The sequence below is a fragment of the Callospermophilus lateralis genome (genome assembly GCF_048772815.1).
Source record: "Callospermophilus lateralis isolate mCalLat2 chromosome 17 unlocalized genomic scaffold, mCalLat2.hap1 SUPER_17_unloc_2, whole genome shotgun sequence".
NCBI classification, from domain to species: domain Eukaryota; kingdom Metazoa; phylum Chordata; class Mammalia; order Rodentia; family Sciuridae; genus Callospermophilus; species Callospermophilus lateralis.
In genome coordinates this window covers 1,134,495-1,206,583 of record NW_027510160.1, presented here as the reverse complement: position 1 = coordinate 1,206,583, position 72,089 = coordinate 1,134,495, and the positions used below count along the sequence as shown (strand labels likewise).

Genomic DNA, 72,089 nt, shown 5'->3' with positions numbered 1-72,089 from the left:
TGAGGCAGGATAATCACAAGTTTGAGGCCAACCTGAGCTGCTTAGCAAGACCTTGCCTCAAAATAAAATGAATAAACAAAATGGCTGGAAATGTATCTTATTGTTAAAAGTGTCCCTGGGAAATACAAACACACATACCCACCCTCCAGGAGATGGAAGGAGAAGGAAATGAGACCCGGGTTTCATTTCAGAGACAAATACCAATCCTTCCCAGTAAAATGTAGGTCCAGGAAGATTTGCATGGCCCTAAACTTCAGGCTGCTTTGGAATAATGAGCCTTCAGACTTGACTTGGTGCCACACTTGATCCCATGGCCATAGCTCCACATCTGCCTAGTATACTTGGTGTATGGGATACTTCAGTGCTGAATGGACTCCAGTATCCCCAGATTACCAGCTTTCCCAAATGCCAGACTGATCCAGTGCTAGGTCAACTCCATTGAATTAGGCTATAGGTTTGTCCCAAGGTCAAGACAGCTCTAGTGATCCATATACTGGGCTGGCTTCCATGTCTCCAGACTCCAGGCTTACCCAAGCCCCTGGCCAGCCATGGCAGCCCAGGTTCATATTACAGACTAGCCCAGAGTCAGCTAGGTGTATATAATACTGCTTTCAAACCTCCTCTAGGGTCCAAATTAGTGACCCTTACCTTAGATAACATGACATCACCCATGGACACAAACTTTAAGCCTACACAGTGCCACATTGGTCCCCTTGAACCTATTCTCTAAGCCTGCCCCCTTGGTCTCAACTTCCAGCAGACCTATACACATGTCTGCTCAAGAAGATCCAGAATCCAGGCCCTTACCAGTAGATCCTATCCCTTGATTGGCCCCTGCAGACATAGACTCCAGGAACATGTCCATGGAACCAAAGTCCTGGCAAGACTCATTAGCCTGAGTCTTCACTGACCTAATTTTCATTGACCTGCAGGCCAGTATCCATGTATCCCATACACTTAGCCTGCAGGTGAGAACCAATGTACCCACACCAGCTAATCCCCACAGTCCTAGACTCCAGAATAGGATCCCGTAGCTCTATGTATCAGGATACACTTCACATCTCCATATACAGATTTGATTCTATGGTCTCAAACTCCACACCAGACCTAACACCAGGTTGACCCAGGATCCATGTCAGTCCCCAGGGACCAACCAGTTAAACCTCCTCATACTTGGGTCTCAGGACCACCTCTGCATACTCACATTCTAGGCCAGACCTTGTGAATCCTAATCCTAGGCCCATGCCTATGGACTTAGGCTACAGGTCCATTCCCATGTCATGCCCCTTCAAATTAAGGCCCAAGGACTACACTAGCACCAGGTCAATCACCATGCACCAAATTTACAGGCCAGTCCTGAAAATACAGATTCATTCCCACCCCCCACAGATTCAGCCAATAGTTTTAATTTAGTGGTGCAGGTTTCAGGCCCAATTCTACCAACTCAGACACCAGGCCAGCATCCCATAGGAATCTGACATAAGCCAAAAGTTGACCATGCTAGATATCTTACCAAGAACTTCTGAATGGGTCAATTAGAGAGGACCTTTCCAAGACAAGGTCATTCTTAAAATAAGTTCCTATTTCTTCAAATGGGCAGATATAAAAATAGAGAAAAAAAATACATATAAATGAGGAGTTTCCATTTTTAATTAACTACCATGACATTCAATTTTGCAGAAAATGGATAATTTTGATGAATAACAACAAGAAAACATTCTGAATATGTAGGGGATTTTCAGAAGAAGTTCATATGGATAATACAGTTCTATAAAGTCTTTGAGGCTGATATGTTTAAATATTGGGCTCTTGACCATTTTTGTATAAACTGCTAAATATGCAGTTACTCAATATTGTACAGAATGTTAGGGATAAAGTCTTCCTTCCATTTCTGAAGGGTAGAAATTTTTAAAGGAACATGATGAAATATCAATAAATATTTGCTTATGAAGTAGTTTTTAGACTAATAAATAAATTTGTTGGAATATAATTAATAATTATTTATAAAATAAAATAGAAAATAAATAACATGATTCTTTAAAAATATATTAAATATTTTTGAGGGATATTATACATCATATTTTTCAAATTTGACATTTTTGACACTATTAGTGTCTTCATAAAAATTTCATAGTGGGTAGTATGTCAGAGGTATAATTTTGCTGTATTATATGTTCTATTAAATACAGGGTTAATGGATCACCTAAGTTCAAAATATTATTTTGTATATTAATAAAAATATTAGTCTATCAACATAATTGTTATATACTACAAGGCTTGCCTTTACATAGCTACAATATCAACATGCAGATAATCCTGTTACATTTGAATAGAATACTATCTGTCTCTAACAAAATTTTCCTAGGATATTAAAAAAATATTTCACATTTTGTTTTGTTTAATGAAATTATGGCTTATTCCTGAGTCAAATACTCAGGGAAATTTTTAAGAGCAAAAGATCCCCTTTTTCCTTAAAATCTCTCACACTCAAAGTGGGTTTGTATTCTCTTTAAGTCCTTCATTAATTAAGTAATAGTGAAATTTAGGCCATTTTCTAATGTATATTTATTCAAGGTCATTTCTATAAAATAAAATATATTGATAAATTGATAGCTCAGGAACTTCTTTGGCTTATTTCCTGCTTTGTAGATATTTGTAATCTAATGTTCAGGTTAAGGAAATTTACATCTGCTCTGCTTGATAGAGTAACCAAGACTAGTGAAAACTGGACGTAATTACGGCACTTCTTCTATATGAAGACTCAATTTTGCAGCAATTTATGTTAACTTGGGAAGAAAATTGCTAGCACGTGTACCATCGCTTCACTTAAATGATGACCACTTATCTAGAAAATTAACTCAGAGAAAAATAAAGAGAAATTCCCTTGTTCTCAGGGCTAATTTAGTGTTGATCTATTTTTCTTTTAAAAGATAGTTTAACAAAGTCAATATTCTCTTTTCGTAGTACATAAGTAAAGAGAACAACTTAAAAACAGAGAGCTACATGAGGTAATGCCCAAAGACAACCACAGATGATCTTCTCCCTCAGTGGGCTGGAGAGTGAAATAAAAAAATGTATTCATAAAATGACACAGAATTCATAAAATCAGCAGCTAGGGTGCCAGAATTCAGAAGCCTATAGTAAGTCTAAAGTCGTTCCAGTGTCAAGCTAAGTATAATGCTTGACTTGACTGTTTAGTTTTAGATCAGATAAGCTGTGAGTTTCTTTGGGACATGTATGTTTTGGGAACCCATATCACCATTTCTGCATTACTTAAGACTTGGAGGATTGACCAGAGCTGTCCTTCCTTATCATTGTTGCCTGAGACCTGGGGTGGGAAGGGAAAATGCTTACTGGAAACCTTGAGCATCTTTCATCTGGAAGCTGGGCTTCCAGCTCCCTTGAGAGATGGCCCCTCCTCTTGCCTTCTGTTAGTGTCCAGTGAAAAGGTTCATTCTACTCAGTTGAGGGACTATTCTGTTCCTGCATGGATAAGTTCTGGTATTCAGACCATATTTAGTGTAGGACCAGAAAAAATGTACAGTCCTGGCAATTTTTCTGCCTCTGCTAAGAACTAGCTTTAGTCAGTAAAGCTCTATCCCAAGGTTTTCTCTAGCTCTTCTCTCTCTCTCTCTCTCTCTCTCTCTCTCTCTCTCTCTCTCTCTCTCTCCTCTCTCTCTCTCTTGTTTCATGTTCTGTATTTACCCCCTTAGGCTACTTGTCTCTAAACTTGAGCATCAGGGAGATATATTATTAATAACAGGTAGGATTTTATGCTGTCAACATTATTTTTAACCCAATGCTGTTTTTCTTTTCTGTTTGGTGGGGCAGGGACAGGAAAAGTTGCTGCACAGACAGTGACTGAATCTTGTTTCTTTCCTTAGCTGTGTCTTAATGTTTACAGCATCCAATTGCCCCACTTTCTTCTTTAGTTGGTGAATATTTTTTTTGTCTCCCTGCTCCTCTTTTAATTTTTTATTTTATTAGGAACTAGAAGAGGGAATATCTTAGTCCATATTTACTTGGCCATTTTTATCAGAATTCTTCCAGATTTACATTTCTAAAATGAAATATGATAAAGTTTCTCCTTTGATTAAAACCTTCCATGTCCTCCAGTTGCTTTCAGGATAAACTTTGAATTGCCTCGCATGGCTTCTAATGCCATTGTCTCCTCCTTCATCTGGCCTCTGCTTGCTTCTCTTAACCAAAGAATCTTTGTGGCCTAGAAAGAGCCTTAATCTGACAGATGGAAGCAGAGTGGTCTCTGAAATGGTAGGTGTAATACTGAGAGAAAACAGGAAGGCTTGCACTCTGCATTGTCTGCATGATGACTCCACTCTAGTTTGATCAATAATTACAATGATATTTAAAGTCTTTGTCACCACATTAAAATGGACAAAATTCTGTTTTCTAAGGTTATCAGTGTTGGTAAAATGTGCTGCATAAATTGCAAAATCAAATTATTTATCTCTCAAGAGCTTCTGAAGAAATAATCTAGATTTTTTGTTGTTTATAATAGAGTTTTGGTTTGGGAAAAAAAAAGTATTATCCTGATAAAAAAATTCTAAGATCTAATACTTCCTTTCTGTTAAAAAAAATTATCAAAAGCCTTAAAATAAGATAAAGGCCACATGTCTGTTGTTATTGCATTTTTTCCTCATTTTTTTAAATTGGTACATTATAGTTGTACATATGTACATGGACATACAACTTTAAATGTCTTACTGAGCATTGTTTGACAGACACATTCAAAAATTCAGTTCTGTCAGGGATGTATTTCTGTCACACTTAGTATTTACTGTTTGATTAGGACCTAATTTTGGGAACATATTAAGATATATATTTTTTTCACTAGAGATGCATATTTTTCTCTTTGAAAAAAAGATTGTTTTATTGCTCTATATTAATCAAATTTGTCTGTAACTTAGCAACTTAATTCAGCATCTTTTTGAGATGGATGGTAAAACTACTGTTTATAAAGTTTTCAAACCATTGTATCATTTTGCCAGTGTTCATTTTTAATGACTAAAAGTCTTTGACATATTTTCAATTTTTTAATATTTATTTTTTAGTTGTAGTTGGACACAATACCTTTATTTTATTTATTTTTTTTTTATGTGATGCTGAGGATTGAGCCCAGGGCCTCGCATGTGGTAGGCAAGCATTCTACCACTAAGCCACAACCTCAGCACATATTTTCATTTTTTATGTGTGTGAGATTCGCGTTTTAAATTTTTGAAATTATATCTAATATTTAAATATATTTTATCTTTCATAAATGTCTACATGCCCAAAATGACTAAATGAGGTTATTCAAGCAGTATTAATAAAATAATTCTATGTTGGTTTTAATTCTAAAAGTATATACATGTATGCATATATGTACATGTATATTTATATGTTAAGAACATTAATACCTTTTAGAAAAAGCCTACATAGCAATTAATGTCTGAAATGAATTTGCTGAAAAAATATTAAAGAAAATAAAACATATAGTTATATATTGTATCTTATTCTGGAATAAATAATGTATAGAAACATTTTTTCTGAAAAACTAAAACTTGGAATATAGCTTTTGAGTTTAAGGCCTGGAAAATTATTTTAAGATTTCATTCCCTCAGAGTATATGCAACAATTCTTTAGCAATTTTTAATTCATGATTTAAATACTTAGAAATAAAGTAGTTAACAAAATATTTTATAATAGTAGTCATTCACCATTTAAAAATGTGGTTTCTGATTATTTCTGGCTTTTAAAATGTTATTGTGACATCATTGTATAATCTTAAGGGGTAGTTTAATTCTCTTTAAAAGTATAGACCTCAGTAACAGATCTAATATTTTATATCTAATATTTCAAATATAAATTTATTTTAATGGCCGTCTTAGTTCCATATCAGAGTCTTAGAAAACTTTTTATTTTAAAGAAAGTTATTAACAAGTAATCTTAGTTTGAGATTTTTTAACATTAATAGAAAATAAAAATGGTCTTAGGATGTGTATTTCATATTTATCCATTGTGTCAATTATCATCAAATATCCCAATAATCAAAATTCTGTTGGCATGGAAACTGGTAGAAATATACTGGTCAATTCTACTAGCCTTCATCAGTTTTCCCTACACACAATAAAATTCTTCAGCATTTGCTTTGTTCAGAATTTTTCTAGTTTATGGCAGTATGCTATTTAAAATGTAAATTAATCCACATGTGAAATATTAGCCAAATAAATTTTAATAATAGGTATTTGAACTTCAAATTTGGTATGCATATTTTATAAAAACAAGAGTTATGTTGATGTTGTAGTAGTGAATTATGGCTATGATGACAAGGTTGGAGAACCTGATTCTAGACCAGCACTGTCTAATATGGTAGACACTGGCCACATGTGAATATATGTATGCAAGATGAAATTAATTAAAATTAAATAAAATTCAAAATATAGTTTTCAATAGTACTAGCTACATTTCTAATGCTCAATATCCTTATATTGTTGCTGGGTATGATATTAGACAATGCAGTTATAGAAGATTTTATTCACTATGGAAACTTCCATTGGACAGTTCAGGTCTAGACTTCTGACATGTAATATGCTTCTTTCTCTTTTCAAATGTTAAAGACAAATTTATTCTGATCTATCTTAAACAGTATGAGATTGGACAAATATAAAAATGCAAACTACAGATTCTTAATTTATTGAGCATGGAATTACTGTCTGAATTACACATTTATCTCTATATTAAGTACACAAAATTATCTACTTATTCCTAGATTAAAATGTATAGAATAAAATTCATTCATTCATAAAACTTCTTAAAATTGTTTCAATTTTGAATGCTAACATTTTAATATTAATTAAAATTAATAAATATTCAATAAAAGAGATACCCACAGAAAATACATTTTAGATTAATTCAGAATTCACTTATTACCAACCCCCCCAAATTAGAATATGGATAATTTATCCCATGATCTTATTTTTTGCAGACTGCATACATTTTTTTTCCTAATTTCCTTTAATATATTAATAATTTCCATTTCTGGACAAAATGTGGTTGTCCTTACTTAACTAATGACTAAACATACCCATCCCCAGGAATCTAACTGCAAGAATGAAAGTTAAAATCAGCTGTTGCTCCAGGCATTTTTTTACCTATACATTCTAATCATAGTCAGGAGAATTAAACTGATAATAATTGCCATAAAGTAATTTAATTTAAAACATTTCTGATATTTAGAAAAAGGAAAAATAAATTATCTATTATTTCCCATCTAGGCATTTCACATGACATCACTCCTGAAACTTAATCATGTTTTAATCCTTTTGTAAATCAAGTTATGTTTCATTCATTTTAATGGAAAAAAAGTAGAAACCCCCTAGAATGCATGAATAAAGCATCTTTTGTATAAATTTATGGACTTAATTGTTGAGAGCCACAGCCGAAGGGGCTCCAGCAAACTTTCAGACTGCCAGCTGATGATTGGCTCACAGCGGCCCCAGCAACACCTAGCTGATTGGCTCCTCTGTGGAGATGCTCATTGAGCTGTTTCCCTGCCCTTTCAGACTACCAGCTGATGATTGGCTCACAGCAGCCCCAGCAACATCTAGCAACATCTAGCTGATTGGCTCCTCTGCGGTGATGCTCATTGGGCTGTTTCCCTGCCCTTTCAGACCACGGAGCTGCTCATTGGGGGACTTTTTTGGCTCCACCCATGCGACCCAGCCAATCGGCCTCAAGAGCAGGAGGATTGTGGGAGGAAGAGGTTGTTGGGGTGTGTGGCTTGTGGGAAGCCGGTGGTGGCAGTTGGGCTCTGAGGGTTTTTTCCTGAGGAGCTGTTTTGTTTATCGTGTGTGGTTCTAAAAATAAAGTTAGTTTCTTTTGACAAGTGGCTCCTGAATTGTGCCCAGCCAGACTGCGGCACTTAATGTTTGACATTTAATAACAGGGATTTGCATTAAAAGTAATACAACTTTCTGAAAAATTGTTTTTAAGTAGTCAACACAAAGTTCTGTGCCACTTGATTGAAAAACCATGGGAAGACAGAGAAGTTACTGATATGCTTTCATAAAAGAGGTAAGCCAACATTATATGTGAGGGCAAAGTTAACTTGGGTACTGAGCTTGAGACTCTGATTATATAAATGCTGTTTTAGGAAATAAGATACATGATGAAATGACAACAAATCACCTAAATCCCATAGGTATCTCATATACACATGATCTCTCATATTAAGAGAGCTTAACCAAATAATATTAAAGCCAAGTATTTTCAAAAAGGAAAAATAGAAACCAAAATTATAATATATTTTTTTCATTAAATTATACCAACTTAAAAAACTGCTTCACATTTCAAATGACAGATGAAATAGGGTAAGTTCATAATCTTGTCTAATTACAGTAATCAAAAAATTAAGCTCTAAGTCTGAGAAAATGATTTTATTTCTTTAAAACACATCAACTCCCATCATCTTGTGTTAAATGCACTGTGATTTTTAACCATATGTTTGAAACAAAACAAAAATATATGACCTGGAAAGATTTAGTGCTGGTATAAAAGATTGGTTAACTATCAGAAGTTAATTATCAATATAATTAACTACATTAGACGACTGAAGGAGAAAATAGAAATGTGTTATCATTTCAGAAGATACTTAGAAAAAGCATATGATACAATAGACACTAAATTTAATTTAAAAAATAAAATCTTGGTAAACAAGAAATAGAAGGATATCATTTTAACCTTATGAAATATATTTACAAAAAATCATATGGTAAATATCACATAAATAGTGACATTTTGGATGTAGTACTATCAAAGCAAGAGTAAGATGATTGTGACTATTAGGTCAAACATTGTACTGGAGATCCTTGCAATAAGACAAGATAAGGAATAAGGGCACAAGAATAAGAACAAAAAAGACAAAAAACAAAAAGGTTTTCTTTAGTAGTAAGAAAGGAGAGAAAATTTGTAGGACAAAAGACCAATATACAAAAATTAATAACTTCCTAGTACACAGTGGAAACTAATTAGAAAATACTATTGTAACAACAGGAACCAAAAAACAACAACATAAAACATCAAGCAGGACTTTTGTTGTTGTGAAGGTTACAAACATTGTTGAAGGACATATAAGAAAACCTGATTAAATGTTAACATGCCCTAAATTCACCAATGGAGGGACTCAATATTATAATTAATTATCCATTAACTGTTGTGGAAATTTAATGCAATTCAAATTAAAATCCCACAGGATTTTATATGCAACCAGAAAGCACTTGACCAAATTAATAACTGTCACATGGAAGAAAAGAAAATGTAAGCACCTACCTCACAACAAAATTAAATTTCCAGAGCTTTAAGAATCTAAAATGTGAAAATTCTTAGAATATCTCATGAAAAGAAAAAAATCTTAAACTTCAGATACCATAATCATAACAGAAATATTAATACATGTCTTCACCTATACTTCTCAATAACTTGTAGACAGGCATTTAAAATTTCAGAATCAGTAGGAAAACTCAAAAAAATACATTGATGGTGAGTAGTATCTCTAATCAGAAGATTTCTATTCATTGAGAATTAGTTTAATAGAATATTTAAGCACCTAGTATCTTTATTAGTATCTATATTTTCTACACAGAGCCTGGCATGAAAAGCATAATATATGTCCTCTGAATGAATATAGAATCTCATTTCTGTGGATCATTCCAAAGACATTTCTTTATCATGCTGTGCTTAAATGACTATCAATTATCATTTTTATAAAACTATAGATGTGAAAGGTATAAGGGTAAAGCTGAAACAACATGGCCCTTATGACACACCCTGGAAATAGCTTTTATGAATAAATTACAGATAACAACTTGTTTACTTGTCATTTGTCTCTTTCTCTTAAAATTGAAAAGCAGAATGTGGAAATGCAGCCCTTTCTTGGCAATATAAGGTATCTGGCTTTCTAATTAATTACTTCAAAAGCTTAAGAAGCCTTCAGTAAATTAATCTTCTTTATGACTTTGTGTCAGTATATATTGATCTTTTAACATTCAAAACACTCCCTATAATTTCTGTGTCAGTAACAGTACATGACATGTCATTGTTCTTTGCAGAATCAATATTCCCTCCCATCTCCTTTTCATTAAGTTTATTGACTAGATGTGAAGAGCATTGTTCCTCAACATTGCAAGGAGGTGACACCTCTCTGCAACCCCAGGCCACAATTATATCAGACTACCCTTAAGGAATGATTATCTGAGTAATTCCATGAACCAAAACAACAACAAAAAATCTTTTTAAAAGAAAATCTTATTTGCTTTCAATTCATATGATTAAAAACAACATACAGGCCAGTGGTTCTCAAAGAAGGAGGGAGGAGTGAAAGACATTTTGCTGGCCTCCAGACACATGCATTCAGCTATATCTACAGGCATTTTTATTATAGCAATTGGGGAGGGGCATACAATTACTGTCATCTCTTGGATGCTACCAACATTTTATAACTCACAGGACAGTTCTGTACATCAAAGATATTCTTGGGAAAAAATGTCAATAGTGCTAAAGTTGAGATGCCTTGATATAGAGATATTGAGTGCTTCATGAAATGTTTCTCAATCAATTTCATATTTAAACAATTCCCTGGTCCTCTCTGCTTGATTCCATGTAGTGATGTTAGCAATACAAAACACAATAAAGTTATTAATTACCACTAACTCTTCCATGGCTACTAAATAGATTTTCTGTGCTGTCCTCACATCCATCAATTTAAAGATCAAGTGTTTATAGCAGATAAGCAGATAATGGCTTTTAAGTTTGTAAGACAATTATGTAGAAAAGCTTTCATTTTATATAAGCTCATGTAAAAACTATGATTTATTAATTCTGCTTAAAACAATTGTTATTTCTATCAATATGAAGTTTAGAATGCAGTAAATCCTGTCCCAAATTCAGGGGAAAGACTATAATCATCAATTTTCTTTCTAAAAATTAAATATCTCTTTCTTCCTACAATATTAAATCTGCATATGTCTGCCAAGGCACTCCTATCCATTGGACACTTACTATTTTCAAAACAATGTAAACACCCCCAGAACACAAAAGTAATCTTTCACAAAAATGGGCATGGATCAGTCAACTGTGCTTGCTCACAGAAAACAATTACTTTTTTGAAGAGCATTAGGTTACAGATGAAGCATCTCCGTATCATTTTTCGGAAAGAATTATAAACATGGTCAAACTGAACATACACAGAATATGGCATTTCTTTGCATTGTTTTAAGACAAACAAGGAAAACATTTTAAGTATGTTGTATGTTCACAAAATGATGCCAACATTGTAATCCTGCCTCAGAATTTCCATAGTTTAACAATCACCCTAAGAGAAATATATGTAAATCATATGAGCACCCAATTCACAATCATGAAATACTAATGGTTAACAAAAATGGTAGGTTAAACTTCATCAGTATTCCAGAATATGCAAATTAAAACAAAGACTCTAAACCTATAAAATGATGAGAGCAGAGTAGAAGACATTCTTTCAAGTTTCTAGTGCAGACATATATTAAGTCCCTACTGTCTACATGGAATGTTCATCCAAATGGATATTTGAAAAGAAAATTTTAAAAATCACCTAATGGACAAATCTTTTATTTTTATAGCAAATGTCATGACACTGAAGGATTTTATACTACATCCATGTCCTGGTAGACGGGCTATAGCGAGAGTGCTCTGTTAATCCAGTTCAAATATATTTTCTACAAAGAATAGTTATGTAGAAGTTTAGTTTGTTAGAGATTCTATAAATAATGTTATGTTCTTAAAATTTGCTGTAGCAAATTAACATGTCACATAGGAAATGGAAGATCACCTCTTAAATTGTATTTGAGTTCAATGCCCAAATAATCTCCCAATGCCCAGAACTAAATCTTCACAAATCCACTGTATCCAGTACTTTGGTACTTAAAAAATGAGGAGTTGTCCCGGTAAAATATAAAATGTACATTTCATTTTCTTTGGTTCAATCATTGCAAACCCCAATTCTTGTTATACAGAAAGGCAGATTGTACAGAAAGGTCAAATTTCACTGGGAAGGAATGGGAAACTAAATTTTGGTGCTTTTTGAAATTATTAGTTTCAAAAATACAGAGAAACATAACTGTTCTTAGTAGAGGCTGTGTATGCCAACTAATGCATTGGCTCATTAGCTTCTAGCTCACACCAAATAAATGAATCAAAGAAAAGTAAAAATGCAAAAGTACATGAACAATATCTTTACCTTTTTTGTATTTAGTTACCAATTCGTTTCTCAGTGCAACATTTTGCTTGCCACCATTTCCTTACAGAGGTTAAGTCTAACAATGTATTCTAATAACATAATTTCACTAAGAATATGGTCTCTTGAGCTAGTATTTAAAGTATTATACAAATGTTTTAAGATCCCAGGTTAATATAATTATCACATCTGAAAGTTACTACCAGTCTCTGGTATACAAAAAGAGAAATAAAACAAAAAAAGCCAGTAATGGTTTAACAATACTACAAAACAGGTGGATTAATCAATGCACTCATTCATGCTTTCCACCACCCATCTCCCAAGAAAATAAAATACATATTTTTCATACAATTAAAAAAATCAAGAAAAATGTTTTCTTCAAATAATTATCCCCCCTCCATTTGTTTTTCTGCTCTGAAAACGATAATTATCTGTTAGCAGCAGCATTTGCTGAATGAAACATTTCTTGAGATAAAGTTGCATGGCAGGTGGAGAAGAAATTTTGCCACCTGTTTGCACAGTCATTTGAATTTGACTGCTAAATCTTTCAAAGTATTTCCTTCCACTCTTGAGAAATTAATTAAAAACTTGAAATGGTAGAAATAATTTCCATTGTTTTTCAGGTATATTCAAATTATGCATACAACATTGAATTCTAAAGATGGTAATGACTTTTCTACTGTCCTTCATCACCCCTCCCAAACAAAACTTGAATGTTAGACAACAAGAATTTTTGCAAACACACACACAGTCTCAACTTCTGTTATGAAGAATTAGGAGAATATTTTAAATAAAAATCAGAGTTAGAATTTCCAACTCCTGAAATGAATTAACATCTATAAAATAAACTTGTCATGTTCGTTGAAAAAAATGGGGAAAAAAACCTTTAAATCTTTGAGCATTGAAAGATCTGTCCTCCAACTAAAGTGTAAAATGTTATCAGGTATCTTTATATGAAGAAATTACAAATATCATATGAACCTCTTTTTTTGGAGATAAAAGAATTTTATTGCCCATCATTATGTTATACAAAAATCTAGAAATAATAGGTTTGTACAGGAAAACTATCAAATGAACAGTAAATGAGAGCATGATAGCAATAATTTAAATGTGCTTATTCCGCCCCACCCCCCTGATGTTAGGATTACATCCAATTCAAAGCACACAGTCTGGTGTCAGGGTAGTTTTTGTTCACTGGTCAAAGCTCACCATAGTATTAAGGCCTTCAATTGTCTCTGATTGCTCTAGTGGCTCTTGACAAAACTTTTGAGGTCTTCAAGAAAAATTAATGTACTCCTGGTGCTCCAGGGATGTGCTGAGTTCCACCACCTCATCTGCAAAAGTGTTGTCCACCCCTCGGTCTGCAAGGAAATCCATTAGGTGGTCATACAAGGCCCAGTCTAAGGAATCTGTGTTCAGTGTAATTAGTCTTTCCGTTCAGACTCGCCAGTGGTTTGAAAGCTAACTTCCTTAATAGAGAAAATGTCATTCTCGGCTTCCTCTTCTTGTCCAATCTCATCCTCTGGATACTGACAGTCTAGTACAAGAGCTTTCTGGCTATCGCTCTTCATAACTTCAACCACACAACTGGGAGTGGATCAGTTCAGGCTCCTGTTCTTCAACCTTCTGCCCTTCTGAGGCCTCTTCCTCACCATCAAATGTTGGTTGGATGCTATTGTTAATGTTGAAAGTAATCTTTTCCCCAGCAGCTTTCTGCACTAATTTAACTTCTGTCCCGTTCACTCCAGACATCTTGGGAAGGGACTTATGCTTCTGGATTTTCTTTTCTTCCTTAATTTCATTCGTCAGGAATTCGACAAAAGCTTTATCTCCTTCCATGCCCCGCGTGCGGCAGCCAGAGCCGCAGGGCCCAGAAGGCTGCAAGAGGCCTGGCTGCTGCTCCGACCTGGCTCACACACAGAGCAGTCTTTAGGGCCCAATGCTTGGCCCCGGGTGCCCACTGCAGCAGTTGACAGAGGCAAGGGACGGGCGTGACAGCGCAGAGGCAGGCTATGGCGGTGCTGGGGGCTCTGGGAAGGCAGCGCAGCAGAGGAAGCATCCCGAAGTTGGTGGCGCAAGTGTGGGAGCGCAAAGGACAACCCGAGCCAAGGCCTGAACCTCTTTCAAGAAGGCATAAATTACTTGCTGCTTAAGATGCTGTAAAAGAACGTATCTCGGGCTAGGGATGTGGCTCAAGCGGTAGCGCGCTCCTCTGGCCCAGGTTTGATCCTCAGCACCACATACAAACGGAGATGTTGTATCCACCAAAAGCTAAAAAATAAATATTTAAAAAAACTCTCTCTCTCTCTCCTCTCTCACTCTCTCTTAAAAAAAAAAAAAAAAAAAAAAAGAACGTATCTCCTTAATGTGGTGTTTGCCTAAAAGGATTCCAGAGAGACAAACTTTTAGATGGTTATTTGTATTTTTAATGACATAAATATAATTAGATATCTATCTGTGTGAAATGATTTCATTAATGGAAACCTGTATCATAGGTGATATTTTATAAAATAGCTGCTATCTTCCCAAAGCTTTCTTTTCTGATGTAGCTATACCAGAGTCCACCAAACATCAAGGTGGTAGGATTATGCTATACGATGATTTTCCAGAGTAGCTATTGCACATACTTCTTATGTCTGTCAAATTTAAAATTGAATCACACTAATTAATAGCTCATGTTTATTTTAATATAAGAATAAGATCATTTACCCAGCACCTGCTATGTACCAGGCATTGTGCCAGGCACGTTGTAGTATGCTACTTAATCCTCATGAAAACCCCATTCTAAAGACAGGGAACTGAAGCTTAGAGAGTTTAAGGCCTCACTATGAGTCTGATTTTGAACCCACTTCTGAACCCAGAACCCACATTGTTCCCAATGCACAAAACATAAAAATTAAAAATAGCAGATAGTAGAAACTATAAAAAGCAATTCCTGTTTCAACACTTAATTTATAAATACAAGGAGGATGTCTGAGAGATTCTGTTAGAGGCAAGTGATTTTTTTAGTTTAATTAATTCAGTATAAACACACCTGCTTTGTGTGTCAGGGAGGGGGATAGAGTAGAGGATTGTTAATAGTTATTCAGTACAATTAAATAGGGTAACTATGGTTGACAGAATAAACTGAGTGTTTTGAAGTAGCTAATAGAAGATTTTGAATGTTCCTAACACAAAGAAATGATAAGTGTCTGAGGTGGTAGATATGTCAATTACCCAAATATAATCATTACACACACACACACACACACACACACACACACACCGTATCACATATATATGTACAATTACCATATCTTATTTAAAAATGAACATATATTTTAGGCTGCGCACAGAACATGCCCGTAATCCCAGCTACTTGGGAGGCTGAGGCAGGATTGCTTGAATCCAGGAATTCAAGATCAGCTAAGCAACACAGCAAGACCCTGCCTCAAACAATAAAAATTAAATATATATTTTAAAAATAAAAAAAATCATTGAAGTTATCCACTTTTAGTACTCCATTTCCATAAAAACAATGCCAATGCTAAAAATTTCTATTGATGCAAATTGAGTGAGGAGATTGAATGTCCTAAAATAGAACTCAGATTAAATATAGGGAGAATTTTACATTATTGGTATCAGCATTTAAAAGAACAGATACCACATTCCAATGCCAACCATCACAATCACATAAATAGCACTATGATACAGATGAAAGAATTGGGCTAGATGAATGGAATGATAAATGACATTCCTTAGATAATTATAATAGGATGAAAGTTATATGCACTGAATATCTCAATCCTGCCCTTGAAAAACTTTCAAATTAATGTTTGTTCCCTCTACTTACCATATTTCAAGAGTTTAGTTTCCCTTCATCTTATAAAATCCAGATTCTACTAAAACTATATAGAGTCTCACAATGTTGACCAATTAATTCTTTTTTTTAAAGTAGTTGGACACAATACCTTTATTTTGTTTATTTGTTTTTATGTGATGCTGAGGATTGAACCCAGAGCCTCACACATGCTAGATGAGCGCTCTACCACTGAGTCACAGTCCCAGCCCCCAAATAATTCTTCTATTTAGAAAGACTGATTTATCTATTATTTTTTCACTATTAATGTTTCTTGGACTATTCTGGTGGAAATAAGATATGTAGACAAGCAAATGGACAGATTGGTAAGTGGATGGATGAATAAGTGGATAGATGGATGGTAGGTAGGGAAATAGAAATAAAACATTAAAATTTTTAAAAAAGATATGTAAGAATTCACTCTATTTCCTTAAGTAGAAATAAGCAAATAAGAAAAAATGAATTGCTGAATATTTATTCTATATTGACTATGCAATCAAAAAAACAAACAAAAAAAAACAAATCTCAAAGCTTTTCTTGTCCTTAAGAAGCCACATAAAATAAGGAAGTGTACAAGCGACAGTGTTTTGTTTTAAAAATATTGAGTGTTGTATCTGTTGTATTTAAAACATATGGCTGATTTGATACTGAAGTTTTCCGATATTCATTGAAATTAGAGATGCCTCTATGTGGGAAGATGGTGATATGATGTAGGTTGAGAGAAAGCATGTGCTTCCATTGTTGTCAACAGACCCTCTCACAATGCACAGAGGAAATGGTTACAATCCTCTGGCTGCACATAAACCCTCTACCACAATCCTCCACCCTACTGCTAACAGCATGCCTGCCCATTGAGAAGTGTGACTATACCTACAGCAATAGCTTGCCTTCTTCAATCCCAGAATGAAGAAACTGGAACAGGCATTTAAATCCCTCCAACACCCAAGCCAACTTTTTCTAAAGGAGTTCTGCTTCCAGATGATATGTTAATCATTGTGCCATTTTACTCCCATTATCTGTAGCTTACCAATTCTGAAATGTCACTATTGTGCCATGGTGTGTCTAAATTGAAAGTCATATTATAAACAAATTTGGTTTCACCTGCCTAAAATTTCAGTTATTTAAATATTCAAACATCCAAGTTATCCAATTTTAATGTTTATTATAAAGGCAGATTTCATAGACCCAAAACCAATTAGAAATCACTGGGACAAATCCATTTGGGAAAAGGAAAAGCATTAATAAAGTACTTTTAAAAAGATAAAGAAAATCCTGTCCTTTTCTGAATTTCCCAGTTATATTCAACTTCACAAAGTCAATAATTCATGACCAGGTCTTAAGGGAATGTTTATTTCTCTCTTAAAGTAAACATACATCCACATAAACAAAAAAGTAAGTCTTACAACATAATAACCATTGCATTCCATGTTTTAATAAACATAATTTGCAGCTCTAAGAGTCCCACTGAATTTATGTATTCAAAGCTCACAATAAATATCAGAAATCACAGCCTTCAAACTTAGCAGCATCTCTAATTATATCAATGAATATAAAAATTTCAGTATCAAATCAATCATATGCTTTTAATACAACTGCCAGTATTGTTTAAAACAAGGATGAATAATATAAAAAAATGGAAGACAGGCTCTCAACCTCATAAGTTTGGGAATTCCACTTAGGATAGTTCTGTCAAGTTCATCTCACATATGGGGCTTATGGAAGCAAAGATTCCAAGTTGTCATTTTTCTCCTTTTTTATATCTGTCTTACAATTAAAGGTACATTACATTACATTACATTATATTAAAGGGTATTTTTTTTCTTAAAAACTCTGTTATAAATGTGAAATTATCCTTCTGTACTATTCTCTCCAGAAAGAAACATATATTGCTGGCCTTAAGCTTTTTGTTAGGAAATACAAAAATCCATACTATCACTTATAGTCCACTCATCTATCCACAAACAATGATCATACTTCAATTTTATAAATGCAGTTTTTAATCCTAGAAATGGTATTGGATTTTTCTCCTAAAATGCCTTCCAGACCATTTTACTACACTCCTTAGAAACTATTTTAATGAAGATTACTACAGTGCTAACTTCTAGATCACAAGTAATTTCATATTCTAGCCACAGTAAATTGTGTTAATGTGAATAATGAAAACTGTTCTTTAAAAACTCATAAGTCTTTGTCCATAGTGCATTAATTCTAAGTAAGGAGTCAGTTGGGCAAATTATTTTTGTGTCATGCATTAAAACAATTAAAATTTCTTAATAAAATTGTTAATGTTTCCCTGGAAGCCAGACTGGTGTATGGGGTGGAAGAGAGATGCAAATTATAAATCACTGGGGAGTTTATTTCTTTGAGAGTAAGATTTTTTTTTAAGAAATACCATGGGCTCTGGTTTATTAGGTAGAAATGACATCATTTATACAGACCATATCATTTGATGAGATATTACCATATGTATCAAACATTCAAATTCTTGATTTAAGTGGAAATTTTAAATAAAAGATAATTGGAGAATTTTGGGTTGTATGAGTATGTGTTTTGAAAAAGCATCCTATTAATTGTGAAATAATTAAGCATAAACTTAATTTGTCTGAGATAGAAGCATTTATTTCTTCCTTCAATATAGACCTTTATAAACAATTGGTGCACACCTAAATTATAATTTCTGACTCTCAGATTGGAGATAAGAAGCAGACAAAGGAAGTCAAGAGTCAGCCAGTAAGCAAGAATAGCAGGGAGTTGAGGTGTTGAAAGTCTGCCCAGCTAATTGGAAGATGTTATTCCAAAGTCTACTGCACTCATCTCCATGAGCTATTTCTTGAAGTTATAATCATTTTTAAATCTTCAAAATCCAGTCTTTTTATAGACTCAAGATACTGTTCAGGGGAATGCATTTCACTACATATTTCTTAATGGCCATTCTGGAAGCTTGGTTAGTTAAAAGAAATTTTAGGAATCTCAAATGTATCTGATGTCATACATTCAAGAGAGACATACATAGAATATTTTGGATTTTCTAAAAATAATTTTAGTTGTAAATGGACATAATACTTTATTTATTTATTTATTTTTATGTGTTGCTGAGCATCAAACCCAGTCTCTCATGCTGTGAAGCAAGTATTTCACCACTGAGCTGCAACTCCAGCCCAAATATTTTGGATTCTAAAAGAAAATTGTTATCATCAAAATACTTGTCATCTTTGACCACTGCTTCTTCTCCATCTCTCATGTCTAATCAACTTTTTTTTTAATTGCAGATTGAACTCGGGGGCACTTAACCACTGAGCCACATCCCCAGGCCATTTTTTTTTTTTTTTTTTGTATTTTGTTTAGAGACAGAGTCTCACTGAGGTGCTTAGGGCCTCAATAAGTTGCTGAGGCTGGCTTTGAACCTGCAACCCTCCTACCTCAGCCTCCAAAGCCACTGGAATTACAGGAGTAAACCACTGCAGATGGCTTCAACTTTTAAGTACTACATCTCTCTAGAATGTTTTTACCCTTCACCTCCTTTTCACTGCCTCTACCATACTTCTAGTCTCTACTAAAAGTTACTTGGATTTGGTTATGATTACAAATTTCATAAACATTATGGCATAGCTTTACATATTATGATTATATTTATAGCTTTGACTATAAAATGATTGATTGTAAATCATTCCCTTGCTCAAAACTATGCAATGACTCATTACTCTCTAAAAAACAATCAAATCCTACACTCTTATATTTAAAGTTTCTTCAACAAGCTCTCTTTGACTGATTCCACATTCCAACAAATGATTCAAAAGAAATTATATATATAATTAGAGAATAAACAAAAATATAAATTAATATTTCAACATAATTTTTCCTTTAAAGTACATTGCTTACACATATTCACAGCTATAACTTTTTGTCTATTGCTAACCAAGTAATGTGGAAAACCCATTTTATTTAAACATTTTTATTAGAAAATTCATTTCATGTAAATCTAATATCTGCTAATCTTATAATTTAACTGCATTGAAGCACTTTAAGTATAAAAACTTCAAACATAAGTAAATGTGGATGATTTTTTGAGTACTAATTTTAAATATATTTCTTCTAAACCCTAGGCAGGTTTCTTTTTCTCCTAGTCAGCCATTCTTTTTATCAAATTCCTCACATCAAACACACTATCCTTTAAGTGCAAGCTTACTAGCTTCAAGATATAAATTTGTCTCAAATAGTTTTCTGTTTTGAAAAAAAGATGTGAAAATAACTCAAATAACTCCTAATTTTAAGAGTAATTGCAACCTTCCAGCAGATTATAACATTATTTTCTTTATAAAATTACAATTTGTTGCACCATAACTAAGTATTTTTGTGACTGCCAAACTATTTCTAATGAAACTACTTCCAGTCTGTGCTTGCATCTGAATATTTATCATCAACAATGAATAGAATCTAAATTTTGTATCCATTCTTTAATAGGAGAGATACCCTAAATTATTACTCTTCAGTAAGATTGTGATAGATATATATATATATATATATATATATATATATATATGATATAGATATATAGATATAGATATGTAGATATATATGATGAAGAAACTCAACACTATTAAATGAATAGATATAAACACTGCTACAGACTTAAAATCTAGCCTCTCTAAATTCACTCATACATTCAACATTCATTCAGTAGCTGTTGCATGCCAGGAATTGCATTAGGAAACAAGAAAAAAAAAACAGCAGTCAGGATACTTGCTAAGAGATCAGCATCAAATAAATAATTACTTTCCAAAAGATTAACTGATATAATAACATTATCTACCAACAAATATCATGTTGTATAATTCATATAAACAATAATAACAATTAATTGCAAATTTTGTTCCCAGCCCATAAGGGTATCAGTTCATATTTAGCATATAAACACTAAATTTTTTAAAAGTCACAGATTTTTTCTTACTATAATATTAAAGAATTATTTTCTTACTATAATATTAAAGGATTCTTTTGGATCAGGCTTATAAGTCTGTCTCAGCAATCAAATAATATCCACTATTCAAAAAATAAACTGCTGATCTGGCCAGCGGCATGGGCGGGTAGCGCAGGCAAGTGGGCAGACCTGTGGAGCAACGCCGCGGGCCCCAGGCAGCCCCACTGGCATAGAGAATACTCGTGGCCTGGCGCCGCTGGCCCCTCCGCCTGGCCCCGCAGCTCCGCAAACTCGTGCATTGCCCAGAGGATTCGCGGCCCCATTAAGAATGACTGAGGAAGCATGCCGAACACTAAATCAGAAATGAGCCCTTGAACCGGACCCTAGAGAGGATGATGTGGAGAGTAAGAAAATGTTAACTGGAGAGATGATCCTCAGCTTCAGACTTAAACTCTGATGGAGATACAAGAGTGACACCTGAGCCAGGAGCAGGTCCATCTCAAGGATTGCTGAGGGCAGCAGAGGCCACCACAATAGGCAGAGGTGATAGACTGGTGAGCGATGGGCCAGTGGATATGCGAACCTCACACAGTGACATGAAGTCTAAAAGGACACACTACACTGCCCTCTGCAAGCAAGTGATGGCCATGCTGCTACTGAAGCAAGATCTCAGTCCTTGGTTGCAGAGCCTCATGGCAGCTGGGGAGAGGGGTGCTGCTTCATGGTGGACAAGGATCATAATGAGGGACCTTTCCGTGGGCTTTCTTCCTTTCTTTCTTTGCCTTTTGTTTACCCGACACCAGCAGAAAAGTGGACCTCAGGGGCTGGCTGTGCTTCTGACCCCCTCCCTCCACCCCCGGAAGGCACACACAGTGGGTTCATCTTGGACACTGTGACACACTCAGGTGAGGCTGGCTCCCAGGGCTTCTGAAGTCAAGCGAGGCATTTCATTTTCTTTTTTGCTTTTCCACATCTTTGGTTCCCAGTCTTCCACTGCCTCCCCTGATGGCAACCTATAGGTTGAAGTGTGTGTGTGTGTGTGTGTGTGTGTGTGTGCGCGCGCGCGCGCTTTCCTAATCAACTCATGATGATAGGAATTTAAAGTAAACCGCGCAGGTCCAGGGGTCCCTGTCATGCATAGTGTAGTCCCACCAGGCCCATACCCTGGAATATGGTTCACTGATGGTGCAGCAGTCCCCCAGCAGAGATGGCTGGCCCAACCCAGATGACTGATGGATACAGAGACAGCCAACACGGCTCTTGCTTCAGCTGAAAACCTCCTTTGCTGCTCCAGACCCCCGGACTTCCCACACGTAGCAGAAGAACAAATGCAGCCAGACCCAGTCAGAGACCCAGGGATTCCCGAAGTGGTGCGCTTGCCCTCAAATCAGGGAGGAGAGAATCAACTGGCAGCCGCATCCAGGAACCTGAGCAGGAAGTTGGGAGGGAGGGCTGCTGTGGGGTTTTTGTTGTTATTGTTGTTGTGGTTTATTTTATTAATTTTTTTCCTTTTCTTTTCCTATATTTTTGATGGACACAATCTCAAGCCACCCTGGCATGTGCACCTGTCAGTGAGCGAGCACAAGTGTGTCCAGATGTGTGGCAATGTATGTGTGTATGACTGCACTGTGCATACTACACAATGCAGCTTTAGTTAATAAAAATATTGAAGGCTATTCTTTTTTAAAGCTTGCAATGCTATTGTTCTACCTAAACAGGGATACTGAAGCACTTATAGTATATTTTGCATCTATTAACTTGATTTCTGACCAATATTAGCAGAAAATAAAAGATGGGTCGATATAAAAAAGAAACAATATACCTACCCAAAATATACTTGTCATCCTCTGAACATTCTTCTTTTGAGCTGTGACATTACAAATGGGATATTAACCTCAGCACATCCTTAGACCACAGCTAATAGAGACCAATGAATAAATTCAGTAGCCTGCTTTCCTCCAGTGCAAGCTATGGTGACACAATACAATAAAACCATTATGGAAAAATCTTGTTTAAAAAATGCCAGTCCCTCTGTTTTCTAGTTAGAAGAAAGCAAAATGTAAGAACAAATATAAACTGCTGCCGAAATCTGCACACTCTTTTATCTGCTTCTGATTCAAGTTGCTCTCCTTCCCCTATTTTTATTTACAAGCTAGGATGAGCAAAATCTCATACATTTACAACATGCCCTGGTAAAACGAATATCTTTCTGCCTTCTGAAGTGGAAAAGTAAAGAATAGTGTGCTCTTAATAGCAGTCATCAAAGGAGACTGGCATTTGTCACAGAGGTTCAAAAGTTGAAGTTGCTGTCAAAGGCAGCTTGAGATATTTCATGAAAACAATAGCAAGTAAAAGGTTCATCTATATTGTTTTAAAATACTTCTAGAAAATAGCATTGTGAATGCTCTAAAAGTGGTGGATATTTTTAAGTTTCTGTTTAAAGCCCCAAAACAAATTCATAAAACTTCTAAACAGTTCTAAAAAGTAACAATTGGTTAAAATGGTATTTTCCTGAAATCTTTATTTATAGGTGAAGAATTTTACTTCTAATTTTAACCACTAAAACATACCATCATAACACCCTTCTACGTCTATGTGAAAATTAAATTATTCTTCTCCATCAGTGGAAGCTTAGTAAAGGCAGATCACTACTGGAACAAAAGTCACTACCTTCTAACAAAATCACTGTAGTGACAAAGAGCTCATATTTACTTTTCATGCCTATATTCAAACAATAAACTGTGCTTACAACTGAAATTCTTGGCTTTCAGTTATGTTTAAATTATTCCTGTTTTTTCAAAATATTAAAATTTAGTACATTAAGAGGACTTTTTTATTTGTATTTAAAAACCTCAGATGGATATATTTATAGTAAGAAGATACTTTCAAAAAACTCCAAAATACATATTTTAGTATACCAGAAATTCAGCACACAATCACCTAAGATATCATAAGTACCATCCTTTTAAAATACAGATCAATATGGAGGCAAAAAGACAAACTATTTTTTTCCTATGAAATACAATCATTATGAATATGCAACAAATACATACACACAAAAATATGGAGAGAGAATATTTATTTTGAAGAACTGACCAATAATATACAAACTTTACAAATATTAAATTGATGTTAGCTACCACTGCCTCATATACCTTTTTTATTGAATCTATCATATGCAAATGTCCCACAAAAAAACCCACAAAATTATATTTCCAACTCCTTTTAAAGATTCAAACACAAAAATGTGTCATAAATATCTTTAAAATAATCAGAGAAAGGAGTATTTATCAATTCCCTCATGGGCAAAATATATTTAAAAGGTTAAAAAAATCATGCTACTGATACACCATAGTCAATGTATTTTACATTATAAAGTTTTAATGTTGTAAATCAGAAATGTGACTTCAACTTCTGAGAACAAAGACCCCCAAACTCTATAAAAATTCATGGAGTGAAGTGTATCCAGCAGTCAATCTGTCTAAAGAGATTCCTCAAAATTTTTGAGCAGAAAATAAGGTTAAAGAAGAGTTATTTGTATTTGGGGTAAAAATGGGAGTTCATAATCCACTTGAATCTAATATATGAAATATGATATGTCAAGAGTTTTGTAATATTTTGAACAACCAACAAAAAAAAGAAACTAAAAAAAGAAGAGTTCTCCAAATTTCAAAGAAGACATTTTACCCTCTCATGAAGGTGAAGACCACTTTATTGTAAAGATTCTCAAGTTATTATTCTTTTGTGAACAATCAACCTATTGAGAAAAACCAACATTTTCCTAATCTCATTAAACTACAAAGAAACCAATCACATTAATTAACTTTCTACATCAATTTTCAGTCTAGATTTTTCATAGACACAGAGTATAATACTAGTGTTGTTGCATTCCAATATTTTTAATATTTATTCAAAGTAAAAAGAAAATAAGACTACTTCCTTCCACACCATCCTCAGCATTCTTAAAATCTCAAAAACCCCAAAGCTTGTGGACCTTTATTTATATCTAGTTCTTATTTTTGCTTTAATAAATTTCTAGATCATTTGTAATTCTCTCTCATAATCAAATAATATGCCAAAAGCCTTTAAAAACAGTCCTTTGAGTAGAAATATGGTTCATGAGTTATGCACTATTTTAATTTGCTTAACAACACCATTCCTTATACATCATTTAAAAATAAACTTCAGCCAGGTAAAATTACCCCATTTACAAATTAGCAATATCCAAATTAATCAGATTTTACTGGCAGAGATTCTATTAGCAACTATGATATATTTATAATAACCATTTTGATTGTAGCAAGACTACATATATGTTGTAAGGACTTTTAAATTTATTTTATATTCATTTTGAGATAACCAAATAGTGATACACATACACAGACACACACACACACACAGACACACACACACACACATATATAGTCATAAATGTGTATAACAGCCATATATATATATATATATATATATATATATATATATATATATATATTATATCCATAAATGTGAACAGCTCTATTTTCTGTAAGAAGGAACTTAAATATATTAAGAATTTTACTGAGAAAAAGGGTCTCTTCTTTTGACTCTTGTACAATTGAAACAGAGAGAGAAAAGTTTTAAAGTAGATGCTCTCAAACATTAATATGCTAACAATCAACCAGGGTAAATAAAATGTAGAAGTCTGGAGATATGTGTTTGTGCTCTGCATTTGAAACAAGTACTCCAACTGCTTACCTTAGGTCTAATAAACTTACAGTAGCACTTTTTTAAGGTCAACACTTCTTTTTGCTAATCCCTGCTCAAAATGCCCCAAATAGAGTAATATTCTCTCTAAATCTCTAGCCTTCCTTAGCACAGCAGCACTGGCTGCTCACTACCAGTTTTCAAATTGAACTGTCCACAGACATTACCTTGCCCTCCACACTCCAAATTTTTCCAGGTCTGAGAGAGTCTGAAAGCCATAGCATAGAGTTGGCAGACAGAGAGAGAAGTAGACAAACAGATGAAAAGTGGGAGATTATGAGGGACAGGAATGTTTTTAAGTAGTTTATATCATATTGATTGTGTATTACAAACTTAAAAGCTAAAAACTTTTCCAGAGGAAGGATGCAAAAAAAAACAGAAAAAGGCACCTTGCGTCTGGCTGCAGTTCTGTCACTGTTACCTTCATGATCTCCGTGTTATCATTCCTCATTTGTAAATTAGGAAAAATGCAACTTTACTTTTTCAACTCATACCGATGTTATGAAAAACAAATGGGCTTACACTTGCAAAAGCACACAGGAAAATATAAAGCACAATTCAATGATGTGTAGTATTTTTAATATTTTTAGAAACAAAAAATTCTAGACATTATCAAACTTTACTTGATAACCAAATGTCTTCTGTGTTCTTAGGGTCTTTTATAAAAATAAATTCTAATTCTCACTGGAAAAAAGTTAGAGAAAAATGCAGTCCCTTAGACATACCCTGAAGTTGATTTTTTTAAATATGGTCTTGAAATTGGCTTGTTTTAAAGACAATTACCTCCGCCTCCTGAAAGTGGAGTGCCAAAAAAAAAAAAAAACAAATCATCTGTTAATTGTGGCTTCATTGTATTTACTTCAAAATTTTCAAAGCATACACTGAAAGCATTTTAGCTGTAATCAGTCATATTTACAAACCCTGAACAATTAAGACCAAACAGAACAATTTAAAATTATGTAAATCAACTTTTAAAAAACTTAACTAGAAAGTCATATGATTCTATATGTTTTTGGAAGCTCTCTTAATGTTTTAGAAACTCTGGAATAAAAATCAACATTAGGTACAACATTTATTTACAACAGATCTCCAAGACTAAACTAGTCAAATTTGGACACAAGGAAACACTTCTCCAGGAAACATATATTTGGTCCTTGGAGTGATTTTTCATTTTCTAACTTTTTAAGCCTAAAGGTCAATTCTTCACTGATATACCACTTTGCCATAAAAACCTGAAAGCAAATGACACGCATTACAAGCTTTCAGAGAACAGATGCCTAATGTTCTTCTGGGCTCATTTGATACCAATGTAGTAAATCGCTTGTAATTAATAAAAATTTGTAATTATAATAAATAAAAAATACTGCTTGTAATTTATAAAAACATATAAATAGGTGCACTGTTTCCTAACCAGAAGATTTGTTGTTGGGGATGTTCTGCCATTTATCTAGCTCCTTTAGGAAAACACACAAAAAAGCAACCTTGTACAGACACACTTCTGGTACTGCCTCAGGAAAGTAGTTTTAAAAATAGAGACTACTACAGAAGCACTTCTGTATGTACTGCAGACAGTCAACTCTCATAATAAATTACAGCATGTTGGCAGATGTTTGAGAAGCTTTAACACAATATATAATTTATTTACATTTATTCTATTTACATTGTTATTAGCTTCTAGAAAGTAAACATTCTCATCTAACATTTTCTTTTAAATAACCTGTCTCAATTTTTTTCTGGGTCATCTCACAAGCTTTATTATGTTATTAAAGTCATAACTACATCAAAGTCATAGTCTAATAGTATCTTTAGAAAGACTTTGACAAAGACCTTACCTAAAAGATTGTCTTAAATCTAATGACTTTCAATGAATAAAGGTAAATGGTGAATATTTTCTTTCTTTCTTAGAATGATAAATTCAAAATATCATTTCCTTGCTGACAATACTGTTCCAAAGTCTACTTTGAAAATGCTATAATATAAATATTATTGCTGAATGATTAAAAGTTATAATGAGTTAAATTCATATTTGTCATGTTTTAGCACAAGTCTTGCTAAGCAGATATCAATTATAGTGCTTCCTTATTTAAAAGTACATAAAAATATCTTTTTTAAAAAGAATCTGCACTCTTTTTTTCCCACATTTTTAGTTGTAGATGGACATGATACATTTATTTTATTCATTCATTTATTTTTTAAAGAGAGAGAGAGTTTTTAATATATTTTTATTTTTATTTTTTTTAGTTTTCGGCAGACACAACATCTTTGTTTGTATGTGGTGCTGAGGATTGAACCCAGGCCACACACATGCCAGGTGAGTGCACTACTGCTTGAGCCACATCCTCAGCCCCTATTTATTTATTTTTATTTGGTACTGAGGATCAAACCCAGGGCCTCACGAGTGGTAGGCAAGCACTCTACCACTGAGCCACAATCCCAGCCCTTAAAATATCTTTAAGTACAGCTTATTTTATATCCCTATTAATATTATTTCTTTTTTGTGTGTATGTAAGAAGAGTCTGGTGTGCCACCTTCTGGTAACTGAGTGAAATTATGTATTTATACACAAGTCACTCTTCTTTATTTTAAATTTTCAAATATATATTAACTTGGATTACATTTTAGCTATTTAAAAATCTATACCACAGTCTGAAGCAAAATAAAATTTCTTTTGAGATTTTGTTAAAAATCAAGCTTTATCCAAGTTCCCTATGATTTTTACATGGTTACTAATATGTTCCCTGAATTCTACAATACTTGTAAAATTGATTTTTGTTTACTGCTTCACAGCCACGTGTCAAAATAACTGTCTTGCTATTTCAATGAATAAGTAGCAGCAGTAAAAAAAGAAAAAGAAAGGTCTCTTACCAATAAGCCTATTTTTCTCTTAAAGTTTGAAACTCTTATCATTTGTCATGTCTTATGGATCCCTCTCTCATCAAATTCTCTGGAGTTTTACAGAAGTTAAGAGCTGTGATGCACAGCTAGGCTCTGCTACATAGTAGCACACCCCAGTGCATCTGGCTGGTATAACAATGCAGTTGCAGCTCCCAAAAGTAGAAACAGGCTTGAATCAAAGTGTGAAATATGATATATCAAGAACTATGTAATGTTTTGAACAACCTACAATAAAAATTAATTAAAAAAAAAAAAAAGCCTATGCACTGCTCACTTTCCCTTGACAGAAAATTGTACTCAGTGTACTTGAACTATTTATATTTCACATGTAAACTCCAGGTCAGATATAAAAATTGGAATCATGTGAATTTTCAGCTCAATTCTAATAAACTGAACAGGAAACAAAGTGTTTATCTTTTGAGAAGAGATAGGGTGAGGCAAATTACTAACATGAGATCTGACTTTGGAAACAACATGTTTACCTGAAAGTAATATTATTTTTTGCAGGGGTCACTGTCCTTCTGTTTGTCATATTGAATCTTTAATATCTTTTCTCTTTCCTGTCTCTTGCCTATAGAAGCCAGCCACTAATCCTCTTATTTCTCTTAATCAATTTTCCAGGAAACTAATCCTCCTTGGTATTTTTAAACAAATGAGCTACTTCAAAAAACACATATGTAACTGGTCTCCCATCTTAGTCTATCAATCACATTGCTTCTACATCACTCTTTTAAAATGAAACTAAACATGATGTAAATTATGTTCAATGAATATTTTATTTTAAAAATATTAATTGGATTAGCTATTGATACTTTAGTTGGAGATATGGCTATAAAAATGAACAAGTCACAGGAAGCTCCTACCTGAGTGAAGGAAACAGACATGTGTTTCAACAACACAAAGTAAGATGAAGAAGCTTTAGTAGTACAGACTCAGAATTCTACAGCCACAGCAGAACAATGAAAATCCTGCTGCAACTGAGGTTGAAGAATGAGGAATTCATCAGACAGATTCTAGAAGAAATAGTCTAGGTAGACCCACACAGATTTGAGTGAGTACAACATGTTGGAAGAATCAGCAATGTCTTCAATATAACTGGAAAGAGTTCAATATGACTGGAAAGAGGGTACAAAGTGTTGAGAGGAGTACAGTTTAAGATTATGCAGAAACCATACAGCAGAAGGCCACACATGAAAGTGAAGAAGTTTGGATTTTATCCTCTAGCTATGAGAAACCATTTGTTCAATAAGTGGATCAAAGAATTAAGCAACTAAGTCCAGCACTTAGAAGTCACCATATATTCTAGCAGTTTGCTGTTCATAATATTCACAACTACAATTTGCCATTCTCTACTATACAAGCTTTTTTTGTTCTTTCTCACTTTTCTTCAGGGGTCTGCTCTGCATGAAATCTTTCCTCTCTTTTCTATACTCAACCCAACCTCCTTCCAGGTACAGCTCAATTTCTGTTCTTTTCTGTGATGTCTTCCATGGCAATTGGACTACACTTGTTTTTACATTCCTCCATTGCAGGGACTGCATAATTTCTAACATTTAGCACATATTGTCTAAGAAATACTATCACTGGACTAGGAAAACTGGCAAAGCAAACAGAAGTCCAGGGTTGTATAAACTCTCCATGCTAACTGAATGAATCAGAACACTCTTGTATATCCAAATGGAACAAAATTCAAGTCATACAACTATCTACCACCACATATGATTGAGAGTAATTCAAACTACTTAAGAGCTATTAGTTACCAAAGTTTACTATGAAACATAAGAACTCATAAATGTATCAAAATAAATCATATATATATTTATATATATATATGTATATATATTATATAGTTATATATATAACTATTTAATAGTTGAACACAGGGAAGTTTAAATTTTTACCATGCTAGGTTAAAAACATGAAGGTAAGCTAAAAAAGCCCAAAGACATAAAGGCAGATATATGAGGTTAACGAGGAAGCATAATATTTCCATTTGACAATTATTTTCAACTTAATTTCCATCAAAATACTCTTCAAAATATTTTACTTGTTCTAAGTTTTTCAGTTTAAACTCAACCAACAGAATTTCAAATAAAGATTTTACTGCATGTCTTTATTTTTAAGTGTCCCATTTTCATTTTAACCTGATCCTGAGGTAGACAATGCAGGTGTTAATATTCCCATTTAAATAATGAATAAACAAAGTTGTTAAATGATTTGGCTCAGGTGACATCTCCTGAGAGAGCTGGAAAATAGGAGTACAGGTCCCCTGATGCCCAATTCAGTGTTTATTAGTCACCACTGTATTACACTATTTATTTCAGGGGAAAACTACAAAGATGGCTCCTAAACATGCCCTTCCCCACAAAAACAAAATTCTTCACACATTAATCATGGGAAATAAATGCCTCAAAGAAGGAAGGGCCAGAAAATATCTCATAGAGACTATAGGTTGTCTATGAGAATAATTGAAGAATGATCAATTTATACCTATGCCAGGAATATCTTCTCAATGCCACTCACAGAATTCCCTTTCATCTATCAGTCAGCAATTTGTTAGTACAGGCCCCCAAAATGCCATGCTCTCTCATGCCTCATTGGTTTTTCATAGGCTTCAACTTGGAATTCCCTGTTCTTCTTGTCAATCAGGCAAACTTCTAGTCATGCTTATGTGTTCAAGCATACCTCCTTCCATGAAACCTCCCTACACATTCCTTAACAGACTCAGGGCTGGGTTTTGTATCCTAAATATTATAGTACCTTTCTCTTTGAATTATAACTCTTTCTATGCTTCCCTACACTATAAACTCCTGAGAGGTAAGATTGGGTCTTCCTTTAGTTTTTATGATACCTAACTCAGTGCCTATCACATAAAAACCCAATAGAAAGCAATTTTGGTGAAATCAAGGCAGCAGAGCACATTATTCCTTCCTCCATGCCTACGCTCACTTTTCTGATGAAAATTTAAAAAGAAATCTTTACTTTGCAAAACTAAGATATGAATCATAAGAAATAAATAAAATATTATAATTACAAACAGTATTCTTAAATGATTTCATTTGATGTTTGCATGATAGAGCCTGTGTGTGCCTGCCAGGGTGCCCAGCATAACAGATATACAACAACTTTATGATTGATGAACGTAGGGTGTGTGTCTTGCTCAGTAAGTGTCTGATGAACTGAACTGAGCAAGGGAAACACTTAGCTCAGACAACAAAAAGAAATTCCAGTAAATTAGTTTTCTAGTCAAAATAGTATTGGTAATGCTAAAAAGTGAAAAAATGCATTTTATTAGTTTGACACCTGCTAGACCAGTGAATAATGTACAAGAACCATATCTCCTAAAACTAGTCATTTATACAGACTGGAAAATGAAAAAGATGAAAGTGTATTCTTTGAATTATTAGGTCTCATTGAATTATGGCTGCAACCAGTGATAATGAAAGACTAAACCACAAAATCCAATTTTGACAATAACTGCTCCATTAGATTGAACAAGAAAACAAATAGCAAATTCCACCAAGGAAGTCATTACCCATTACGAATACCCAGTATCATAAATGGTATAGCAAGGTGTCAAGAGTAAAGTATGCAAATGAGGTGCCTGAGGGCCTAATGTCAACAAGACCCTTTAACTTTCAACAAGTAGGAAAACTTATGCATTTGATTAAAGACTATAAATCTTGTTCCATTACAGCATTATAATTTAGGCTTAAGAAAGTGTCTCAAATCTCTTGCCTCCTCCTTTCTGCAAACTGGGAGGGTAGAAACATCAAGGATATTAACATAATGAACACTATAAAGAAAAAAAAAACAACAACAGGGTTTCTCAGGGGAAAAATTCTATTTGCAATATGGTTTATCATGCATAGGTTGGGGAGGAGGGCAAAAGCTCCTGCAGCTGTAAGGACTAATAGATACAGATCATTAGCTGCTATCTCTTTTGTGTTTTGGGGGACAGTTGCATGGGCTGAAGACTTTTACTAAAAAGAAAAATGTTGTCTTATAATGTAGTCTTGGTGTTTTGCTAAAATTGGATTTGAATTTTGAAATATAGAAATGGTATAAGGTTTTCAGGCTACTTGAACACAAAAGCCTCAAAGAGCCTTAATCTTAAAAGAAGACTGTACAGGAGCCACAGAGAAGAGTTAGATGACTAGGGAACCAGACATTAACATTTTTAATGAAAAAGTGAAATAAAAAAAACAGCAGGTACAAATAGGATTTTGTATTAACCATTACAAGTCAAGATTCAAGTAGACACACCATCATTTCTAAACTAAAATTTATAATTAATTGTGCCTTCTTTATTGCTTTTATCATCTCAATATTCTATTAAAAACTCTCTCTATTTATTTGTGTAGATGTATTTTGTAGGCTCCACTTTCAAGGGCCACTTAATCATTGCCCCTGCCTTTTAATCAACCTTATTTTCCATTACAGGTTGTTCCATATTTGTGCACAAATTAATAACAATACTTATCAAGAACTGTCATTAAAATATGAAAAAACTACACAATTTGTAGCTCTGTGGAGAAGGATACACAAGAACAACTTGCGGGAGGGAGGTGACTGTGAAAATCTTTCAGCCAAGGTTTCCCTTATCAAAATATCTTATGCGATGGAACTCTCTTTTTCTTCAAACCTTGCCCCACCCCACTGTTGGTCTGTACTACTGTCAAAAATTCCAGAATTACAAGTTCATCTGAGCTGAGCTAAGGAGAAGGGTGTTAGTAAGTACAGCTGCCAGAATGAGGTAGCTATCAGTTATTCACACATTGTCCTGAAGGAGTTCAATCAATTCTTTTTAAATAGCAAAGAGCTGTTATCCTGAGGGAGTGAAGCAGGCTGGAGGTGAGACCCAGCACCCTCAGCTGTACTACTTTTTTCAAGGTAGTTAGCAGCACAGAGGTCTTGAAAGATGATAGAGAAACTGAGTTGTAGAAACAAGAAATTGACATTTAAAAAAGGGGTGTAGAGAGAGTCATAGGCTAAAGACAAAGCTCTACCACTTATCTTCTTGGCCCAAATCCACCACATCTTTTCTGACCCTCTGCTTGTACAGGCCCTAGAGCTCAGGCCAGTGCTGTCCAGGGTCACTTTGACTACTTAAGTAGGTTAATTACAGTATCTTGGGCTGGCTCAGAAATCTCATTATCATGTATATGATGCCTGAAGTCCTAATAGTTTGTAAAAAATCCTTAGAACATACACTGTTTATGGGAACTACTTGTAATTTTCAACATATAACCTCCATACAAATACCCTAGTTAGACTGGTGTCTTCTGTTTTGCAAATTGTACATGTTTTTTTTTATGTCACCATCCATTGAACTCATAAAATATCTCCCCCTTGCATTGATTGTGTTTGTCCTTCTTTTCACATAAGTTTTACTTTTTCTTCAATTCCAAATCAAGCTCTACCTTTTTGAGGCCTAATTAGATTACTCCAATACTCACCAAATACCCCATTTTTCCCTGAACTCTTATAATACTTACCACTCAATATTCATAGTTATTTATTCTTCAGTGTGTTCACCTTAATTTTCTGAATATAGACTGTGAGCCATAAGTCCACAGGCAGAAATCATCCATTCATCTACTTAAGCATTCAATTAGTATCTACTTTGTACCAGCAGCTTTCAAGGTTTCATAGCCTAAGGATCATCAAGTAGTCACAGGACCATTGAGATATGCTATAATTGGGGTGTTCTCAAGGTGACATAAATGCAGGCGGATGGCTCTCACTGGGCTAGGGTAGAAGATTTCAAAATATGTCACCTGAGTTGAGTATATGAGACTAAGCAAGAGTGTATCAGGAAGTTGTTAGCCCTCTGACTTGGGTGGGATGAAGCAAGACCAGTTAGGGTACAATTGCAACTGCGACTACATAAGGTCTTAAACTAAGGCAATTGGATTGGGGGACATTCAAAAAGATTTTTAGGAGGTAGAATGTACAGGTCTAATAGACCAAAGATGATGATAATGGCTATTATTTATTCATCACTTACTAAGTTCAAATCAAGTTAAAATCTCTTTGCCAAGGCTGAGGTGTAGCTCAATGGTAAAGCATTTACCTTTTATACACCAGGCCTTGGGTCTGATCCCCAGCACCACATTAAAAATAAATGCTTTATTCACTTAATTGTTTGACTTAATCCCTACTGCAAATTTGTAATGTAGATAATAATAGTATTCTTATTTTACAAGTTGGAAAACTAAGATAGTAAAATCAAGTGATGTGACTAACTTTACATGACATATAACTAATGGAACTGAAATTTGAACCAAGGCAATTGAGCTTCAGAGTCCACATTCTTAAGTCCTTTAGCATACTATCATCAAGGACAGGTAACCCAGATAGCTGTCAGATTACTGAGAGAGAAAAAAATACAGGCAGAAGGTAATACAGTACATAGAACTTAAATACATGGCTTGTGCATTTATTAATTACTGCTTCTCCTCATCTCTAACTTTGAAGGCAAATTGTCCTCTAAAATTGTGTCCCATCAATACCCCTTCTACCAACCAACAATACCTGAACTAAGTTGGGTATCTTTGACTTTAGTTCACCTCTCTCTCTCTCTCTCTCTCATATATATATATATATATATATATATATATATATATATATATTATTTTCTTGAATGGTACTGGTAACCAAACAGGTCCCTGATCTTGACCCTCAGTCTGTTTGAGCACTTGGCATATTTAGCCTCTACCTAAAATTATTTATGAATGTGGTTTATCACCCTTATTAGATGAAAGTTCTGATGGAAAGAAACAAATTTTGTTTAACTTTGATGAACAACAACTAGTACCCAATATATTCTCATTGAAAATTAATTGGCTTGAACATAGAATACAGTGTTTCTTGAAGTTTCTACCATTTTCACTCTCATCTCTTAATTGTCTTCATTTGTCATCCATAGCACCTTTATTATTTCTTTCTTTTATATTAATCCTTTTAAACTGAAAATTTATATTAAAAGGAAAATGTACATTCCTAAAAGTAGAAAATTAATACAATTTACCATTAAAAACACCATGAAATATATATGTAATTCCTAAAACAAGTAATGCTTATACATAACTTAACATCATTCTATATATTAAACACACCACACTACAGGATAGATAGATCTTTGCATTTTTTAATTGAGATGAAATTCTCATGACATAAAATTTATGATTTTGAAGTGAATCATTCAATTCAGTGCATCTAGTGCAATCAGAATATTGTGGGATCATACCTTCTATCTTTTTTTGCTTTATATAATAACATTCTATTATAAAAGCACTTTACAACTTCATCTCATCTTTGAGTATAAGTTACAGGTATGTGAGCTAATGATTACCTGAAAACATTTCTCTATTCAGATACATAATGCTCTCTGAATATTACAAGGTGACAATAAATGAGAAGTGAAGGAGAAAGAGGAATAGAAGGGAGCAAAGTTTTCAGAGTTAAGGGTTTTGTAGCAATGAGAAAACGAGGAAGTATGAAGTTATTTTTGTTGTCTTTTCATCTTTATACTGTGTTAGGTAATGCTTACAACATAAATTCAGCAGGCTTTTCCTGAGCTTTAACTCAGAAATTTTCTCCCTGCAAACAATGCATTTACATATGTGTTTATTAACTTACGCAGCAATCTCACAATAACTAGTAAAGATTAAAAGGGTGCACTCCTAGTATATTTGTTTGCAGTGTTTTAAGGGAAATGCATATTGCCATGGTGATGAAGCTTTAAAAAAATTCATCATAATATCTAAAAATTCAAAGTTAAAAAAGGCAAAGAAATAAATATCTCCAATGGAAAAAAAAGATTAATTGTAGCTTAAATATAAACTAAATCACTAGTTAATTAAACAAACTATACAGATCTAATAAAAAGCAAAAACAGACTGAAAGACCCAACATTTTAAAAACGCTAAAAAATAAGGCATACATCTGCATAATATTGACTTTTATTTCCATTCTCTCTGTTCCCTTTTCAATGTTCTTATCTGCCTCTAGGGGCTTACAAAAAATTATTTCCATTTTAATTTTGACTTCAAATGTTTTGAGTAGGGTATTTGCTATTCTGTGAGGGTCCTTTTGTGGGTAAGCTTTAGATATCATTATTTTTATTTGTCATAGTTTTGATCAAGTCATTAAATTTAAATTCTTCCACTGTTTCTTAAAGGAATTTGATTTTCACAATGCCTTGACTGCATAGCATTTTTAAAAAGAAAGAAAATACAAGCAAAATCTGTTTCTTAAAAGGGTGGTGGTAGAGTTTTTTGCTTTAAAACCAACAATAGCTATCTTAACAATTTTAAAAACCTTGGGAGGAAAAAGTTAATTGGAACTGATTTTATGATGAATAATTAAACATTAAAAACCTGTTCTGAAGCACTTGGTTATTTTTTTCTCCAAGAGTCTAATAAAGTACATGTGAAAAAGTCATTTGTCTTGGTCAGAAATAAATTTTATGCTCATCTACTTGTAAGTACTCAGTATATTCACTAGGATTCATTTTGAGGATACACCAGAACCCTTTCCTCATTTAAGCATTGCCCACCATGATAGCTATGTTTTAACCTCAAAGAATGTCTAAGTAATTTAAATCAGTGCTCAGGAATAATTTTGGACATCTTGGTCTAGAGCAAGTGGCTATCTGTAAAACTGAAGAATAATTCCAATGGGTTTGCTGCATTGCCACCTCCTGTTTGTTTTGTGGGTGGGTGAGAATAGGGAATGAATATAAGAGAGAGGTGAGAAAAGCAGGGAAAGATCAAGTAGGTGGGTAAATGCTGCTGAGAACATACTGCTCCTTAACCAAGCCATGCTCATAATGTTGAGATTTCCATCATTTTAAAGTACATTATCATAACATTAAAAAAAGAAAAATGTTAAGAAAATGTATCTGATCCTTAAGGTTATCGCTGGAATATGCTGGAATCTTTTGGCTCTTTGTAAAATATAAATAATGAAGACACTGACTTTTTTGTGCTTGTGAAGCTAATAGATCATCTCCACATGAAGGCAGCAATGATGAATTGCAATACGTTATTACTGAAGGGAAATGGTTCAAGCCAATATTCACACTGCATTAATGAAAGAGTACAGAATAAGGGAGCCAAAGCAGTGAGCTTCTGGAGAAGGGTTGAAGATGCCATGAGAGATTAGCAGGAACAGCTTCCTTCACTGACTGGTTGCTCCTGAGGCTTTTCCAGTTTAATGTCAATCATGTCGTCTCTGCTTCTGTCCTGTGTGCTTTCCATTCCAGGAAAAACCGCTGCTACATGTCTGAAGAGCTGCTTTACATTGTATCCTGCTTTTGCTCTCCTTTCAATGAACATAACATTCAGCTCTTTGACTTTCCTCTCTCCTTCCTCAATTGAAACTTGCCTCTTGTCAGCAAGATCTGTTTTATTTCCTACTAGCATGGTGATAACATCATTTTCTCTTCCTGTTCTGACATCATCAATCCATTTTGTATTTGCTGGAATGAGTTAACTTTTGTCATATCATAAACAACAACTGCCACGGTGGAGTCACGAATGTAGCTAGGAATCAAGCTCCTGAACCGCTCTTGACCTGCTGTGTCCCGTAATTGCAATCATACTGTTAGATCCTCCAAGTACATGACTTTTGATAAAAAGTCAATGCCAATTGTTGCCTTATAAGTGTTATCAAAACGGTCATACATAAATCTGGTGATCAGGGATGTTTTTCCAATGCTCTGCTCTCCTAGGAACACCAGCTTGAATTTCCTTAGCAGATTCCCAAAGTCTCCACCCACGGACAAGATGGAGCCAGAGGAGCTGCCACCTCCTCAGCCCAGAGACCTCCTGGACCCACGCTGCTCCAACCAGCTGATGAAGAAGGCCAGCAGAAGGGGGGGCCCCTGCCGGTCCAGGCGAAGGAGCAAGGCTGGAGGGCAGCAGGACTCTCCACAGCACACAGCCATCGCGGCTGATGCCGCCTTCCCGCAGAGTAGCCTAGCACCCAGTGAGGCCAGCCTCAGCAAAGGGAAGGAGGGCGGTGTCTGAGGCTGCCAGGAGTGTGCAAGGGGCTCCCAAGGCCAGCGTCTTCTCTTCCCCTCAGCACCCACCACGGAGACTAGGGTGGGATAGGCTGAGGGCGGCGGGGCTGGAACCAAAGACGCATCTGGGACCTTTCACGCTCAGCGCCCCGACTCCCACAGCTGCAGCTGCAGCAGCCCAACCTGCCCATGCCTTCTATCTTGTTACAAAAAATTTTCATCACCCCAGGAGGAAACTGACACTCATTAAGCAATTGGTCACCATTCTCCCCTGTCTACCCTTTGGCTATTGTGAATAGTGCTACCCTGTACACAGTTCTACATAGGTGTAGATTTGTTTCGTTATCAATTTTCAATTCTTTTGGTATGTATCTAGGAGTGGCATATCCAGATTATATGACTAATTCTATGTTGAAATTTTTGAGGAACCATATATATATATATATATATATTGTGTGTGTGTTTGTTTCAAAATAACACTTGGGGTTAAAAAGAATCACACCAGAATGTATGTCCCTAAACTTGTGGCATACAACGAAATATGTTCATTCTCAACACGCTTATGAAAAAACAAACTTCAAATATTTTTTTATCATATTTGTGGGATAATAGTTTTCTTTACAGCTGGTCACTCTATAACAGTAGTAGATGATTCAAGCAATTACTAAATTTGGTCTCAATATCTATCTAAAGATACATAATTGATTTCATCACAATCATTCCCTTGTATTAACATTTTCCTCACAGAATATACCTTTATATTTAAAAAATTCCATTTTTACCTATGGAATTTTTTAAATATAAAGGTATATTATATACCTTAAACATGTTGACTTGAACAATAAAATAGGAAGAAAAAACAGAGCACAGGTTTGATTCCAATTCACAATTGTGTGTAAGTATGTTGTATATTTAATTATTACCATTTTATGAAAATAAGATTTTACTGTATCCCTATAAAAATGCAGTAACAGGGCTTGGGTTGTGTCTCAGTGGCAGAGTGGTTGCCTGGCATGTGTGAGGCACCACATATAAAAATAAATAAAATAAAGTTATATACAACTAAAGATATTTTTTTAAATGTAGCAACACTTTCTCAGGCATACCTGAGCACCGCATCAGTAATTTATCACTTGGTCTGGATAGGGTGCTGACACCTGCTCTAGTCTTAACTTCAGCAATAACATTCATGTAATAATAAATATGGTACAACCAAGACATTCTCTTTTCTAATAAGCATTAAAAGAAGAAGCAAATTCAAATTATGCGTGTTTGTCTACTTTTAGTAATATGTATACCACACTTCAGAAAATGCTGATCTAAGAGGGGCTATTTTTTTAAAGCTGTGCAAGCTATCCTCACCCATTTTATTGCCAAAGAAAGAGGAAGTTTCCACCTCATCTTCAAATGGAAAAAAGTATGGGCTCCTCATAAAAATTGGAAATAAATATGAAGGTCTATTCCTCTTAATTTCCCAAGAGAAAAGTTAAGTGTCTTCGGGGAGCATCTTATAGAATCCCAGCTGTAAAGACAAGTACCATAGGGAGGGCTCACAATCACTTGCAATTAGCAACATCTTCCACTGGGTGACGCACTCATCCTGTGATTTCCAATTTAAATAGTATGCTATATTTATTCCTATATGCAAAAAAGTATACAATTCAATGTTTTTTTAGTAAATTTACTGAGTTGTGCCAATATCACCATACTTTGGATTTGAAGAGTAATAATCTCCAATTTAAATAGTATGCTATATTTATTCCTATATGCAAGCAAGTATGTCAATCCCTAGAATATTTCAAACCCAATTAATTGGTGAACAAATCATTTTTCTTTTTTAATATGGAGATTATCATATCATCCTTCTATTTATCCTAATTGTGAGGTAAGACATATTTAACGATGTTTGCAAGTACAAGTGTCCACTAATGTATACAAAAATAGGATATGCCTAAGAAACTGTATAAAAAACAATTTTCTATCTGAAGACTTTACCATCACTGGCTCACACAAATAATGGGTGAGTTTCAATTAAAGAACAAAACATCTGCATATAAACCTGACCTCAAAGTATTTTGAAAATCAGTCCAAGACATATTAAAATAATTTAAGAATACACATATCGAGGTGTGGTGGTGCACACCTGTAATCCTAGGGGCTCAAGAGGCCTAGGCATGAAGATCTTGAGTTCAAAGCCAATCTCAGCAAATTAATGAGGCCCTTAGCAACTTAATGAGACCTTCTCCCCAAATAAAGTGTTTTACAAAGGGCTGGGGATGTGGCTCAGTGTTTAACCACTCCTAGGTTCAATCTCCTGGTACCAAAAAAAAAAAAAAAAAATGGAAATGTAAGGTTAAATTTGATAATATATGTAAACTGCCTAGTATCAGATCCATTTGTGTCACAACCATTTAAGAAATGGCAGCTTAGATCCTGCAAGATCACCTGGCTTGCCTTGCCTTGGAATTCATGAATCTTCTGGATTAAGCTCCAATTGTTGGGTCTGCTGTACCCTGTTTTATTCCCCTACTTTAGCACCAGCACATTCAGCCTCATCTGATAATTACATATATTTATATATAAATATGTTTTATTAAGTTATAAGCACCTCTGAAGTAACCTCAAAACTTTTAAAATAAAATGTAATTTGAATTTTTAAAAATAGATTTATTGGATTATAACTGATATATCATAAAATTCACCTGGAAAAAGTATACGATTCAATGTTTTTTTTTAGTAAATTTACTGAGTTGTGCCAATATCACCATAATAATTTTAGAAAATTTTCATGTTTCCCCAGAGATCTTTCAAATCCATTTATTCTCAGTTCTCACACTGTAGATTTTATAAGGAATTAGTTTTTTGCATTTCATTTAAGAATGGTAGTCATGATGTGGAGAAGAGATATAAGGAACCTAAGCCCAAAGGCTAGCATCTCTCTCTCTCTCTTCTTTCCTCCCTATTTTTCATCTATCCAGGTTATATTTATTGAACACTCAGTATGTCCAACTGTCCTCTGCCAGTTCAGTGCCATTCATGAAAAGGGCTGTCATGTATAGTGTGCTAGTGTAGTTTTGTTGTTAAAATACCTAAGTTTTATTTTAGTCTAAAGGACACATTTCTGAAATGGTTTTATATATAATTTAAAATTTAGGGCTGGGATTGTGGCTCAGTGGTACAGCACGCGCCTAGCATATGCAGGGCCCTGGGTCCAATCCTCAGCACCACATATAAGTAAATAAATAAAATAAAGGTATTGTGTTTAACTACAACTTAAAAGTAAATATTTTTTAAAATTTAAACATATAGAAGAGAAAAACATTTAACAAATACAAGTAATGTAACCTTATTTTACATGGTGCACTCTAATATACTTGATTTAATTAATTTATTATCTATTTTATCTCTGCCTTCCCAAGAAGGAAATTGAGATTGAGCAGATACATTTCACAAAGCAGGCAAAAGGTGATTTTAAATTTAGAACACTATAAATAACTGACACAATGGCTAAGAAAAATATAGTTTTCAAGCAAGAGTTAAGTAGTACCAAGTCTACTTTCTGGACAAATTTGCTAGGGTAAGAATTGTATATCTGTGTTATTTTTATTGTATTGCTTCATAGTATATAAATTATTTCTCAAAACAGTCATTTGACATGTTAAAGTGTCCTCCTCAACCAAGTATTTTCATGATTGCTAACTCATTTTGTACTTGTGGGGTGGGAACTATTAGCTCCATTTGATGAATAGGCACATAAACTACAAATGCCAAAGTTAACCTAAATTCACATAGATATTTGTGGCCTTCCCCAACACAGACCAACCTCCAGTCTTATGTTCACAATTCTATTTGACCCAAACAAATACAACCAAGAAGACCTTTCTGGCTAGAACCCATCCCTTTAGGAAAATCCTGACCCATCATTTGACATTGTGAATTGGTTTAGACTAAAACCTATCCTGCTCTATCTCTGAAAATTGTCACAAAATAAATTTGATTATTTCAATTAAAAAAGCAGGTTTGGGAATCTTGCAACATTCAAAGATTATAACTGAAAATGTAGTTCCATGCAAACAAAATGGAAAGGGACATTATTATTGGCTAGGGATGAGTATAAAAGTAAAGTTACACTCACTTCAATAGCTTTCAAGGAGTGTTCCCTATGCTTTCAGATTTTGTGGACCAGTGAAATTTCAAAAAACATCTTGGGGTCCTGTACAGGGTAGCCAACTTAATTTTGCAAACTAAGAACATTTTAAAAGGCAACCTCTCATCCACAATTTCAAAATTCAAACATTTGAAAATCAAAGTGCCTTTTTATTCTTGCCTGTAACTCATTTGCATTCAACATCTCATCTAACCCTCCTCATCTGGCAATAAAGCCTGACCTGAACTGACATGAGGCTATTCACAGGCTTATTCTCTCATGTAGTATAAATATTCTTATGTTTCACTGCAGAAACATTACTGTAAATTGATTAGGGAGTGTCCTCTCAGACCCTGCTGTGGCTGTTATGTCATATAGGATACATGGACTTTATTACCTCCTTTCCAGAATCCAAAATGAACCTAAATTCTGAAACATATGTTGTCTCAAGTATTTCACATTATAAGGGTACAAATTCACAGTACCTGGTCATGGATGTTTCATTAAAAGAAAGGGTAAATTTCAATTTAAATAATCAATAAGTATGAAGGACAATCGTAGAATAAAGGATAATCCTTTATATTCAATAAAAATTTAGCTTTCTGAGGAAAACTCAAGTTGTTGCTTTTTATATGTCATTGCAGATGATATTAACTAGCATATGAGAATCACTGCCATTGGAAAATGTCCTACTAAGATGGCTCCACATTTAAAACATGACCTTTGGAGCTTTATTTATAGAATGAAGCAGGACAGATAGGATAGGAATGAATTAAGCCATGTTGTGGCTCCTGTAGGACACAGATAAATTATATTTATACAGCATAAGAACCCTTAAATTACCTTTAGTGTGTACAAATTTAAAGTGCTTACAATGCTGGACCTGATCTAAGTAAGTTCTCTGATTTTAAAAAAAATAGTGCAAATGAATGAACATGAATATGTATAGAGATAAATCTAGAAAATCAAAAGATGTATCCTGCTTGTCAGAATACTGGGAGAGATGGAGGAAAAAATTACTAGCAAACCATCTTTTTGCATAATAATCTTATGGCATTTTTATATTGTTTATTTCTACACTGCCTATTCTACATTGCCTATATACCAGTTTGAGGTATTGGCAAACTGGATACTTGGACATGTCTAATTGTATCCTAGCAGATACTAATGAATTAAGTGTCCTGCAGTTTAAGAGAAATAATTAAGTCTCTGCTATAAGGGCCACCAGCTGCATCTATAAACAAGATAATAAGTTATTCAGTTTGACAACATTTAATGAGTTTGTACAAGAGATAAATCACTAGGCTACCTGCAGGAAATGAATGGCTAGATAAGAACACTTAATTTTCCTCCTGGTCTTCATGGTCTAGTCAGGAGAGATTATTAAAAAATATTACACAAGTAAGTTCTAAGTGTTTTAATAGATGTGCAGTCAAATACTATGGGATGGAAAATCATGTGATTTTGATTGGAGGCAAGCTGCACAGTACTAATGTTCAGTAAGAGCAAAGGCACAGAGGAGGGTCTGATTAAAACTTCAGAGGCCTAATTACAGAAAAAGGTTATGGTGTCTCCCTCATGTGTACATCAAAATATAATAGTTCTAAACTGTGAATTAGTTGTAAGGAAGTCAAGTAAAGATTTAATTTTTTTGGTGATGAGAAATATAATGCTCATGAAATATCAAACACACTTTTTTTTCACCTCATTGTTTGGTACCTATGCCTTGAGGAACACAGAATTATTACAGAAATAAAAACAAGGTGGCAACTTGAGGAAAGATAAATGATGTGATAAACTAATCAAAATGAAAAGTGGCAAAAAAGGTAGTTTGGGAGTTCAGTGAAGTGCTTTCTACGACATGCAAAGGACATCAGACTTTTTAAAAACTCATCTTCTTAATTTTAAATAACTAGGAAAAGATTACATGCAATAGATTTTTAAATTACCTTCATTCAAAAATGGTTATTATGAGAAAGCAGTAGGAGTTTTCAAATAATGCCAAAATTATCTGAAAACTCATTTTAGTCCCAGCTGCCTCATTTACTAAGACATTATTTCTATAATATAATTAGGTAGAAACTAAACCAGCAATAATAATAAATGAGTAAACTAGTGTTGGGTTTTTTGTTGTTGTTGCCATTGTTTGTATATTTTTTGAGATGAGATCTCATTATGCTAGCAGGCTGACCTCAAAATTCTGGACTCAAGAAATTCAGCCTCCTTAGCATTTTGAGTAGCTGGAACTACAGATGTGCATCACCATGCCCAGCAAGCTAGTTAGTATTAGTTTGAACAGCACTCAATTTGGCAAGCAAAATTCCCATAAATTATAATAAAAAATGTGGATGTTGCTTGCAGCAAATCACTATTTATAAGAACAAACACAACAAGAACACGTGAGATACCTGAACATCCAATAGAAGAGTAGTAATCTTTAAAAATCCTGGTAGTGAGAAAATAGGTAACATCAACTTAAAAATCAAAGGATAGAAACTGTTCTTTTCATTTCCTTTCCTAAACAGTTCAGTCAAAATCCTGTTATTGGGGCCCAGCAAAGCAGACATGCCCTGATAGGGGGACTAGGGGAGACCTGGAACAGTAAGTTGAAGCCTGAAAAAAATGAGAAGGATATTCATTCTGGGAGCTGGCAGCTGCAGCCAGGCATAGACTGTTGGAGGCCAAGAGTAAGGAGGGTATTCAGAGAGGGGGAGGGCAAGAGTGCATTAACAGAGTATTGTTGGCCTACATCAGAACCAGTCAAATATTGGGAGGCACATTTTTTAATGTTAGTTATTGAGAAGTGAAAATATGAAAAAAGAAAAATTAGAATGGTCTTGAATTAGAACTTGAGGTATTAGAAAGAACTCATGGTCTTCCATGTATAAACATATAGAAATACAGATATTAATATGTATATGGGTATGTTCCCTAACTCTTCTACCAATTGGGCTTAGGAGCAGCAATACCCCAAATATCAATGAGTACTTGTAGCACACAGATTTTGGTTCCAGAAACCATTCTCTGCTAAGGGAAAAAGTACAAAAAAGTACAGAAAAAAATGTTCATTTTGTACAGAAAAAGTACAAAATGAACTTAGAGGTAAAGAACAATAATAGATACATGTTTAAACTACACAGAAACAAGTGGAAAGGGCCTCTGACTGGCCAAATCTTAGAGCATTTGGCACCAAAATAAATAACAATGTAACTCTTTGAATGAGGCTGACTGCATACTCATAGAAATAATTACATGAAATATTAAAAGTTTGATGAGGAATATTCCAAATACTCCTTATTGACCCATAAATAATGCTAACGAGAAAGAGAAGAAAAAAATAGCATTAGAGAAATCTGACCAATACCACCATAATCAAGTTTTTGTCAGTATGAGACAAATAAAAATCAGGTGCCAACTGATAGGATGCATTGAAAAGATCAGATAACCTGTGCAATTCCTGAAGAAACAAAATCCAAATATGATCATGATGGACCATTAAGACTAACAGAATGGCTGGGCATATAGCTCAGTTGATAGAGTGCTTGCCTCACATGCACAAGGCCCTGGGTTCAATCCCCAATAAGACAACAACAACAACAAAAGACTAACAGAAAGTGAAGAGACATTCTACAAAATAATGGCCCGCAGCTTTCAAAAGTGTCAAGGTCATGAAAGTTAAGGAAATATTGGGAAGTGTCCCAAATGGAAGATAATAAAGAGACATTGCAATTAAATGTAATACTGGATTCTAAACTGGAACATTTTGTTGTCAAGAACACTTTGGGGATAATTGGGAAAAATATGAAATTAGCTTTGGTCAGAGTTTAGTGATGTATTAATGTTAATTTCCTGAATTTGATGGGTGAATTCAGGTTATCTAAGGAGAATGTTCTCATTTATAGGCACTAGAGAATTTTAGGCTGAAAGGCACTGTACTATCTACTTATTCAAAATGACTTAAGCAAAAGAAATATTCTGTGTACTAATCTTACATTTTTTTGTATATTTGAGATTGTTTCAAAGTAAAGTTTTATAAATAGGAAAACAGCAACACAAATTTCATATTTATGATAAGGCGATTACAAAGAACAAATGACATTTGATTGCTTATTATGTTCCAGACAGTGTTTGTAATATTTTATAAACAGACTTCCTATATTATCATATAGAATGGTACCTAAGTGAAATGGGGACCCAGAAAGATATTACACAAAAAATGCAAATACAAAATAATATGTATAATATAAGTTTTTGTGTTTTTTTTGTAAAAACAACTTTATACAGAAGCATTTTATATAAATATAGATAAAAATGTTAATTGTAATATTAAGATATTCTTCACTGTTTAGATTTTGTATAATTTGTATTGTATTTCTTATATGTATTTTCTAAATTAAAAAAATCTATAAATAAATAGGAAAAAAGACTACTGTAGAGTAGAGAAAAGGAAATGGGAAGGGAAGAGGAGAAGGGGGAAGTACTAGGGACTGAATTGAAACAAATTATAATCTATCCTTATATAATTATGTAAAAATCAACCCTTATATCATATATAATTATAATGCATTAATAAAAAATAAAAGTAATAGCCATGTACTTACAATTTACTTTTTAAATTTACTGTTTAAATTTTTGCTAGAAGGTGAAATGTTAAGATTATTCTATTCTTTTTTAAAAACACTTATTTTTTACTTGTAGTTGGACACAATACCTTTATTTATATTTATTTTTATGTGATGCTGAGGATCCAACCCAGGGCCTCACATATGCTAGGTGAGCACTCTACCACTGAGCTACAACTTCAGCCCTGTAAGATTATACTATTATTAAGAGAACAGCATCATACAAAATACCTGAGTCAAATTTTACATTATTAAAAATTAGGAAGAAAACAACGACTGAATGAAATATGCTTATATTTTTAAAGTAGTTAAATTCTAATGGTGTTATTAAGTTTTATCTGAGATTAGCCACTGTCTAAAGTTGGCAAACCTTTCAGGATGGACTTAAGTCCTGCATTTAAATTGTCATAACTAATCACCAATGATAGGCACAGAAACTAAAGTCCAATTCAGGTGTAGAGCTTATCGGAAAAAGAGAAGGGGATCACTTTTTCCATTCATTTCAATCTGAATGGAATAGTAGAAGGAAAATGAAGTGCTATGGAAGTAAAATTGTTGAAATATCAGACAACATGGACAAGAAGACAGAGGAAAACTTTGTTGTCTGGTCATATATCTTTAAAAAGCATGCATATTAATTAAGGTCCTGAATTACTTTGTGAAGCCATATTCCTGTTCATATTTACAGTAACCATTCTTTGTCTACAGTTCCATTTTCAGCAGTTTCAGTTACCATAGTCAATGGAGATCCAAAATTATAAAACAGAAAATTCTAGAAATAAATGTTTATAAATTTTAAATCAAGCTATTCTGAATCATGATGAAATCTTGCACCATCCTATCCCATTCCACTTGGAATGTGAATCATCACTTTGTCTAGAGTTTCCACACTGTATATGTTACCTGCCCAATAACCATCTTAGTTGTCAGATAAGCTATTGAGGAATTATAGTGCTTGTGTTCAAGTAATCCTTATTTCACTTAATAATCTCCCTAAAGCACAAGCATAGTAATGTTATCAATTTTGTCACAGTATACTGTTATAATTGTTCTGTTTTACTTTTAAGAGATTGTTCTTTTTATTTTTATTGATTTTTAGCCATATATAACATTAAGATACATTTTTACATAATCACAAAAGCATGGAATACAATTTGTTCTAATTCAGTTCCCAGCATTTCTCCATTCCCCCCTCATCCCTCCCCCTGCACCCCTCCAACTACTCCACTGGTGTTTCTGCAGTTTATTTATAGTTTTGTTGTTATTGTTGTTTTAAATTAGTGTCTTGCAGATATACTTGATGTTGGGATTCACTGTCATATATTCCTCTATGTATCAAAAAAGTAGTCAGATTTATACACTGTTTTCCTTTTCCTTCTTTCTCCCCCTCAATCTCCTTCAACTTCTCTACTGATATTTCCGCTGTTTTAATGAAATTCCCTTTCTCATTTTTTCTTTCTTTCTCCCTTTTACTTCCTGATGCATTTTAGAATAGCCTTTGCAAATCAGAGAAAATATTTCACTTTGATAATTTGGGACTGGCTTATTTCATTTAGCATAATTGTTCTATTTTATTATGAGTTAATATTAGTCATCTACCACAGCTAACTTATAAATTAAACTTTTTCATGGGTGTGTGTGGATATGAAAAAATATACTACAGGGCTGAAGTTGTAGCACAGTGGTAAAACACTGGCCTAGCATGTGTGAGGCACTCGGTTCAATCCTAAGAACCATATAAATAAATAAATAAATAAATAAATAAATAAATAAACAAACAAATAAAATTATTGTGTCCATCTACAGTTGATTTTTTTAAAAAAGAAGAAATATATTACAATTCCTATATGGTGCAACTTCTATATGGTTCATCCCCTTATTATCTGTGCATTCCACATCCATGGATTCAATCAACTATGAATCAATAATATTTAAAAATTCCTTTCTCATACACAGTACAGTTTTTCTTGTCATTATCCCATAAAAAATACAGCATAACAATTTACATAATGTGTATATTGTATGAGGTATTATACATAATTAGAGATGATTTGAAATGTACAGGAGTATGTGCATTATATATAAATACTAGGTATTATTTATATAAGGGATACCTTATATAAATATATATAAATATAAATATATTTTATATAAGGGATTTACATTTATATAAGGGATACTTTATATAAATATATATTATAAATATATATAAATATCAATACCTCATAGATACTGATGGACTATTATTTATACAGGGTTCAGAACTATCAGCAGTTTCAGTTATCCACTGGGTGTCACTGGACATATCTAGATAGAATGCTTTCACACTGAGAGACAGATGCAAGCCCTCCATCCAGATTTTGAAATTGCTTTTCCTGAGGCTTTACAAATGAGAGTCCTGAGGGAAAGAATTTCCTTACATTTATGGGAACAGAACAATATGGAAGAACAAACCCTGAAAAGAGTTTTAAACAGGACCAAGACTCTGGTAATTACTTCTACTGCTTGCCCAACTTGGATTGCCATCTATCCAGGCAGAATTCTCCCCTGAAAAACCTTAACTGTCAGTGATTTCTAAATTTCACAGTGATGCTTAGCACTCCTTTTACCAAGTCATTTCAGAGGGTTTGGAGGTGGTACACATCTTTTATGAACACTTTCTGGGTAGCAGCCAGATTTCAGGAGGAATACAGGATCTAAAGAATATACTAGGTGTTTCCCATCCGCAAGGCAAGTAGCAGTTCATTCATACACTTGCCAGGAGGAGTGCTGGAAATGTTTTCACTACACAAGACATATATACTGATGCACTTTTTCCTTCTCCCTAGGATGACAGATTAATAGGGCATATCAATATAGAAATAATAGCCTTCAGCAAAATGACTCACCACTATACAGTCAATTAAATACCAAATAAATGATTTTCCCCTCCATATTCTCAGGGAATATGAGACAAAAACCACAAATTCAAACATATTTACAAAAACATACCAAGACATACCCCTGAACTTCTGCATCTATCCAAAATGTCATCTGATGGTGAGTTAAACTATGATCACCTGCAATGGCCTGTCCTGTCTCACCTCTGGTCTCCTTGGGCAAACTCACTGAAGTTGTCATGACCCAGTGATGATCAAGTACCTTCATTCTCAGGAAAGGGCCCTTCCTGGTGCTTTTCTGGAATCTGCCAATCCACAGATCAGTAGATATCAAGAAAGTATAACTCTGCACTTGTTGAGTCCAAACAAGTAAGCCGACTGGGACTGTGTGTGGCTCTGGGTGCCTAGCTACCTGGATTATAAGTTCAGAGAGTTCCATCAACAATGAAGTTAGGTGGGGTCACTACCTTCAAAGAAGTGAAGTGAGGTCACTTCCTTGGCAACCACTGTCTCCTATCAGGTGTTTCCAAGGGCCTCATGGAATGGGGGCTGCACCCATCTTCCTATGGCATTTTCACAAGTTGGCAGTTATACCAAGGCACCTGGCATCAAGTATCCTGACAGGCCTGGTTTTGTCCATCTTCCCTGGATTGATTGCTTCAGACACATCCCCTCATTCTGACCATGTTTTTTTTTTTTTTTTTTTTTGTCCTGAAAGATGACATTAGGCATCTCAGAGCCTACAGAGCAACCTTAATATTCCCCAGGGATCATTCTGGCATCTACCTTTGAGGTTCTCAGCAGGTGTATAGTCCCCTACATACCAGTACTGGAAAAACAACTCTATTCATGAAATTAGATTTAGGTAAGGGAGTAAGGTTAGGATTAACATGCCATTTCTGTTTGGGTTAGGAGTCATTCTAGTGGAAGAATATTGGTATGGGGAAACATGAATACTCATAAGAATGTATAGGTGAAAATATGTATGAAAACATAAAAATATGTAAGATCTGAAAATAGAAGGACATTAGGTATATAATTTAGACACTTTTTTTTTAAAGTTAGGGGCTGCATGGATGTCCCATAGAAGTCAATATATGATAATATATGAAAGTGTACTGAATTTGTGCATGTCAAAATCCACTGAAACATTCAGTTTGGAGGTTTGAAATGTAGATTTAGGAAGAAGAATGAGTTTTTAAGATTAGTATTGATTTTCTTTTTCAGTAGGGTTTGTGTTAGATTCTAAATGTGAATGTCAGTATACAGGACTCAAAAAGGATGTACAAGAGAAAATATGTTTGAGAACACCATATACATCTTTAAGTTCTGAGATAGGGAAAAGTATCATGTGATTTATATGATCATGAAAATTTTTAAATTGGGAATAGCGGAATATATATAATATTACAAAGACACAAAATATATATGCAAAAATACCATTGAAATTTCAATATATTTATGAACATAACCATGTATGTCTATAGCCATACATGCTATTATTTAAGATTAGGTTTTGGTATAAACATCAGTTCAGGGTTAGTTTTGAATATTGTGTCAGTAAGTTTACTATTATTAAATAAATGTGTGCATTAGGTAACATGAGTATTTATTCTACTATACATGTGAAAATGTTTTGAAATTCTATAAATTAGCATTTTTAGATAGAAAAAGGTGTACTGTGAGTTCTGTGAATACCAATTCTTAACTAGATGATGCATAAATATATCATATAATAAATATATAAAATATTTGATGGAAATTCAACATGAATGAATGAAATTACATTTTAAAATATATATGGAATCTGATATTCATGAAAATTAATTAATTCAAACTATGTATAGGTATAGTGGTAATATCAGGGTTAGTATTACATATTGAGTTTGTTTGAATTTTTCTTAGAAAATGAATATGTAGGGTTGTGGTTGTGTTTCGGTGGTAGAGTGTTTGCCTAGCATGTGTGAGGCCCTGGTTTGATCCTCAGCATCACCTAAAAATAAATAAATAAAATATTTTTTAAAAAAGAAAATGAATATATATTTTGAAAACCATGTACAATTATAAGAATGTTCATGTAAAACAGAGTAGGAAAATATGGATGACTAGATGTGTATTGAAACAAGAAATGATTTAAAGTGAATCATATGAATAGAAATTTTTGAACTTGGGATGAATGGATATATCATATGATGAATATATACTAATTTAACCATTTATAATTAAAATTATAAGTCAAAATACACATCACATCTCATATGAATATACATGGATTTGTGCTAAATTAGGTATAGTTACAGTGGTAATATTAAGGTTAGTATTTAATTATTAGAAAGGTTACTGTAAACATGAAGGAATGAATAAGAATATCAGGAAATATGAATATTCCTGATATTGAACTATTGAAAATTTGCATGAAAAACCATTTAAATGTACATGTAATAACTCAGGTTAGTGTATAATGTTACTCATCTTTGTAGACTGTACATATATTATATACATGAGTATATAATAATAGATATGAAATATGCCTTTGATAATTGAGTATACATCATTCAAAGTCCACATAAATATTGATTTTATACTACATGCTCTTATGTGAAAAATTGTTTAAATATGGTTATCACATTAGGTTAATTTTCAGTTCAGCCAACTTTTATGGTTTGTGGTCTGATAAGGGAATTTGTATCTTCCAACATTAGAGTACTCATAAGAATGTTCATGTGATAATATATATGAATATATATTATGAATATATATATATATATATATATATATATAAAACACGTTCTGACCCTGGGTAGATTGTAATGAGAGTCATGACATTATGCATTTCTTAATATGTGACTAGTTATATAACTTATACCATTGATAATGGAATGGGAAAGACAAAAGATACATAAAACCTCATATGATCTAACTGTATTCCCATTATATTAGACTTAGTTTTAACACAATATTAGGATTAGTAGTGAATATTTATTAGAGTTAATGTTAGAGAATACATAGATCATAAAATTTGAATATTCATAGAATGTGCATGTGAACCAGGTGATAACACAAAAGTACTTTCAAAAGCCATTGCAAACAATGACAAAAAATTGTCATTATCAAAAATGAGACAATTATACCTAAAAGGAGGAGGATATCTGCAATGGCATATCTGGAATGGGTAATGCTCAGGAGCTCACCATGACGAAGGAGGTGGAGAAGAGTGCTAAACTAGGGTAGAGGGCAAACCTTCCACAAACATGGAGGTGTGCTGGCCTAATAGTTTCTTGAGAGCCAGCCTCTAAGCTTTGGTAGTTGAAATGGGTCTTGCTGTGAGGAGCGTGGGCTCCCTTCCATGGATCTCCTTCAGTGTGAACTGTTAGACATTCTTTCCTATTTTCCAATGTGCATGAGGAACACAGCCACTGGTGGCTAAATGGTCTTGGGTAAATATATTAACTAGGCCTTATCCAAATATACCAATAAATATGTTGGCCTAGAAGCCACTGAAGTGCTATGAAAAACTCCCTCCAAAGAAGAGAATATCATGGCACTAAATTCAGGATTAATTTTTCAAGCCCCTAGACCTCTATCAATTTTGAATTCCAATAACAGTATTAATGAATTAAAAGTTTTTTTGATTAACCTTTTTATTTGAATAACAAGTAAATATAGAACTAATGAAATTTGCTTCAAATGATCTTAATGGTGATAGGTATATCCAAATCCCTTCAGCTTCTTTTTTTTAAATTTTTTTATTCTTATTTGTTATATTTGACAACAGAATGCATTATAATTGATATTACATATGTGCAGCACAATTTTTCATCTCTCTGCTTGCATCTAAAGTATATTCACACTATTCATGTCTTTTTCATACATGCACTTAGGGTAGTGATGTTCATCTCATTCCAGCTCAGCTTCTTTTATAGAAATGAAAAAAAATGAGATTATTTGTGCATCTGCACAATTATTAACACAGATTTTTATAGAAGCCCCATATCTAAAGAAATATTTTGCCCACATAACAAATTTACTTTTCCCTATATAACATTAACTTTCAATTTCCATACATTTTAAATTTCAAAAACCTTTTATGACATCTTCTATCTTTGGGGAAGCAGCTAATGGCAATTGCTATATTAACAGTGAGAAAGAGAACTGTGGCCAAGAACACAAGGGTAACTTACTTTCATAAAAAGCATCCCATAAAGCTGAAAATAAATAATTCATTTAACCACAGAACTTTTAAACCCACAATCTTAAATAAAAGTATTTTCTAAACTATGGGAAATTAAAAATAGCAACATTAGTATGTTGATTTTAACAATATAAATCAAATGTTAATGTGCATTTAAAAGTATCTACTGAAGATTTAAAACTGCATTAGACCTTACTTAGGTAAAATTATGCTAAATTTTGTGTAGAGCTAATTACAGACGGTTGTTTATATATAATAGAGAGCTAGGAACAGAGCCCATCCCTTTATGGTAGATCTAGGAACACAGTACTTCCTTTGTCTCTGTCCCACTTTTATACAGGAGTATAATGCCAAGAATGTTTTCCAGATAAGGTGACATTCAAGGTGAGACCTGAGGGATAAGTATGGAAGGTCAGGAAAAGCCATTCCAAGTAGGAAGTCATATGAATGTTTCAAAAGTAATTTATTATTATTTTTTAGCTATTCATTCAACAAGCATGTATTTAATAACAGCCATTCTAGCATAGATATGTCTTAAAAAACTCTTCAAACTCTGGGTTCAACAGTTCATTGTTTGAGTTTTTCTGAAACTATGTACAACAAACTTCTCTCATCTTTACAATTCTTTCCTCTTTGCCTCAAAGTGAGAATTTTCCTTTTTTTTTTTTGTCTTTGTTCAGGCCCTATATTAATATATTTTATAATTATATGTAAAATTGTTAAATATATTATATAAGATACATTACAAATGAACTTGGTGTTTGTTCCATCTAAAAACATGTTTATGCATAATAACATTGTAAGAGAAATAATCTAAAACAAAAATAATGAATTCATGAACTTTCCTTATGAAGTTCAGAGCTGTGAATAAAGAATCATAAAGATTCATTTATCCCATAACTATTATGATCAATAAAAACAATCAGTAAGATAACAGTATAAGAAAATATGAGAAAGCAGGTCTTTTCATGTTATATAAATTTTAAAATTTAAAACAACCACCTTTTATCAATAAGCTTTTCCTTTAAAAATAAAAATAATACCATGCCACTAAAACTTTCAGGAATCTAATATGAATATGTGGGAATTCATTTCAGGGTAGTGATAAAAAGTTGTAAAAAAAGCAAAGGAGGAGTGTAAGCTCAGGGACAGAGTGAGGTGGGAAAATGTGCTCTTTACTTCACATGCTCCCATATGGAGAGATCAGGTCATATTTCAGCCTCCTGTCCACCTTTATTCAGTTGGGTCCAGAAGAGTAAGAGAGTAAGAGAGGCTCACTGGCGAGGGATTTGAGGAGACCCTAAACAAAAATGACTTAGTCTATGGCTTATTTTCTAAGCAGCTTTCCTGAACAGAGGGTCCCTTCTGGACTATTACGAAGCCCATAATCTCATTGGTTAATGTTACTCTAATGTGAATGTTAGGAAACCACAAATACATCTATATCTAATCCTCTGATATTTTACAACTAATAGTTGATATTTGACCTCCATGTTTTTGATCTTTGAACTTCCCTCTCCATTATTTTCATACCATTACTGAGTTTGCAACCTTGCACAAGACACTAAACCCGCCCTATCTCAATGCACAGAACAACTCATATGTGAAATAAAGATAATTTTTGAGGGTCAAGTTAGTATTATTAATATTTAGAAGTTCTTAGCCTAATTCAGTATATAGTAAGCACTATTTAAGTTTATTAAATAAATAAACATAATTTAGCCTCCCTCCCTCCCTCTTCCCTGCGTGCCTGCCCGCCAGCTGGAGGCTGCAGGACCGGGACGCAGAGTCCGCGGACCCCGTGCCCAGGCGGTCACCCGAGACGCAGTGCGTAAGCTCCCGGCCAGCGCCCGGCCCCCCGTCCGCCTCCTGCGATCTCCGTCTCCGTCTGGGCCCCGGCTTTTTACGCCCGGCAGAAGAAGTTCGGCCCCGTGGTGGCCCCAAAGCCCAAAGTGAATCCTTTCCGGCCCGGGGACAGCGAGCCTCCCGCTGAGGCCGGGGCCCAGCGCGTACAGATGGGCCGAGTGGGTGAGATCCCCCCGTCGCCCCCAGAAGACTTTCCTTTACCCCCTCCTCCTGTCCTTGGGGATGGCGACAATGCAGAGGGTGCTCTGGGAGGTGCCTTCCCACCTCCGCCTCCCCCCATGGAAGAACCCTTCTCCCCTGCGCCTCTGGAGGAGGACATCTTCCCTTCACCACCTCCTCCTCTGGAGATGGAGTGAGCGCCTGAGGCCCCCACCCCACTCCCTCTGCAGCCCAGGGAGAAGGTGAGCAGTATTGACCTGGAGATTGACTCTTTGTCCTCATTGCTGGATGATATGACCAAGAATGATCCCTTCAAAGCCCGGGTGTCATCTGGATATGTACCCCCTCCAGTTGCCACTCCATTAGTCCAGTGCTAAGCCTGCAACTGGGGGCACAGCACCCCTGCCTCCTTGGAAGGCCCCTTCTAGCACCCAGCCTCTGCCCCAGGCTCAGCCTCAGAGCCAGCCACAGTTCCATGTCCAGCCTCAGGCCCAACCCCAGGTCCAGACCAAGCCTCAGGTCCAACTCCATGTCCAGCCCCAGGCCCATCCTGTGGCTTTGACAAACACCCAGCTGCGAGGTCCCCCAGCCCCAGCTCCAGCCCCTAAGTTTTCTCCAGTGGCTCCCAAGTTTACTCCTGTGGCTTCTAAGTTCAGCCCTGGAGCTCCAGGTGGACCCGTGTCACAGCCCAATCAAAAATCGGGGCCTTCGGAGACTGGTCCTTCCACTGGCACAGGCTCCCTCAACCCCCCAACTTCACCTATGCTCAGCAGAGGGAGAAGCCCCGAGTGCAGGAGAAGCAGCACCCAGTGCCCCCACCAGCCCAAAACCAAAACCGGAACCAGGTGTGCTCTCCTGGGGCTCCAGGACCCCTGACCCTGAAGGAGGTGGAGGAGCTGGAGCAGCTGACTCAGCAGCTGATGCAGGACATGGAGCAACCTCAGAGGCAGAGTGTGACAGTGAATGAGTCCTGTGGCAAGTGTCAACAGCCACTGGACCGGACCGTTCGCAGCCCGCAGTCCGGGCACTGGGGCAGCTGTTTCACATCACCTGCTTTACATGCCACAAGTGTGAGCAGCAGCTCCAGGGACAGCAGTTCTACAACCTGGAGGGGGTGCCATACTGCGAGGACTGCTATACAGATACCCTGGAGAAGTGCAACACCTGTGGGCAGCCCATCACTGAAGGAATGTTGAGGGCCACGGGCAAAGCCTACCATCCGCAGTGCTTCACCTGCGTGCTCTGCACCTGTCCCCTGGAAGGCACCTCCTTCATTGTGGATCAGGCCAACCGGCCTCACTGCGTCCCTGACTACCATAAGCAGTATGCCCCAAAGTGCTCCGTCTGCTCAGAGCCCATCATGCCTTAGCCTGGCCGTGATGAGACCGTGAGAGTAGTGGCTCTGGACAAGAACTTCCACATGATGTTTTACAAGTGTGAGTACTGTGGGAAGCCCCTGTCTGTTGAAGGGGATGACGACGGCTGCTTCCCTCTGGACAGCCATGTGCTTTGTCAGAAGTGCCACGCTGCTAAAGCCCAGACATAATGCGGACAGGCCTCCTTCCAGACTGCAGGTCCATACCCCGTCAATGGCCACCCACATTGAGACCAATCCCTACCTCCACTGGCCCTGAACCTCCCTCCATTCCAAACCCTTCCCTAGTATCCCAAGTGCCCTGACCCAGGGCCCTATTGGCCTAGGGTGCTGAGGCCCAGCCCTGGACTGCAGTCCTTGCCTACGCTGCAGGGATGGCCCACTGTCCTCCAGGGTCCCCACCCTAGGGGGCACCAGGCTTAGTGCTGCTGCTTTCACTGCTGCACCAATACCCTTGGCGGGTCTCAGCAGCCTCTGTGCTCTGCTTGCCTAGGCCCGACGAGCCTGGACACCTGCCTCGCACCGTGCTGCCAGGTTGAGGCTACAGCCACAAATTAAAGAACTTGTTTTCAAAAAAATAAAAAATAAATAAACATAATTTATTCTTTTACAGCTCTAGCATATTCATGGTTTATCTCATTAGGTCTTTGTTATATAAAGACAGAAATTTGGAATGTGCTCAAAGCATAACAGTGAGTATAGTGTGAGGCCTGTATTATAGGGAAATAGGGGGAGGAGTTAGACAGCTGTTGCTGCAGGCTGGAAGAGATGAGATGCAGATAGGAGCTAAATGAGCAATTCTACAAAGATACAATGAATTTGGTGGAAAGATTGCCTTGGGAAATCTTTCCTATTCCTATTGTTTACAACACTTCCACGTAAGCCTTTCATAAACTTACCATTAGGTACAGGTTTTCATTGTGGTCAGTTTACTTTATCAACAACCTATAGGCAGCCTCCATGTCCTCTCACACAGGCATGTTTCACATGGAGTGGATGAAATGGTGGCTTTCAATGTGAAGTCTCCATGTCCAAATTCTGAAACCCATACAGATTATACTGTTAAGGAAAATATCATCTTTTTATGTTTAACAAAGTAAAGAGTCTTGAGATAAAGAGATGACCCTGAATTATCTGAGTGCCATAGCAAATGACTTGTTATTATAAGAGATAGGAAGAGGAAAATTTGGGACAGACAGAAGAAGAACCAATGTCATCCAATGTTATCAGCCATAAAACAAATACACGGATACTGAAGGGCCAGAAATTATTAATGTGACTTTAGAATTGGATAAAAGTTGAAGGCTAGAAGAATTTGGAGAATCATGATTAAAAAAACATCTAAAGAGACTGTTGGTAGACAGGAATTCCAAAACTGGTCTGGTGAGAACTTGGAAATCTCTAGTGCCTTAGTTGATAAATATATTCCATAAACAGAATATGAGTGTTAGGTCCCCTCCTGCTGTGTGTTAAGGGAGAAGTGAAGCATATATAATTGCGAGTGTGAGGAAAGGTAATTCTGATATATAGTGATCAAAACTTGTCTTGAGTTTTGTTCTTTTTTATGCAAAACAGAATTTGTGATGAAATTTAGCTGAAGGGATTCCCAAGGAAAGTGTTAAGGGGACAGCCTATTTTTTCTTTTTTGGAGCAGGAGGTCAGGGAGGCGGAGAGGGCGGCCACCAGCACAGGGGTGTGGAGAGAGTCCTAAGCTGCCATTGCTGGGCCACAGTGTGCCCCAGGCAGCTATGCCCCTGCAGGCGCGGGTGCTCCTGCAGGCCTGGGTGCTCCACCGGGTTCACAAGATGTGGGAGCTACCAGCCAAGGACACCCAGGAGCTGCTGGGCCTGGGCCCTGAGGAGAGGCTGCCACTGCCCAAGGAGAACCTCTGGACCAAAAAGCCTCCTGAGTTCCTGTCTCTCACCATTAGTGGGCGCTGCAGCCCGGGCTGGAGACCTTGCAGGCAGAGCTCAGTATAAATGCAGGAAAACTCTAGACAGGAAATCCAATAAGGCTAGTGATTTCTGCGATATGGCAAACTGGCCAAAACCCGGAGAGTTAGTGAGCACTGGAAAAACCGTTTTGCAGTCTCAGGGTGTGTCGTCATCCAAGGAAATAAGAAGGAACAAATTAGAAAAGGAAAAAAGGAGAGAAGGTTGAAATGAGGAGTAACATACCAGAGAGTCAGGAGAGACCTGGATCCTGCAACAGCTCTCGGTGTCAACCTGAAGCAAATAAGTCTTCCCATAATAACAGGAGACATAACACATGAAGTTGGGGGCGAGACAGAAAAAAAAAGAGATGATTAAGATAAACTGTCCAGTGTGCAGAGTGAGGGGGTAATATCTTAAGTTCCTTCAGGGGTCAAGGAAGAGGACCAGGACTGGGAACAGGAAGACGCAGAGGAAACCCCGGAGTGCACTTTGATTATTCATATGGTACCGAGAACATGGTGAAAGGACAGATCAGCCATTTCAAACAGAAATTAATGCCAGTATGATGTATTACTAGGAGGACAGTACGGGTGTACAGGTGTATCATGTAGAAGAAGCATTGCTTAAAGAGTATATTAAGCATTAAATTGAATATTACTTCAGTATAGAAAACTTGGAACATGACTTCTTTCTTCAGAGAAAAATGGATGAACAAGGTATCTTGCCCGTTTCACTGATTGCTGAATTTCACTGTGTTCAGGCTCTCACCACAAACCTTAATCTCATTTTAGAGGCCCTAAAGGATAGCACAGAAGTAGAAGTTGTGGATGAGAAAATGAGGAGAAGATAGAACCATAAAAGTGGCCAATTCCTCTCAGAAGTGTGCCACAAACAGACTTCTCTCAGCTGATGGATTGTCCAGAGTTTGTGGAAGGACAAGCCTTTTGCTCACATATAGTCAGGGTGATGATCTACTGATGCCCTGTATATCATCTGATGGGGATGTTCAGTATAGCAGGTGGCCCACTGAAATGCATTGTAAATACTGGAACAAACCGGGCTGTAGAGATGGAAGCCACCAGACTGTCTTCTATGTGAGAGTATCCACTTCCGACCCCTGGGCTGCGTGACAGTAGAGATGACCACCTGTGCCACGACCTGAGACAGAGTTGAGGACCCCTGCTGACATTCCAGGAGCTGCCTGTTCTTTTCTGTGTGGCTGGACTTAGACAGCATGGCAAATTTTATTTGAGGGGAAAGCTAATTGTTATCACTGTAGAAATACTTAAAGGTTCTGTCTTTTGTTTCCAGGCATATGTACTTGTATCCAAGTCAATAAAGCAGAGACAGAAAGGAATGTGTAGCGTTTCTCAGCTTTCCAGGCCTTTGGCTCTTGATCTGCCCTTTGCCATGGTGAACATTGCATAACTCACATGTTAAGATGTTTCAATGGACTGTAAGATTTATTAATGTGGACATTTAAGGGGTAAGAAATTAAAAAAAATAAGCAAGGGTATTTTTCCAATATTCTTTAAAATGTATTTTTGGTACATCAGTATAAGTCCTGCCCATCAGAATAGCATTAATGATGGACAGTTTCACAGAATTATTTTTATCTCATGTCTCTTTGTCAGCCCTGTACTTCTAATTGCAGCAAGCAACTTGGGCAAGTGTTTTAAAAAGTTGAAGAAATGTGTCATTGCTTATTTGCTTGTTTTTTTATAGATATAATGGCTGATTATAAAAGTTAAACTTATTTATTATGTAAACTTCGGTTCAACATGACATTTTTAACCAGCTTATGAAGAATCATTGGTAAGATGGATAATATAGAAAACACTTTTTCCACCGGATAGTTAATTTAGGTCAGTTAAGTTGGTGGTGCCTGTCCATTAATATTTATGTATTGTTAATAAAATTACAAGAACAAAATCATAAAAAAGAGTCAATCTGGTCAACTTAATGCTGAAAAATTTTGAATCATGTATCTATTTAAAGATTTCATCAGAAGCCAAAACTACAAATGGTGCATGAAAGCTATGTAGAGTACTGTCCTTTCTAATAATGTGTATTTTTGCGATGCATACAGACAAGCAGATTTTTGAGAATGGTTTAGTTCAGAAATAGCACTTATAAAACCAGATTTTTTTTGTGTGTGGGCTAACAAAAACAAAATTCAGGCATATGTTAGAATCCCTTAGACTTCCAAAATTTTGCAGGCAAGAATTAAGGATGTTGAGCCATTAAGCTGCAAATATGTATGACCCTTTAAGGAAAATGCAGAATGGACTTTAAGGCAGATGCTTGTGGAGCAAGGTGAAGAGTGAATAAACTAAATGGAATCTGAGGCCTGGGGGACATCTTTGAGTCTAGTGAGGGGAGCTGCAAGTCAAAGATTAGCCTCCAGGCCTTAAAACCTAACAGAATTTTTCTTGCTAGATTTGAACTTGATTGTGACTGGTGAATCTACTTTACATATAATTTCTTCCTTCTGAAATGGAATATATATGCTCTATGAGTCCTATAATCAATTTTGAGGGCAAATGATTTGCTTTCTAGATTCATAGGTCCACAAATGGAGAGTAATTTTATCTGATTTTGGATTATATCCAGAGTCTCACCCATTTAAATGAGTTAAATGATGAGTTGTAACTTTTGAGCTGATGATACAGAGATGATGATATAGAGATGATGATACAGAGATGAGATTCTGGTTGAGATTTCTGGGGATGTTGGTATTGATTGGATGTATTTTGCACATAAGATGCACATGAATTCTGACAGGCCAGAGGTCTACTACAGTAGGGTTAATTGTCAATTCCGTAAAGATATTTTCTCATCTCAAACCTTGATATTGGTAAATGTTAACTTCTTTGAGAAAAGGATTTTTGCATATGTAATGAAATTGAAATTTTTCAATTAAGAAGCTATTCTGGATTATCTTGGACTGACCTAAATCCAATGAAAAGTGATATTATATGGGTATGGCAGAAGAATCTTTGATAGAGCAGAAAATGAGATCATATAAGGAAGGGAAGGATGTGATGTGAACACAGAGGGAGACATAGGTGTAGTGTGACTACAATCCAAGAAAGATGAGGAATTTCAATGATCAAAGAAACTGGAATATTCAAGGGAGGAAATTTCCTCTACAGAATGTGGAGGCAGTGTGGCCTTTCCAACATATTGATGCTCACTTCTTTCTTCCATGGTTGTTAAGAAGTAAATTGGATTTTTATTACAGCAGACACAGGAGAAATTAATATGCCCTAATAATTTTCTGTAATATTTAATTGCATATTGGGAGTATTTCTCTGAGGTTCTGGACTAAAACAACTGAGAAAGATTTTATCAGCTGGAGCTGAGAATCATAGATATTTCTTTCAGATATATTAAATATAAGATGTCTCTAAAATATTTAAATGGGAATATTATGTAGGCACTTTAGTGTATAATTCCAAAGACCCGTAGAAATGCCAATGCTGATGATGTAAATGTGGTAACATTGACACTAAGAGATATGAGACCAATGTATCCTGTTTTACAGGTTATGACTTAAAAAAAAGAGATGGGGATTCCCTGGAGGATTTCAGCATTTAAAGTGCCATAAGAGAACAAGAGGAGTAGAAGAAATAGTAAGTAAGAATGTGTGGCTTGTCTTTCCAAGAGTCCCAGCTGTATTCCCATCTTTGACCTCATTCTTGACCTTTTGTCTTAGCTTTTCTCATCTCTGCCCTACACTATTTTTAGATTGAACACCATAAAATTTAAATTAGTGATAACAAACCCTCACTTAGTATTGATGATTGTTTCATATGTTTGGTATGAATTCTTTCATCTAATTTTTAAAAATTTTTAAAAGTATTTAAAAACTTTTCTTAATTAAAGGCCTGTGTCATATGAAATTGAAACCAAAAGAACCAAATTAATAGTGTCACAATAAATCATTTTTCTGTTCAGTTTTTAACTGCTGAAAGGGAGAAAGAAAGCATAAAAATGTACTAGAGAGGTAATCAGCAGAGGACAATAATAGTTGGAGAATAATAATAGGACAATAATAATTGATTATTTAAAGAGCAGAGGATGATAATGGTTGATAAATTTTCTTCAGTTACTTTTCTTGTCTGTTCTACATTTGAAGCTATTTTCTTCACTTCTGTCTTTTTGAATGCCTTAAAAGCCTTTCTCTTTCTTTAATGCCTTAAATTTACTCTGGGTCATCCTAACATTAGGATATTCATGGTTTTTCTCTCTTTATGTTATAACTTTGGTGTATCTGAGTCCACCAGTTACCTCCCAATAGTCAATATTCACCTCCTCTTCTTCATTGGGAATTTGGACACCTGGAAATAAGGGAATCTATGTCTGCTTCCCTTATTGGTATTTGTGGCTCTATTAGTAAAATAAGGAAGATGATAAAAAGAAGAAGTGCATGATGATTCCAAAGTTATCTCTGAAAGAAGATGGCTGAAGTGCAGACATAACATCAACCTTAGAAATGGAACCTCTGGTGGATAATCAACAATATAAAAAGAACCTGCAGTACTTGGGTAATGTGGAGCCAACCTAGTTTATAAGCCCAGTAACCTCCCTATTTAACAAATTTTAAATGAAAAAAATGTGTATTTCACATCAAACATTTTTCACTGGCCATCATTGCCATTTACATTTAAAACTAATATCAATTGATACAGACTTTACTTTTTAAAAAATCAAATGTGTTGCTACATGTAGCAGAATATGTGTTACCAGCTTAATGGAAATTGTTCAGCACCACATGGCAAGGACTCACATTACAAACTGGAAGATTATGACCTTAAATACAATCACAAAATATGGCAAAACTTTCTTCTGTTTTCTCTCATAAGGCCGATCAGATATCATTGAAGCTGTAAACTAAGATGTTATAATACATAGCCTTGAGTTGAAGTGCTTCTCAATAATCATAAGTGAAATCTTAAACCTCAGTTCTTCTGAGTATGGATGCTTTTAGAGATAATGTGCTTAAGGATGTAATTGAGTTAAGGGCTTAGGCTGTAGCTTAGTGGTAGAGCACTTGTCTAGCTCTTGTCTAGCACATGTGAGGCACTGGGTTCAATCCTTAGCACCACATTAAAAAAATTAAAGTTCTAAAACATTAAAAAAACAGATAACTGAATTAAAATGTGATCATTATGATGAGCCCTAATGCAATATGGCCAGTGTCTTTATAAGAAGAGCAAGTTAGGATATTGACATGCACAGAGGAAAGACCATGGGAAGACAGTGGAGATGGTCGTCTACAAACCCAGAAGAAAGACCTCAGATAAAATCAAACCTGCTGATGCCATATTTTAAAAAATGAAATTATATTGTACATTAATTACTCTTGCCTATATTAGTAACATTTTATAAAGAAAGATAATATCCTATCATATAGATAACCATATGCTGAGAGAGGAGGGATGGATACTTTATGTTGGGGAAGCCCTTCTCCAAGGGTAGCATAGGGTAGTTACTCACTAACAGCAGTCTAGTTAATTTGTTGAAAAATTCAATTTCTGCTATACCTAACAGAGAAGCAGTTCCAAGCACTGGACCACTAGTAGAGGAGATAAGGTTGTACTTCAGGTCTTTCTCCAGAATCTGAAATTAAGAGTTCTAAGCCAAGCAATGAAAATCACTCTAGGTAAAATATACAATTTGAATCACTGCTTCACACCAACCTCTCTTTTTAGCAGTATTTCTAATGAGATTAGATTAGATGGGGTTGTAAGCAGAAACCAAACTATATGAAACTTAAAGTGGTTATTTACTGATGTGATTGGAGGTGGTGTATGGCAATCTGAAAGGAAAGTGACCACGACACTCAGAGTGACCAAGAGGTCTTTATTGTGTTAGTGTCTGACTAACAGAAAAGGAAAAGAGAGAGAAAGAGAGAGAGAGAGAGAGAGAGAGAGAGAGAGAGAGAGAGAGAGAGAGAGAGAGAAGAAGAAGAAGAAGAAGAAGAAGAAGAAGAAGAAGAAGAAGAAGCCAAAGGGAGAGAGGAAAACAAAGTGAGAGAGAGAAAGAGAGTGAGAGAGGAAAGAGAGAAGAAAGAGAAAGAGAATTAAAGGAAGAGTGAGAGAGCAAAAGTGAGAGAAGAAAGAGAGAGCAAGAGAGAGCAGCCCAGCAGGAGAGAATTTTTATAGCCAAAATCTAATGGGGTTTTTGGTCCTGCAAGCTGCCTTGTTGGCATACAGTGATTGGATCATACAGCAGTTGCTAAGGGTGTTATCTTCTGCTTTTAGGCAAACTGGGCAGGGGCTAGATGTAGGTTTCCATTGCACTAGACAGGTGAGGGTCGAGTGTTCAGCCTTGAGTGGGGTTGAGTGTTCAGACTTGAGGCAAACAAGCAATAAGAAACCAGATGGATGAGGGTCGGGTTTCAGCCCACCCTGCAGCTAACATTTGTTCAGTGTGCTCTGCAACTAACACAATCCTCCATGGACCTCTTATGGTTTTCCCCACCCCTTTCTTTTTTAATTTCAATCTTATAAGCAATAGAAATTCAACTTCTATAATGAGACAGACTGTCTTACCTACTTTGCTCCCTGTTCTTTGGACTCTAAGTTGACATAGAGTTATTTGTCTACTTTCACCAAAAATGTTAGTTCCTGCTTAAAAAATAATAGATAATTTCTTTTTTAATCTTTTCTTTACAATCTTGGTTATAAAAATTTTCTTACCCAAGACAGTATCCCAGAATAAAATGTAAGTACTTTTCCTTAACTTCAGAGGGATAGAGGTTCAGCTGGGCATTCAAGCAGGCAGCAGCAGCCAGTCACTTACAGCCCCTGTCATTTCCTGTTCCAGTTTATTAAACCTTAGGCTTTTCCGCAATCACATGACTCACATGGAGATCCTTCTGCCAATCAAGAAAGACTAATTTAAAGGAGCTAGACATTGATATGCAACTTTGGCTTGCATGAAGGCCATGACAAATTGCTAACTACACATCATTCATTTTGTTCTAATTCTTGTTCTCAGCAGCTTGAATCATTTTTCCCTTTACTTCAGGAACAAAATAAAACCAAGTGTCAAGAAGCCCAGTGTTTCTTTCACTGTCTCTGAATCCCACTGCAGAAGCCCAAAGGAGTTTAGGGAAGGAAGTGTTACAGGGTGCAAAATATTTACTTGGACACACAAGAAATGCTGTGAGGAGACCCTGGCCCTGCTGCTCTATCCTGTCCTGAACCCTGCTGCCTTCTACTGGCCTGGGCTCTCTCTGGGACCCCAACACAGCAGCCCATGCCCAGCCTGGTGCCTCACCATGGCAGGCAGGCATTACCTCAGAAAGCTCTAGGAGGCTATCCTTTCCTAAAGGTTGCCCAGGAGGGACACACCTGGGGTGCAAGCTTCTACAAGCAACCTGAACCTGGTGCAGGTCCTTGGTGACTCATGGCTCCTGAGGCATCAGGAGCTCCTGTGCATGTCCCTCAAGCCCTGAAGTGCAGCAGGAGTTGGAGGGTCCCAGAGCCTGTGCTAGATCCAGGCTGTGAGGTGGAGCTCTGTCTGCCACTTGCCCCTGCTGAGTTCCACCTCTGCTCCATAAACCAGTGGAAAGAAACTACAGTATTCACAAGGAAGCCTCTCAGGCCCTGGAAGGCCTAGGTGATTCATGAGAAAGTGTTGCCCCACCCAGGAAGGCCTAGATGATTATTCATGAGCCTGAGTCAGTTTGGGCTAGAAAGGGCCTCTGGAGCCCAGGTGAGAGAGAGGCATCTACCAGCTTAGGTGAGCACTATCCAGAGCCCAGGTCTCTGGAGAAAGGTCACTTGGGCATTGTTAGTCCAAAGCTCATTATTTTAACAGATTTTCCACTCTTACTTGAGACTTTAAGTTTAATTTTAAAGTTTTTTCTGGGGTCCAAACTTTTATGAGGACAAGAGGAAATGCTAGGCAGAGAAAGAGGGAAAGGGTAGGTTATAGTTGACACCCCGACTTTCCACAAGGAAAAATTTCACACATTACAAGGATATGGAGAAGGAAACAGAAATGCAGTGCAACACCCACATCCCACTGTATAGCAACATTAAGATTCATTTTTGAGACGCTGCAGGAATGGGCCTGGGTGAGGACACAGCAGCATAATTAGTCCTGAGGCAGGTAACTAGGAGCTGTGCACTGGGAGGAAGCACCTATGGAGCTTGGGGCATTTTCTTGACCTGGCCAGGTTCTCTCCAGCCATTGGCATGATGCAGCTTGGGAGGCTGAGATAACCAGTGCCTGGTACAGTTCAAGAAATGAGCCACCAACCCCCCCCCCCCCCGAATAACCTGTGTTCCTCTTTCACCTTATGGAGGATTTGCCTTCTGTGGACTTCAGTCTTCAAACAGGCCAGGTTAGCCAGTGTAGCAGGACTCAAGATTGGCCAGTCACCAAAATGTGTCAGGTATGCAGAGCACTCACTGGCTGTGCTCACCTGGTGAAAACTTAGGAAAAGCTTTGTTGTTGTTCCTAAAGGGATTTTAAATCTCATTAGAATGAGAACCCACTCTTTCACTTTTTGACTCTGAGTCCCTCAGCTTCTAATCCTGCAGGATGCCTAGCACATGGCAGTGGTCTAGTGAATGCAGAATGAGTAATTGAAGTAGCATGAAAAAGATCTTTCAAGACCAAAAGAACAGGAACAAATATCCAGCTACTATAGTGGAAACCATTTTCTCTGAATGAGCATGGAGTACCAGAATTATTAGGGCCAAATGGAATTTGTTAAACTAGTGAATAATAATTTATTAAAACAAACTCTATGACAAGTCTAAGTCACAGGGAACTTTGGCAAAGAAAATTCCCCTCACTTTCTTTTTCCTTATGGCTTTATATTTTACTTTTAAATTCATGATTTCCTTTCTTTCTTTCTTTCTTTCTTTCTTTCTTTCTTTCTTTCTTTCTTTTTTTGGTACTGGAGATTGAACTCAGGGGAACTCAACCACTGAGCTACATCCCCAGCCCTATTTTTGTATTTTTTATTTAGAGACAAGGTCTCACTGAATTGCTTAGCACATCTCTTTTATTGAGTCTGGCTTTGAACTCATGATCCTCCTATCTCAGACTCCCAAACTGCAGGGATTACAAATGTGTGCCACCATGCCAGAACCAAGATCCATAATATTTGTACATGCTGGAGTTTAAGGGGAAGGTTTGTTTGTTCCCTTCCCCTTTGTTTCTTCACTCACAACCTTTCTGCCTGGGATGTCCTCTTGTTCTAACACTATTTTATGAAAAGACTTTTCTTTATCCACTAAGTTCACTTTTCAATTTAAAATAAAGGGGTCAAGTTAATATTAGAGGAAATCTCTGTTCATTTGAGCTTTATGAATCTTTCAACCCATTTCCCCTGACATACACTCCCTTCGAGCAAAGTTACCTTTCATATAATATATATGTAAAGAAGGTCATCTAGTTGAAATTCAGAATTCTTGTGTTGGATATAGTTCAGCTCATGGGATTTTCCCATGAAAACTATGGGGTAATGTGCAGAAATTCTTAGTATAAAAAAATAAATCCTTAGTGTATCAAGCATGACTTTTTTGGACAAATGTAAAAAACTGAGTTTTGCTTCACTTGGAATGGGGGGTGGAAAGAGTAGTTTAGCTCTCAATAAACAAAACAACAACTGGTTAATCTTTGTTTTGGATTAACACACAGAAGGGGTAAAATAGTAATTGTGCCACCATTTAAAATGGAGTATTTGAGATGTAAGATCAAGAGGTAAGCCTGGAGTGAATGTTTTTCCCCACACAAAAATCTTGACTCTCAATAATATCATTAATGTTTGTCAGAGAGACAATATATCAAACAAGAGTAAATGGTATGGATGCCCTGTGAAGTATCAGATGTTTGTGGATCTAGTATGCAAACAAATACAGAAGCAAAATACATTTGAAAGAGTTGTATTCTTTAAGTCCAGAGTTGGAAAATCTTTTCAGTTTTAAAATAATGAATCAGAACAAAATGATATAGTATACATAAGAACTATTCTCTGAGAATGTGTGAACTCACTTCCTTGGGCTATCAGCTTGTGAGATTTCAAAATTAAGCAGGGCTTGTTCTTTAGTAAGAGACCTCCACAAAATCCTTGCTCAAAGGGAGGAGAAGCAACAGTAGCAACAGAATATAAGAGATTAAAAGTGGCCTGGTTATTTTGAGAAAATGATTTGGATATTTTTCTTGAAGCATGCTTATTTTAAAATGCCAGAAAAAGACCCAACCATGTTTATACACAAGCAAGTAAACAAGCCCAACACCTAGTGAGGTACTGGTCACTGCATCATCGTTGAGGAAATGAAAGCAAAAAGGAACTTTTACTTTGGAGAGTCGGTTTAGAAAAACTCCTAGATTGTGAATCAAACTTTTTGTATTTTTAAGTCACACTTCTGCCACTAAATAGCTGACTGTCTCTGGGTTAGTCAAGGATTTTTCTAGATCTAGATTTCCTCACCTAGAAAATTAAATATTTGGAGTAGATGACACTTAAAGTTTCTCCTACCTCTAAAATTTGAGATCTCTTCCTAGACTATAAATTCTTTCTTCCTATAGTGCTTCTCCATTGATTCTGCAAATATTTATTGGGGCCCTATTTTGTTTCTGTGCTGTGACACAAAGGGTCATATGTTATATTTTTAAATTTATGTGAACTGTTTAAAGTAAACAAATCCATAGAAATGAAGTTAGATTAGTAGTTACTAGGGGCTGAGAGTAGAAGACATTGAGAATGATGACTAATGGGCCTGGAGTTTCTTTTAGGAATGATACAAATATTCTGAAATGATAGTGGTGATGGTTAAATGGTAAAGAATGAAATGGATATATACAGCTTTGCCCTTATTGTACTTCACAGTATATTGCTAGTACATAAAGGCAACTGTGATAGAGTAAATTTTGCAATGGGCACATAATCTGAACTTGACTGTGATAATAGTGGGAATCAGGAAATCATTACTTGAGAAAATACAAAGGGAGATAGTAGATTAATGATCTAAATGGTTCAACATTTCAAGTTAGGGAGTAAATTCACATTCCAACAGCAGAATTTATGAGGCACCACTGAGGTTTCAGAGAGAGTTGTTATCTGTTCAGGGAAACCCAGAATTTGTGTGTTGCCACTAAGATTTTAGAGTGGATTGTTAACTGTTCAGGGAAAGCCAGGCATGGGTGAGTTCAAGTCATGAACAGGCATTCTAAGCAAGTTTAAAACATGAAAATATGGCTATACTAAATAGAAATCCTAATATTTTACAGAAAACAGAAATGAATCTTTTATAACTTTTGACAAGATGGCTCCTGATCTTAATAGGGAATTAGGCTGGTTTTATCATCTGACCATGTTTTTTCTTCTAGAAGATGATATTAGGCCTCTCATGCCCTACATTGCTTCCTTCATATTCCCCAGGGATCATTCTTGCATCTATCTTTAAGGTTCTCTCTCTATGGGGGAGAGAGAGAGTCAGTCAAAATGAGAGGATATTATCTCCTCAATCCAGTGAAGATGGACAAAACCAGGCCTGTCTGGATACCTGATCCTGGGTGTGTTGGTAAAACTTGGTCAACTTGTGAAAATGTCACAGGAAGATGGGTGCAGCCTCTATGTCATGAGGCCCTTGGAAACACCTGGTAGAAGAAAGTGGTTGCAAAGGAAGTGATATCATCTCACTCTTTTCAAAGAAGTGACCTCACCACATTTACTTCACTATAGAACTCACTGAACTTGGAATCCAGGTAGCTAGGCATCCAAAGCAAGACACAGTCCCACTTCTCACTTGTCTTGAGTCACCACATACAGAGTCATACTTTCTTGGTATCTACTGATATGTGGACAGACAAATGCCATGAAAGCACTGAGGAGGGATCTTTCCTCAGAATGAAGATACAGAATCATTACTGGGACATGACAACTGTGGTGAGTTTGCCCAAGGAGACCAGAATTGAGACAGGAGAGGCACCATCAGATGACACTGTGGATAGACAAAGACCCTCTTCAGTTGTGTGGGTGTGGGTATGTAGTGTTCATGTATATTTGTGGATGTGTTTTTGAACTTGAGGTTTTATCTCATAATACCTAAGAATGTGGAAGGAAAACTATTTTTTTTGTTTTAATTGATTGTTTAGTAGTGAGTGATTTTGCTAATAGTTACTGATTCTTTGTTGATATATCCTTCTTCATCTGTCATCCTACATAGAAGAAAAAATAATGCATCCGTGG

At 35.6% G+C, this 72,089-nt stretch overlaps 4 pseudogenes; 2 read left to right on the top strand and 2 right to left on the bottom strand.

Annotated features, from left to right (window-relative positions):
- Positions 1 to 13,512: 13,512 nt before the first annotated feature.
- Positions 13,513 to 14,327, bottom strand: LOC143390390 (complement component 1 Q subcomponent-binding protein, mitochondrial pseudogene; annotated as a pseudogene).
- A 23,502-nt stretch (positions 14,328 to 37,829) lies between these two features.
- On the bottom strand, positions 37,830 to 38,356 carry LOC143390387 (ras-related protein Rab-6A pseudogene; annotated as a pseudogene).
- Positions 38,357 to 38,456: 100 nt separating this feature from the next.
- On the top strand, positions 38,457 to 58,103 carry LOC143390389 (zyxin pseudogene; annotated as a pseudogene).
- Positions 58,104 to 59,936: 1,833 nt separating this feature from the next.
- On the top strand, positions 59,937 to 60,844 carry LOC143390388 (la-related protein 1B pseudogene; annotated as a pseudogene).
- The last annotated feature ends 11,245 nt before the right edge of the window (positions 60,845 to 72,089 follow it).